Source organism: Somniosus microcephalus, chromosome 3, assembly GCF_052327205.1.
Source record: "Somniosus microcephalus isolate GS21.2 chromosome 3, FLI_Smic_1.0, whole genome shotgun sequence".
Classification (NCBI taxonomy): domain Eukaryota; kingdom Metazoa; phylum Chordata; class Chondrichthyes; order Squaliformes; family Somniosidae; genus Somniosus; species Somniosus microcephalus.
This window is the reverse complement of record NC_140989.1, coordinates 251,764,333-251,836,421: the sequence shown is the minus strand read 5'-3', so window position 1 is coordinate 251,836,421 and position 72,089 is coordinate 251,764,333. Positions and strand designations below refer to the sequence as shown.

Genomic DNA, 72,089 nt, shown 5'->3' with positions numbered 1-72,089 from the left:
TGGGGAAGTGTGAAATTATCCACTTTGGTGAATGGAAAAGTAGAATTTTTTTTAAAAGGTGAGACTCTAGTAAATGTTGGGATTCAGAGGGATTTGGGTGTCCTGGTACATGAATCACAGAAAGTTAACATGCAGGTACAGCAAGCAATTAGGAAGGCAAATGGCATGTTAGCCTTTAGTGCAAGGAGGTTGCAGTATAAAAGTAAGGAAGTCTTGCTGCAATTATATAGGGCTTTGGTGAGACCACACCAGGAGTACTTTGTACAGTTTTGGTCTCCTTACCTAAGGAAGGATATACTTGCCTTAGAGGGGGTGCAACAAAGGTTCACTAGATTGATTCCTGGGATGAGAGGGTTGTCCCATGAGAATAAATTGAGTAGAATGGACTTATATTCTCTGAGTCTAGAAGAATGAGAGGTGATCTCATTGAAACGTATAAAATTCTTAGAGGGCTTTGTTAGATCCGTGGTTCAGTGGATAAATAATTACACGGATGCTGTACATAAACAAATAACAGGTCTTTACTGGAGGAGGGTAATCTCTAGACTGGGGTACAGAGGCATGCGCACAGCTTATATACCGGTGTGGTCACTGCTGGTACTACAGTATACAGGAGCTGTAAAAAGTAGTTCTGACTTAAAGCACATACACTACAATTCCTCCCTTTTTAGATTAATAATACCCCCTTAATATTCAAATAACAATTACATTTTTACATGTACATTCAATAACAAAAGTCCATTTACAGATTCAGTCTTTGGGGCGGCTTCCTGACCCTTTCGGGATAGCGCCTTTCCGGAGGTTCTTGTTCTTGGTGCAGAGGCGATTCTGACCCCCTTTCATCGGGTAGTTCATCGGGTTCCACTGCTACTGGGTCTGAAGTAGATACTACCGGTATGTCGGGTTCATCCCCAGGTACTCGAGACATGGGGTTGACGTATTCCTGTGATGCTAAGATCTGATCGACGTGGCGTCTCACAATGTTCTTCCCGACATCCACTGTGTACATTAATGGCCCCTGCCTTGTACATATCGTTCCGGGTTGCCACTTCTCTGTTCATAAGAACATAAGAACATAAGAAATAGGAGCAGGAGTAGGCCAATCGGCCCCTCGAGCCTGCTCCGCCATTCAATAAGATCATGGCTGATCTGATCCTAACCGCCAATCTACTATCACTGAACCATCTCCTGAATCTAACAGAATTAGACACACGAAATAGGAGCAGGATCAGGCTACATGGCCCCTGGGCCCGCTCCGCTACCCACAGGGCCATGACCGAACCGAACCTAGACTCATGTCCAAATTCCTGCCCGTTCCCCATAACCCTTTATTCCCTTTTCTTCTAGGAAACTGTCTATTTCTGTTTTAAATTTATGTAATGATGTAGCTTCTACAGCTTTTTGGGGCAGCATATTCCATGGACCTACCACCCTCTGAGTGAAGTAGTTCCTCCTCATCTCAGTTTTGAAAGAGCAGCCCCTTATTCTAAGACTATGCCCCCTAGCTCTAGTTTCACCCATCATCGGGAACATCCTCCCCGCATCCACCCGATCCAACCCCTTCACAATCTTATATGTTTCAATAAGATCGCCTCTCATTCTTCTGAACTCCAATGAGTAGAGTCCCAATCTACTCAACCTCTCCTCATATGTCCATCCCCTCATCCCCGGGATTAACCGAGTGAACCTTCTTTGTACTGACTCGAGAGCAAGTATGTCTTTTCTTAAGTATGGACACCAAAACTGTATGCAGTATTCCAGGTGCGGTCTCACCAATACCTTGTACAACTGAAGCAACACCTCCCTATTTTTATATTCTATCCCCCTAGCAATGAAAGCCAACATTCCATTGGCCTTCTGAATCACTTGCTGCACCTGCATACTAACCTTTTGAGTTTCGTGCACCAGGACCCCCAGATCCCTTTGTACTTCAGTACTTTCCAGTTTCTTGCCATTAAGATAATAACTTGCTCTACGATTTTTCCTGCCAAAGTGCATAACCTCACACTTTCCAGTATTGTATTCCATCTGCCAAATTTCTGCCCACTTACTTAGCCTGTCTATGTCCCCTTGCAGTATTTTTATGTCCTCCTCACTCACTACTTTCCCTCCCATCTTAGTATCATCTGCAAACATTGATATGTTACACTCAGTCCCCTCCTCCAAATCGTTAATATAGATTGTAAAGAGTTGGGGACCCAGCACTGACCCCTGTGGAACACCACTAGTTACTGATTGCCAGTCCAAGAATGAAGCATTTATCCCAGCTCTCTGCTTTCTGTTAGATAGCCAATCCTCTATCCATGCCAGAATATTACCCCCAATCCCGTGATTTTTTATCTTAAGCAATAATCTTTGGTGTGGCACCTTGTCAAATGCCTTTTGGAAGTCTAAATACACTACGTCCACTGGTTCCCCTTTATCCACCCTATATGTTACTTCCTCAAAGAACTCCAGCAAATTTGTCAAACATGACTTCCCCTTCATAAAACCATGCTGACTTTGTCCTATTAAATTATGATTATCCAAATGTCCTGTTACTGTCTCCTTAATAATGGACTCCAATATTTTACCTACCACAGATGTTAGGCTAACCGGTCTATAGTTTCCAGCCTTCTGTCTACTGCCCTTTTTAAATAAGGGCATTACATTAGCAGTTTTCCAGTCTGGCGGGACCTTTGCTGATTCCAGGGAGTTTTGGAAAATTATTACCAATGCATCCACAATCCCTACCGCCACTTCCCTCAAGACCCTAGGATGTAAGCCATCAGGTCCAGGTGATTTATCTGCCTTGAGTCCCATTATTTTACCGAGTACCACTTCCTTAGTGATTTTGATCGTGTTTAGCTCCTCCCCCCTATAGCCCCCTGTTTGTCCAGTGTTGGGATATTCTTAGTGTCTTCTACTGTAAAGACTGATACAAAATATTCATTCAGTGTTTTTGCCATCTCCATATTTCCCACCATTAATTTCCCGGTCTCATCCTCTAAGGGACCAACATTTACTTTAGCCACCCTTTTTCTTTTTATATAACTATAAAAACTCTTACTATCTATTTTTATATTTTTTGCTAATTTACTTTCATAATCTATCTTCCCTTTCTTAATCAATCTTTTTGTTACTTTTTGCTGTCTTTTAAAGTTTTCCCAATCCTCTATCCTCCCACTAGATTTGGCTACCTTATATGCCCTTGTTTTTAGTCGAATACTATCCTTAATTTCTTTACTTAGCCACGGATGACTGTCTTTTCTTTTACACCCTTTTCTTCTCAGTGGAATATATATTTTTTGGAAGTTGTAAAATAACTCCTTAAATGTACACCACTGATCATGTATCGTCTTACCCTTTAATCTATTTTCCCAATCCACTCTACTCAATTCCGCTCTCATACCTTCATAGTCTCCTTTATTCAAGCTTAGCACGCTTGTTTGAAATCCAACCTTCTCACCCTCTAATTGAATATGGAATTCAACCATGTTATGGTCACTCATTCCAAGGGGATCCTTTACTAGGACATTTTTAATTAATCCTGTCTCGTTACACAGGACCAGATCTAAGGTTGCTTGCCCCCTGGTCGGTTCAGTTACATACTGCTCAAGAAACCCATCCCTAATACACTCAATGAACTCATCCTCAAGGCAGCCCTGCCCAATTTGATTTGTCCAATTAATATGATAGTTAAAATCCCCCATAATTATAGATGCTCCCTTATTACAAGCCTCAACTATTTCCTGATTGATACTCCGTCCAACAGAGTTGCAACTGTTCGGAGGCCTATAAACTACGCCCACTAGTGTTTTTTTCCCCTTATTATTCCTTACCTCCACCCAAACTGTTTCATTATCCTGATCTTTTGACCCAATATCATTTCTCTGTATTACAGTGATCCCTTCCTTTATTAACATAGCCACCCCACCTCCCCTTCCTTCCTGCCTGTCCTTCCTGATCATTAAATAACCTGGTATGTTTAATTCCCAGGCATTGTCACCCTGCAGCCATGTTTCTGTAATGGCCACAAGATCATACCCATATGTAGTTATTTGTGCCATTAACTCGTCTATTTTGTTACGAATGCTATGTGCATTCAGATAGAGAACTTTCAAATATGTTTTGTGACACTTAGTTCCTGCTTTTGCCCTTTTTATTACTTTACCTTTTACTCCATACCTTCTGCCCCTTCCTGACACACTCTGGTTTTTAATTTCCCCACTGCTACCTAAGTCTATGACCTTCTCTGTTGTCATTTTTATTATTTGCTCTCTAGGAAGCTCCCCCCACTAGTTAGTTTAAAGCCCTCTCTACAGCCCTAGTTATATGATCCGCCAGGACTCTAGTCCCAGCACTGGCCAAGTGAAGCCCGTCCCAACGGAACAGCTCCCTCCTGCCCCAGTACTGGTGCCAGTGTCCCAGGAAGCAAAACCCATTTCTCCCACACCAGTCTTTGAGCCACGCATTTAACTCTCTAATTTTATTTGTCCTAGCCAAATTCGCTCGTGGCTCAGGTAGAGATTATTACCCTTGAGGTTCTGTTTTTTAATTTGACCCCTAGCTGCTCATACTCCTTTAACAGAACCGGCTTCCTAGTCCTATCTACGTCGTTTGTACCAACATGGACCATGACAACTGGATCCACCCCCTCCCACTGCAAGTTTCTTTCCAGCCCAGAGGAGATGTCCTTAACCCTGGCACCGGGTAGGCAACACAGCCTTCGGGACTCTCACTCTCGGCTGCAGAGAACTCTATCTATCCCCCTAATAATACTATCCCCTACCACTACAACATTTCTATTTACTCCCCCCTCTTGAATGGCCCCCCATTCCACGGTGCTGTGGCCAGGTTGCTCATCCTCCCTGCAGTCCCTGCTCCTGTCCCCACAGGGAGTAAGAACCTCGAACCTGTTGGTCAAGAGCAAGGGCTGCGGCTCCTCCAGCTCTACCTCCTGGATCCCCGTACCTGCCTCACTCGTAGTCACACCGTCCTGTCCCTGACCATGGGCTACATCTGAATTACTTAACTTCATAGGTGTGACCACCTCCTGATACACAGAGTCCAGGTACTTCTCCCCCTCCCTGATGTGTCGCAGTGTCTGAAGCTCAGACTCCAGCTCATCAACACAGAGCTGGAGTTCCTGTAGCAGCAGACACTTGTCACAGACGTAATCACCGTGAGCCTCATTGGGGTTCACCGGCTCCCACATCTCGCAACAGTAACACATCACCTGCTCCATTCTATTTAATTAATTAAATGTTTTATTGTTAGTTATGGACACCCTCTGCCCGATTTTAGATGCTAGTATCCCCTTTAATTAATTGGATTTAAATTAAATCAATCCCTCTAGTTACACCAGTTAAATGGTTTACCAACAGTCACTCTGCACCAGAAAGGCCTTGGTACACCACAGCAACCTTAAAAACTATAAACCACAGACTTAAAGTTTTAAAACGAGAGAAATACTCCAACCAATCACCTACCTGTTTTGTGGTGACGCCACACCTTGAATACTTTTTACCTCTCTCCTTGCCTGAGATTGGAGATTGGTGAGGCCTACCTGAGCCTCTGGGGCCTCTTGTAGTCGCTCTGCCGCTCCACCTCCAGCCGCTGCCAATGCCGCACTGAGGCCTACCTGAGCCTCTGGGGCCTCTTGTAGTCGCTCTGCCGCTCCGCTCCGCCTCCAGACGCTGCCGATGCCACACTGAGGCCTACCTGAGCCTCTGGGGCCTCTTGTAGTCGCTCTGCCGCGCTGCTCTGCCTCCACCCGCTTCCGATATCCGCACTCATCGATAGTCCCGGGCCAAGACTGGTTGCCCTACATTGAAGCTCCTTGTCGGCTTCTCGTTGATGTGCTGGAATTGTTTGTCCTCAACATTTCTTCGCACATTTGGTCTGAGCAAGTCCAGACGAGATCTCAACCTTCGGTTAAAGAACATCATAGCTGGGGTCTGGTTGGTAACTGCATGTGTCGTGTTTCGGTAGCCTAATAAGAAATTGTCCATCTTATGCTGTAGTGGAATTTCCTCATCGCACATGGCCTTTATCGCCTTCTTAAAGGTTTGTACGAACCTCTCAGCCAATCCATTGGTGGCTGGATGATACGGGGCGGATGTGTAATGCCTTACCCCATTCCTTTGCATGAACTTTTGGAACTCGTCGGACACAAACTGTGGTCCATTATCAGAGCAGATCTGCTCTGGCAACCCGTTTCTGGCAAATATGGTCCGTAGGACTGCAATCGTTTTCTCTGTAGTTGCTGAAGACATCTTTATCACCTCAGGCCATTTTCAATGAGCATCCACTGCTATTAAGAACATTGAGTCCATGAATGGACCAGCGAAGTTAATGTGCACCCGTTGCCATGGAGAGGAGGGCCACTCCCATGGGTGTAGAGGGGCATGTGGTGGTGCATTTTGGACCTTCTGGCATCCGAAGCAGCTCTTAGTTAGGTCTTCGATTTGTTGATCGATTCCCGGCCACCACACATAAGCCCTAGCTAGGCTTTTCATTTTCCCTCCCTCCAGATGACCTTCATGTAGCTCATTTAGCACTCTCTCCCTTAAATTGGGTGGAATCACCACTTTGGATCCACACATCACTGTCCCCTGGCATACTGACAGCTGTTCTCTTCTGGATCAGAATGCTGACAACAGTGAGTCGCCATGTGCTGGCCATCCCCTCACCATCAATTCATATACCCGTGACAGCGTCGGTTCATTGCGGGTCTCCTTCTCTATATCCGCTTTTGTTACTGGCAATCGTTCAATTATCGATGAATAAAATATCTCGATAGGGTCCACTGCTGGTGCTTCCTCCACAGTAGGCAGTGGCCGGCGCGATAGCCCATCAGCGTTCCCATGCTGTCTTGTGCCTTTATATTCTATTTCATATTGATTCGCCCCTAGAAACAGGGACCATCTTTGTAACTGCTGTGCAGTCATTACCGGCTCGCCCTTCTTAGGATTAAAGATGGAGACAAGTGGTTGGTGGTCAGTCAGCAAGGTGAACTTCTGTCCATGCAGATAGTGGTTGAATTTTTTTACTCCCCATACTAGGCTGAGGGCCTCCCTGTCAATCTGGGCGTAGTGGCGCTTGGCTGAGGTTAGTGACCGAGACGCAAAGGCTACTGGCCTCTCCAACCCGTCTGGGAATTTGTGCGACAGCACCGCTCCAATGCCATAGAGTGAAGCATCACATGCCAAACGAATTGGTAGTGCTGGGTTGAAATGGGCCAACACCTCTTTTGATGTGATCAATTCTTTACACTTCTGGAAAGCTTGTCTACGTTCGTCATCCCACTTCCATGGTACCCCTGTTTGCAGTAGGGTGTTCAGCGGGTGTAATACCGTAGACAAATTTGGTAAGAACTTGTGGTAATAGTTTACCAGCCCGAGGAACGACCTCAGTTGTGACACATTTTCCGGTGCTGGAGCCTTGACTACTGCCTCTATCTTGTCAGGGGACTTATGTAACCCCTCTTCATCGATGACATGGCTGCAATACGAGATCTGTTTCTGGAAAAACTCGCACTTGTGGCGATTAGCTCGTAGCCCATATTACTTTAATCTGGCGAGCACCTTCTCTAGGTTAGCGAGGTGATCACCTTCATTTTCGCCCGTGACCAAGATGTCGTCCAAATAACACTGGGTCCCTGGAATCCCTTGCAGGACCTGATCCATCACCCTTTGCCAGATAGCCGGAGCCGAGGCTACTCCAAACACCAGCCGGTTGTATTGATAGAGACCTTTATGGGTGTTGATCGTAAGGTAATGTTTCGAAGCTTCTTCTACCTCCATTTGCAAGTACGCCTGGGCTAGATCAATTTTTGTGAAGCGTTTACCACCAGATAGCGAGGTGAAAATATCCTCAATTCGTGGAAGCGGATATTGCACCGTGTGAAGGACTGGGTTCACTATCACCTTAAAATCCCCACAAATGCGGACCTTCTTTGGTTCCCCAGGCGTATTACTCAACGACCTCTTCATTACAGGAACGATGGGTGTAGCCCACTCGCTCCAGTCCACTTTGGACAGTATTCCTGAACGTTCCAACCCTTCCAGCTCTGCTTCAACCGCTGGTCTGATCGCATAAGGCACTGGTCTGGCCTTCAGAAACTTTGGGCTTGCATTATCCTCTATTTTAATTGTTGCTGTTATTCCTTTTAGTGTTCCTAGTCCCTCCTGGAACACTTCTTTTGCATCAGTTAGCATTTTTGACAGTCGTCCAGGTGTGACGTCGTCACCCTTTTTGGCCTCCACCTTCAGTGCCTGTATGGAATGCCAATCTAAATGTATCTTCTGGATCCATTCATGTCCTAGCAGTGGTGGTCCTCCATTTGGCAATACATATATATCCATTTTAGGTATTTCCTGACCTTTATATGTCACTTTCACCCTTATTTTTCCTTTGGGGTAGACTTTTTGCCCCGTGTACGTCTTCAAGACAATCTCTGTAGCTTTCAAGGGTATGTGTGAAAATAGCCGCTTGTAGTCTCTTTGATTTATGACTGTTAGAGCTGACTCTGTGTCCAATTCCATTTCCACTTGGACTCCGTCTATCTTGAGTGTAACCCAGATAGTCTGGTGATCCTCCATTTCGGTTACATTATGTAGTTTCAGACAAACCAGCTCCTTGCTTCCGGAGTCTGTGTCACTTTTCTGTTCGTCTGAACCACTGTCCATCACCTGGTGTACCTTTTTGTATTTCTCCTGTGGAGATTTCTTACTGTTGGTTTTCTTCCCAGACCTGCAGACTCTTGCTATGTGTCCTGCTTTCCCACACTGTCTGCACACTTGGTCCTTGAACCAACAATCTTTCTGGTCATGTGTTGTTCTGCCGCAGCGATAGCACCTCCCTGTTCCATAGGCCATTTCGTTGGTGCCATATTCTTGCGGTCTCCATTGTATCTCTGCAGCGCCCCTTGCGGCTGCTTCGTGTGACACTGCCATACTGAAAGCTTTGTCCAGCGTAAGGTCCTTTTCTGATAGAAGCCGTTTCTGGGTTCCTTTACTTTGTAGCCCACACACAAACTTGTCCCTTAACGTGTCTGCTAGTTCCGCTCCAAACTGGCAGTATTTTGATAGCTTGCGCAGTTCCGTTAGGTACTCAGCATTGCTTTCATCTTTGTGTTGGTTCCTTTTATGGAACTTAAATCGTTCTGCTATCAGCAGCAGTGTGGGGTTTAAGTGGTCCTGTAGGATTTCTACTATGCTTTCAAAATTCTTGTTTACCAGCTTCTCTGGGGTTATTAGATTTTGCAGTAACCCATAAGTTTTTGCACCCATGGAATTTAACAGAACCAGTGCTTTATTAGCATCTGGCACTTCATTCGCCCTGCAGTACACCTCAATATGTTCCACATGTCGCCCAATCTTCGACTTCATTGTCGAACATAGAGATACCGCCACTCTTCGGCATCCTTGGTTGTGCGTTAACTATCACCACTGGCGCCTCCCGCGCTTCCCCTTCTTCTCTGCTGGCAGAAAATGGCGTCTCCCGCGCTTTCCTTCCTTCCCGCGCTCGCCCGTCTTCTCCACTGCGGCTTCGCAAAATGGCGTCTCCCGCGCTCTTCCTTCTTCTCCGTGGCTCAATGGCGCCTCCCGCGCTCCCCCTGCTTCTCCGTGGCTCAATGGCGTCTCCCGTGCTCTCCCTGCTTCTCCGTGGCTCAATGGCGTCTCCCCTTGCTTCGCCCCACGGACCCTGATCAGCCCGTGATCCCTGGCTGTGCGCTGCGCGTTCTTCTCTTGATATTTGTCGACGCCGCTCAGTCTAGAACCCGGCTGTTTCTTACCCTCTCTCTCTCCGGTTTGCAGTATTTTTCCTCGACGCCGCTCGGTGATCAACCCCCGGCTGCGCCCTGCTCTCTTCACCCTCTTTCTTACCCCATCGACGCTGCCCGGCTCTCTCTCTCTGTCGTCGGTCGGCTCCAGCCGCCGCTGCTCGGGAAGGGTCTGCTCTGGACCTGTCGTCAGTCTCTTACTGCTCGTTGTGGCTGGGGAACCAAGCCCGGCTCTCCACAGCCTCCCCAGCGAAGTTGGATCTCTGCCTGACGGCTGGGCGGTTGCTCGCGGTCGACGCCCGTGTTCTTGGACTCAACTATTTCTTTTTTTTTGATGTTGCAGGTAGATTCGCATCAACACTCGTCGCCACTGTTAGATCCGTGGTTCAGTGGATAAATAATTACACGGATGCTGTACATAAACAAATAACAGGTCTTTACTGGAGGAGGGTAATCTCTAGACTGGGATACAGAGGCATGCGCACAGCTTATATACCGGTGTGGTCACTGCCGGTACTACAGTATACAGGAGCTGTAAAAAGTAGTTCTGACTTAAAGCACATACACTACAGTTTTGACAGGGTAGATGCTGAGAGGTTGTTTCCCCTGGCTGGAGATTCTAAAACTAGGGGCTATAGTCTCAGGATAAGGGGTCGGCCATTTAAGACTGAGATGAGGAGGAATTTCTTCACTCGGAAGGTTGTGAATCTTTGGAATTCTCTACCCCAGAGGGCTATGGATGCTGAGTCATTGAGTATATTCAAGGCTGTGATCGATAGATTTTTGGACACTAAGGGAATCAAGGGATATGGGAATAAATCGGGAAAGTGGAGTTGAGGTCGAAGATCAGCCATGATCTTATTGAATGGCGGGCTCGAGGGGCTTTATGGCCGACTCCTGCTCCTATTTCTTATGTTATTATGTTCTTATGAAGGGTTTAGATAAAGTAAATAAAGAGAAGCTGTTTTCAATGGTGGTAGGGTCGATAACCAGAGGGCACAGATTTAAGGTGATTGGCAAAAGAACCAGAGGCGACACAAGGAAAACTCTTTTTACGCAACGAATGGTTAGGATTTGGAATGCACTGCCTGATAGGGGGTGGATACAGATTCAATCGCCACCTTCAAAAGGGAATTGGATAAATACTAGAAGGAGAAGAAATTGCAGGGATATGGGGAAAAAATGGGGAGTGTGGAATTGGATTGCTCTTTCAAACAGCCGGCCAGGCTCTCTTCCAGTCAACTTGACATTTTTTTAAATTCACTTATGGGCTCTGGGCGTCGCTGGCAAGGGCAGCATTTATTGCCCATCCCTAATTGCCCTTGAGAAGGTGGTGGTGAGCCGCCTTCTTGAACTGCTGCAGTCCATGTGGTGAAGGTACTCCCACAGTGCTGTTAGATAGGGAATTCCAGAATTTTGACCCAGCGACGATGAAGGAACAGCGATATACTTCTAAGTCAGGATGATGTGTGACTTGGAGGGGAACTTGGAGTTGGTGGTGTTCCCATGTGCCTGCTGCCCTTGTCCTTCTAGGTGGTTGAGGTCTGGGGTTTGGGATGTGCTGCCGAAGAAGACTTGGCGAGTTGCTGCAGTGCATCTTGTAGATGGTACACACTGCAGCCACGGTACGCCGGTGGTGGAGGGAGTGAATGTTTAAGGTGGTGGATGGGGTGCCAATCAAGCGGGCTGCTTTGTCCTGGATGGTGTCGAGTTTCTTGAGTGTTGTTGGAGCTGCACTCATCCAGGCAAGTGGAGAGTATTCCATCACACTCCTTACTTGTGCCTTGTAGATGGTGGAAAGGCTTTAATAATATTGCAAAGCCCTGGATAACTTTCATTCATGTCTCTTGCCAATCTAGGTTGGTGACATATTTTACATCGATAACCTACTATTTTGCCTAGATCAGTAATTGCTAGGGTTTTACAGTGAACGTCAAACTGCAATTAGGTATCGATAGCAAAATACTGCAGATGCTGGAAATCCAAAATAACAACAGAGGATGCTGGAAAAACTCAGCAGGTCAGGCAACATCCGTGGAGAGAAATTTGAGTTGACGTTTCGGGTTGAAACCCTTTTTCAAAACTGGAAAGAAAATAAAAAGATCGAAGGCAAAGCTGCGATCGAACAAAAGAAGAAAAGGAGACAATAAAAGGTATTAGAAGCCAGATGAGATGGTAATGGGCCCATGGAGACAAAAGGCAGCTGAGATTAGGTGTGAAGTGTACTGGCAGGATAAGGACAGCTGCCAGGTGAGAGAGAGAAACAAAAGGAAAGGAGGGGGGGGGGGGGAAAGGAGGACTCAAAACAAAGGGGTGGAAAAAATTAAAAGGAAAAAAGTAATAGAGGCCGAGGTTATGATCTGAAATGATTGAACTCGATATTGAGTCCGGAAGGCTGCAAAGTGCCTAATCGGTAGATGATTTGCTGTTCCTCGAGTTTACGTTGAGCTTCCGTGGAACAATACAAGAGGCCAAGGATGGTGAGGTCCGAGTGGGAATGGAGCGGTGAATTAAAATGACAGGTGACCGGAAGCTCAGGAGATGTAACACCTGCCCCTATACCTCCCCCCTTCCCACTGTCCAGGGCCCCAAACACCCCTTCCAGGTGTAACAGCGATTTACTTGTACTTCTTGCAATCTAGTATACTGTATTCGCTGCTCACGATGCAGTCTCCTCTACATTGGGGAGACTAAACGCAGATTGGGTGACCGCTTTGCGGAACATCTCCGTTCAGTCCGTAAGGGTGACCCCGAGCTTCCGGTCACCTGTCATTTTAATTCACCGCTCCATTCCCACTCGGACCTCACCATCCTTGGCCTCTTGTATTGTTCCACGGAAGCTCAACGTAAACTCGAGGAAGAGCAAATCATCTTCCGATTAGGCACTTTGCAGCCTTCCGGACTCAATGTCGAGTTCAATAATTTCAGGTCATAACCTCGGCCTCTTACTTTTTTTGCTTTTAATTTTTTCCACCCCTTTGTTTTGGGTCCTTCTTTCCCCACCCCCCCCCTCCTTTCCTTTTGTTTCTCTCTCTCACCTGGCAGCTGTCCTTATCCTGCCAGTACACTTCACACCTAATCTCAGCTGCCTTTTGTCTCCATGGGCCCATTACCATCTCATCTGGCTTCTAATACCTTTTATTGTCTCCTTTTCTTCTTTTGTTCGATCGCAGCTTTGCCTTCGATCTTTTTATTTTCTTTCCCGTTTTGAAGAAGGGTTTCAACCCGAAACGTCAACTCAAATTTCTCTCCACGGATGTTGCCTGACCTGCTGAGTTTTTCCAGCATTCTCTGTTGTTATTTTGCGATTAGGTATCCTCGCGTGTTCTCACTTGGCCTATTGGTGCGCACTTCCTCATTCTCCGCCCCCCTTTTACGTGCAGTTTCTCTCTGTCCATTGCTGGTACTGATTTTTACTCTGTTAAAAATAATCAAATAAACAGCAATGGGAATCAATCTCGGCGACACGTTCCCAAATTTTGAAGCTGACACAACTGAGGGAAAGATAAAATTCCACGATTGGCTGGGAGACTCGTAAGTTACAAAATTGAATACTTCCAACAGCTTGTAAGTTTCAGGCGTGTAGAACGCGGCGACATACTACGCCTGCGCAGAACCCGCAGTGTTGCAACGTGCATGATTTTATATATATATTGTATTGTATGTATGTATCAAACTCGCGTGGGCAAAATCCTTTCTGTTTTAAACTGCATTTTTTTAAAGAGTGCAAGAGCAGCTGTCTAATCTCCTTTCATGACGCTTAGAAATATTGCTAGCACGGTCCTGGATATTAATAAACAAACTCAAAAAGACAAACCATGCTAGTGTGTGTGTGTGTGTGTGAGTATGTGGCATTACTCAGTGACCAACGTAAATGTAATTTTTTTAAAAATGCAGTGTCATCCTATTGGAACGGAAGCTCGGTGCGCTGTGCAGGGAAAGTTGGTGAAGCGTCCGTGCAGTGCGCGGTTGCAATGACCTTGTTGTAATGTGTGGTTATGGAGGAATAAAGCTTTCGAAATGTGGACTGAAAAAGAAAACGACAGAATTGGAGCTGGGAACCTGTTTCTGAATACATACAAGTAACCCAGTACTCCCCAGAGATCTTTTCAGCACTGCCAAAATGAGATAGTGGTGTGCGTCATCACTCCGCTCCCTCAGGGAACAAAGGTCAAGATGACTATCGGCCCTTTGCCTTCAAACGTCTGTACCCTGATTATAAATGCAAGTCTTTTTCCTACTTTATAGTGCCTTTCACGACCTCCAGATGTCCCAAAGTGCATTATAGTCAATTAAATACTTTTGGAGTGTAGTCACAGTTGTAGGAAACGCAGCAGCCAATTTGCGCACAGCAAGCTCCCACAAACAGCAATGTGATAATGACCAGATAATCTGTTACTTGTTACTAAAAACGAGAGCACCAGCCAGGTTGGCTGCAGTACCTAAGTTTTCATGAACAACCTTAACAACTTCTTGAAGCTGCTTAACAATTCTTTAAAAGCAAAAGTTCCTCCTTTTCCTCCACCCCTCCTGAAAACATTGGATTGCTGGGGTAACATTACCACCTGAAAATGCATGATGTGATGAGTTAAGACATCACAGTATCTTGCTTCTATATTTGCCTTATTTTAATTGACATTTCTGGAAGATACCAGCTCCCAGCGATTACACTACCAAATCCAGCTCTCATGTCCTGGTGGAAGGGTAGATCCCTGAACAATTCGGCCTATGCGTTGGCTGCTGTGGAAGCTATATTTAGCAGTGTAAATAGGGAGAGTTGGCTCACGGATGCCAGTCTCCCAAAATCTAAATTGAAAACAAGGCCAATATAAAAGCAGCTTCAATGATTAAAATGATGCACCTTGCTCTTCCTGCTACCACCAGAAGGTGTTTTTCACCATCCAGTCCGACCATGGTATTTGGTCTCCAAATATTATGTTGGGGTACTTGAGATCTTTGTAGATGTCACTGCTTTTAGGTTTATCTTTCGAGCTAGCTATGCACATAATGAATTCTTGCATTAATGGTTGAAAAATTTGTTGCATATCACATGACTAGATAATATAAACCATGACAAGCTGTTTCAGCATGTCCAAAACAGTAGAAGCAGAGGACACAGCCTGCACTTGAAGGAAAGTAAATTTAAAACTAATCTGCGGAAACGTTATCTCAATGATGTGCGGGTTAGGTTGATTGGCTATGATAAATTGACCCTTAGTGTTCCTCTTTTGGTAAAACCATAAATTTAGACAGATAAAAACTGTAAATAAACCATTAAAACTGTAAATAAACCAATAAAACTGTAATAAACCAATAAAACTTCAAATAAACCTTAATAATCAAATTAAAATTTGGTTCTCCAGCCCAATCATGCACTCCAGTCCCCGCGGCGCCCACCGGTCACGAAAGTGATCTAGCGCGCCGGCGGACACCGCGTGCTCCAGCTCTAGGGCCACCCGGGCGCGAACATGGCCACGGAAGAGAGGGAGGCAATCCGGCCGGACGACCCCCTCGACCGCCCGCTGCCTGGACCAATTAATGGCCTTCTTCTGACCCTTAGTGTTAGGGGGATTAAATACGTGGGGTTATGGGGATAGGGTGGGATATGTGTTGGTGTAGGGGTTATGGGGATCGGGTGGGATATGTGTCGGTGCAGGCTCGATGGGCCGAAATGGCCTCTATCTGCACTGTGTGGTTTCTGTGATTTCTGTGAGTGAGTGGTCAATCTATGGAACAGGCTCCCTGGGGAGATGGTGGAAGCAGTTAGTATTGATTCATTCAAATGCAAATTAGATAGATTTATTTCAGAAAATAACATTTTGGGATACAGTATATGAGTAATTTGAAATATGACATGGTAAGTGTAGCATGCTTGGGAGAAACAGGTGACTTTGAACCTATGGTTTACAAAGCTCTCCACCTCTGGGGTTTTCCTCATTTATGTCTGGGTCTGTTGTAGACTAATGGATAGAGATTGATTGCTATGATTAGTCAACAACTCCATTATCATTGTGTCATGTGACTACCGGGATGGATCTTGGGTCTTTTTTGTCTAGCAATTCCTATGTTCCACCGGTAGTCAGGTTAAATAATGGTAGTGAGGGAACAATAGCATAGTGGAAATGTTACTGCTAGGCCATTTCAGAGCACAGTTAAGAGTCAACGACATTATCATAGAGTCATAGAGTTATACAGCACAGAAAGAGGCCCTTCGGCCCATCGTGTCTGCACCGTCCATCAAGCCCTGTCCAATCTAATCCCATTTTCCAGCATTTGGTCCATAGCCTTGTATGCAATGGCATTTCAAGTGCTCATCCAAATGCTTCTTGAATGCTGTGAGGGTTCCTGCCTCTACCACCCTTTCAGGCAGTGAGTTCCAGACTCCAACCACCCTCTGGGTGAAAAAGTTCCTCCTCAAATCCCCTCTAAACCTCTTGCCCCTTACCTTGAATCTATGCCCCCTTGTTATTGACCCCCTGACTAAGGGGAAAAGTTACTCTTTATCTACCCTATCTATGCCCCTCATCATTTTGTACACCTCAATCAGGTCCCCCCTCAGCCGTCTTTGCTCCAAGGAAAACAACCCCAGCCTGTTTAGTCTTTCTTCATAGCTGAGGCGCTCCATCCCAGGTAACATCCTGGTGAATCTTCTCTGCACCCTCTCCAAAGCAATCACATCCTTCCTATAGTGAGGCGACCAGAACTGCACACAGTACTCCAGCTGTGGCCTTACCAGCGTTTTGTACAGCTCCATCATAACCTCCCTGCTCTTATATTCTATGCCTCAGCTAATGAAGGCAAGTATCCCATATGCCTTTTTAACCACCTTATCTACCTGTTCCGCTGCCTTCAGGGATCTATGTACATGTACACCAAGGTCCCTCTGACCCTCTGTACTTCCTAGGGTCCTACCACTCATTGTGTATTCCCTTGCCTTATTTGTCCGTCCAAAATGCATCACCTCGCACTTTTCAGGGTTAAATTCCATTTGCCACTTTTCCGCCCATCTGACCAACCCGTTTATATCGTCCTGTAGCCTGAGACTTTCCTCCTCGCAATTTACCACCCCACCAATTTTCGTGTCATCTGCGAACTTACTGATCATACCTTTTACATTCTCATCAAATCATTTATGTAGATCACAAACAGCAAGGGACCCAGCACCGATCCCTGAGGTACCCCACTGGACACAGGCTTCCAGTCACAAAAGCAACCTTCAACCATCACCCTCTGCCTCCTGCCACTCAGCCAGTTTAGGATCCAACGTGCCAAGGCACCCTGGATCCCATGGGCTCTTACCTTCTTGACCAGTCTCCTATGCGGGACTTTGTCAAAAGCCTTACTGAACTCCATGTATACCACATCCACAGCATTTCCCTCATCCACACACCTGGTCACCCCCTCGAAAAATTCAATCAGATTGGTCAGACATGATTTACCCTTGACAAAGCCATGCTGACTATCCCCGATTAATCCTTGCCTCTCCAAGTGGAGACTAATTTTGTCCCTCAGAATTTTTTCCAATAATTTCCCTACCACAGATGTTAGGCTCACTGGCCTGTAATTCCCTGGTTTATCCCTGCTACCCTTCTTGAATAATGGTACTACGTTAGCTGTTCTCCAGTCCTCTGGTACATCCCCTGTGGCCAGAGAGGTTCTGAAAATTTGTGTCAGAGCCCCTGCAATCTCCTCCTTTGCCTCACACAGCAGCCTGGGATACATCTCGTCCGGGTCTGGGGATTTATCCACTTTTTGGCCTGCTAAAACCGCTAGTACCTCCTCCCTCTCGATGCTAATATGTTCAAGTATATCACAGTCCCCTTGCCCGATTTCTATGTCTACATCGTCTTTCTCCATAGTGAACACAGATGCAAAAAATTCATTTAAAACCCCGCCTACATCATCTGGCTCTACACACAGATTGCCACTTTGGTCCCTAATGGGCCCTACCCTTTCCCTGGTTATCCTCTTGCCCTTAATATACTTATAAAACATCTTAGGATTTTCCTTTATTTTGCTTGCCAGTGTTATTTCATGGCCCCTCCTCGCTCTCCTAATTTCTTTTTTAAGTATGCCCCTGCACTTTTTATACTCTAGGGCTTCCTCCATCTTTAGTCTTTTGTAACTGCCAAAAGCCCCCCTTTTTTTCCTAATGCATTTTTGTATATCCCTTGTCATCCAAGGTTCCCTTTGCTTGTTGGTCCCACCCTTGACCTTTACGGGAACATGTTGGCGTTGTACTCTCTCTATTTCCCTTCTGAAAGTCTCCCACTGCTTTGATGTGGATTTTCTGATAAGTAGCTGCTCCCAGTCCACTTTGGCCAGATCCTGCCTTATCATATTAAAATCGGCCTTCCCCCAATTTAGAACCCTTATTTCCGGGCCGTCTTTGTCTTTTTCCATGACCACCTTAAATCTCACCGAATTATGGTCACTGTCGCCAAAATGCTCTCCTACTGACACTTCCACCACTTGCCCGGCTACATTCCCTAGAATTAGGTCCAGTACCGCCCCCTCTCTTGTAGGACTTTCTACATGTTGGCTGAAAAAGCTCTCCTGGATGCACTTTAAGAATTCTGCACCCTCTAAGCCTTTCACACTCTGACTATCCCAATTACTATTGGGGAAGTTGAAATCCCCCACTATTATTACCCTATTATTTTTGCACTTTTCTGAGATTTGCCTACATATCTGTTCCTCTATCTCCCCCTGACTGTTTGGGGGCCTATAGTACACTCCCAGCAAAGTGCTTGCCCCCTTTTTGTTTTTAAGTTCTACCCATATGGCCTCATTAGAGGAACCCGCTAATATATCATCCCTCCTTACAGCAGTAATTGACTCCTTAATTAATATTGCAACACCCCCTCCCCTTTTACACCCCCCTCTGTCTCGCCTGAAGATTCTATACCCCGGAATATTTAGCTGCCAGTCCTGACCCTCCCTCAACCATGTCTCCGTGATAGCAACAATATCGTACTCCCATGTGTTCAACAACAACTTCAGTTCATCCACCTTATTTGCAAGACTCCTTGCATTAAAATAAATGCCTTCCAGCCTTGCCATATTCCCTTTTGCCTTCACATATTTGCTCTGCCTTCCCAGCTGACTTGTTTTTTCCTCCGTATTTGGCTGTAAATCACCCCCTACTATAGCTCCACCCTGTATCCCATCCCCCTGCCAAGTTAGTTTAAACCCCCCCCCCCCCCAACGGTGCTAGCAAACCTCCCCGCAAGGATATTGGTCCCCCTCTGGTTCAGGTGTAAACCATCCGACTTGTACAAGTCCCACCTTTCCCAGAAGCAGACCCAGTGATCCAGGAAACTAAAGCCCTCCCTCCTGCACCATCCCTTTAGCCACGCATTCATCTGTTCTATCTTCCTATTCCTATACTCACTAGCACGTGGCATCGGGAGTAATCCAGAGATTACAACCTTTGAGGTCCTGCTCTTTAATCTTCTACCTAGCTCCCTAAATTCTTGCTGTAGGACCTCATTCCTCTTTTTACCTATGCCGTTGGCACCAATGTGGACCACGACCTCTGGCTGTTCGCCCTCCCCCTCCAGAATGCCCTGCAGCCGCTCAGTGACATCCTTGACCCTGGCACCAGGGAGGCAACAAACCATCCTGGATTCACGTCTACGGCCACAGAAACGCCTATCTGTTCCCCTTACTATAGGATCCCCTTACTATAGAATCCCCTACCACTATTGCTCTCCCACTCTTTTTCCTCCCTTCCTGGGCAGCAGGAGCACCCCCAGTGCCAGGAAGTTGGCTGCTGCTGCCTTCCCCTGGTAAGTCATCCCCCCCAACAGTATCCAAAGCGGTATACCTGGTTGAAAGGGGGATGGCCACAGGGGTCCCCTGCACTACCTGCCTGCTTCTATTGTTCCGCCTGGTGGTCACCCATTTCCCTTCTGCCTGTGCAGCCCTACCCTGTGGTGTGACCAACTCACTGTACGAGTAATTCGCGACCCTCTCAGCATCGTGAATGCTCCACAACCCATCCACCTGCAGCTCCAGCGCCCCAAGACGGCCCGTTAGTAGCTGCAGCTGGATGCATTTCTGGCACACGTGTTGGTCAGGGACACTGGCAGCGTCCCTGAATTCCCACATAGAGCAAGAGGAGCATATCACGGGGCTGGGCTCTCCTGGCATGACCTACCCCTTTAATCAAGTTAAATTTAATTAATTCAATACCACCAGTAAAGTAAGCCTTACCTGGTCTCTGGAGCCCTTTGTAGGCCCACTCTACCGCTGAAGCACCCGCCGAAGCTCTGAGGCCTTGCCTCACAAGACTCCCTGACTCACCCAACTCTCAGCACTCTGTTGAAAACCGCACTCAGTGCAAAATCGCACTTCAAAGCCTGTTTTATAGGCCCTGAAACAAAGACTTGCTGAGCCCAGCTACAGGAGAACCAGGTTAACCAGATTACTCCAGTTTCCCTTGTTAACTGCCTTCAGCTGCTCTGAGTTGTAGGACTTGTTTATCCCTTTTTAACCCTGCTTAAAGCTGGGAAATTTAGATTTTAAACAGTAAACAGTACACAGTAAATGTGAAACAAACAAAAGTTTGATTTCAGCAACCAGTTAAGACTCCCTGACTCACCTAACTCTCAGCACTCTGTTGAAAACCGCACATTGCCATGGGTCTGGAGTCACATATTGCTGGCACAGAATAGTTGGTCCGAATGGCCTGTTTCTGTGCTGTAAATTCTATGCAAGCTCTAAAAGGGAAAGTTGTGTACTTTTGGACAGGTGACAAACAGGTGGATTGCTTACGCAGTAACTATTGGCAGTTTTATTGTGGGTTAAAGCGAGTTACAAACTAGTTTTTTTCCCCCCTCTCCCTCTACTTTATCACCTGTGACTGAGCTGTCAGTTTTCACAAACCGTAAACCCATTTTGTCGTGATACTCTTCCTCACCATCTTCAAATGCCCCCTTAAAACCTCACCATCTTCAAATGCCCCCTTAAAACCTCACCATCTTCAAATGCCTCCTTAAAACCGCACCATCTTCAAATGCCCCCTTAAAACCTCACCAACTTCAAATGCCCCCTTAAAACCTCACCATCTTCAAATGCCCCCTTAAAACCTCACCATCTTCAAATGCCCCCTTAAAATCTCACCATCTTCAAATGCCCCCTTAAAACCTCACCATCTTCAAATGCCCCCTTAAAACCTCACCATAAGAACATAAGAACATAAGAAATAGGAGCAGGAGTAGGCCAATCGGCCCCTCGAGCCTGCTCCACCATTCAATAAGATCATGGCTGATCCGATCCTAACCTCAAATCTTCTATCACTCTGCATCCACCCGAACCCATGTGATCTCCCGGGAGAGGCGAAAAACCAGATAAAGACCCAATGGCCAATTTGGGAGAAAAAAATCTGGGAAATTCCTCTCCGACCCATCTAGGCGATCGAAATTCTTCCAGGAGATCACTCTGTCCCTATATTTTCTACAGTACTTACCTTCTGTAAAGGCGATCTCCACCCCAGCCAGGAACAGGAATAAAACCATCTCCTGAAATCTAACACAGAATTAGAACACAGTAGGAGCAGAACAAGGCTACACGGCCCCTGGGCCCACTCCACTACCCACAGGGCCATGACCATTCCGAACCTAGACTCATGTCCAATTTCCTGCCCACTCCCCGTAACCCTTAATTCCCTTTACTTCTAGGAAACTATCTATTTCTGTTTTAAATTTATTTAATGATGTAGCTTCCACAGCTTTCTGGGGCAGCAAATTCCACAAACCTACCACCCTCTGAGTGAAGAAGTTTCTCCTCATCTCAGTTTTGAATGAGCAGCCCCTTATTTTAAGATTATGCCCCCTAGTTCTAGTTTCACCCATCATTGGGAACATCCTCACCGCATCCACCCGATCAAGCCCCTTCACAATCTTATATGTTTCAATAAGATCGCCTCTCATTCTTCTGAACTCCAATGAGTAGAGTCCCAATCTACTCAACCTCTCCTCATATGACCACCCCCTCATCCCCGGGATTAACCGAGTGAACCTTCTTTGTACTGACTCGAGAGCAAGTATGTCTTTTCTTAAGTATGGACACCAAAACTGTATGCAGTATTCCAGGTGCGGTCTCACCAATACCTTGCACAACTGCAGCAATACCTCCCTGTTTTTATATTCCATCCCCCTAGCAATAAAAGCCAACATTCCATTGGCCTTCTTAATCACTTGCTGCACCTGCATACTAACTTTTTGAGCTTCGTGCACCAGGACCCCCAGATCCCTTTGTACTACAGTACTTTCCAGTTTCTTGCCATTAAGATAATAACTTGCTCTATGATTTTTCCTGCCAAAGTGCATAACCTCACACTTTCCAGTATTGTATTCTATCTGCCAAATCTCTGCCCACTTACTTAGCCTGTCTATGTCCCTTTGCAGGTTTTTTATGTCCTCCTCACTCACTACTTTCCGTCCCATCTTTGTATCATCTGCAAACTTTGATATGTTACACTCGGTCCCCTCCTCCAAATCGTTAATATAGATTGTAAAGAGTTGGGGACCCAGCACTGACCCCTGCGGAACACCACTAGTTACTGGTTGCCAATCTGAGAACGAACCATTTATCCCAACTCGCTGCTTTCTGTTAGAGAGCCAATCCTCCACCCACGCCAGAATATTACCCCCAATCCCGTGATTTTTTATCTTGAGCAATAATCTTTTGTGTGGCACCTTGTCAAATGCCTTTTGGAAGTCCAAATACACTACGTCCACTGGTTCCCCTTTATCCACCCTGTATGTTACTTCCTCAAAAAACTCAAGCAAATTTGTCAAACATGACTTCCCCTTCATGAAACCATGCTGAGTTTGTCCTATTAAATTATGTTTATCCAAATGTCCCGTTACTGTCTCCTTAATAATGGACTCTAACATTTTACCAACCACAGATGTTAGGCTAACAGGTCTATAGTTTCCAGCCTTCTGCCTACTACCCTTTTTAAATAAGGGTGTTACATTAGCAGTTTTCCAATCTGCCGGGACCTTTGCTGAGTCCAGTGAGTTTTGGAAAATTATTACCAATGCATCCACAATCCCTACCGCTACTTCCCTCAAGACCCTAGGATGCAAGCCATCAGGTCCAGGGGATTTATCCGCCTTGAGTCCCATTATTTTACCAAGTACCACTTCCTTAGTGATTTTAATCGTATTTAGTTCCTCCCCCCCTAGAGCCCCCTGTTTGTCCAGTGTTGGGATATTCTTAGTGTCCTCTACTGTAAAGACTGATACAAAATTAGTGTTCAGTGTTTTTGCCATCTCCATGTTTCCCACCATTAATTTCCCGGTCTCATCCTCTAAGGGACCAACATTTACTTTAGCCACCCTTTTTCTTTTTATATAACTATAGAAACTTTTACTGTCTGTTTTTATATTTTTTGCTAATTTACTTTCATAATCTATCTTCCCTTTCTTAATCAATCTTTTAGTTATTTTTTGCTGTCTTTTAAAGACTTCCCAATCTTCCATCCTCCCACTAGATTTGGCTACCTTATATGCCCTTGTTTTTAGTCGGATACTATCCTTAATTACTTTACTTAGCCACGGATGGCTATCTTTTCTTTTACACCCTTTTTTCCTCAGTGGAATATATATTTTTTGGAAGTTGTAAAATAACTCCTTAAATGTACACCACTGGTCATGTACCGTCTTACCCTTTAATCTATTTTCCCAGTCCACTTTAATTAATTCCGCTCTCATACCTTCATAGTCTCCTTTATTCAAGCTCAGCACGCTTGTTTGAGATCCAACCTTCTCACCCTCTAATTGAATATGGATCTCAACCATGTTATGGTCACTCATTCCAAGGGGATCATTTACTAGGACATTTTTAATTAATCCTGTCTCATTACACAGGACCAAATCTAAGGTTGCTTGCCCCCTGGTCGGTTCAGTTACATACTGCTCAAGAAACCCATCCCTAATACACTCAATGAACTCATCCTCAAGGCTGCTCTGCCCAATTTGATTTGTCCAGTTAATATGATAATTAAAATCTTCAAATGCCCCCTGAAAACCTCACCATCTTCAAATGCCCCCTTAAAACCTCACCATCTTCAAATGCCCCCTTAAAACCTCACCATCTTCAAATGCCCCCTTAAAACCTCACCATCTTCAAATGCCCCCTTAAAACCTCACCATCTTCAAATGCCCCCTTAAAACCTCACCATCTACAAATGCCCCCTTAAAACCTCACCATCTTCAAATGCCCCCTTAAAACCTCACCGTCTACAAATGCCCCCTGAAAACCTCACCGTCTACACATGCCCCCTGAAAACCTCACCGTCTTCACATGCCCCCTGAAAACCTCACCGTCTTCACATGCCCCCTTAAAACCTCACCGTCTTCACATGCCCCCTTAAAACCTCACCGTCTTCACATGCCCCCTTAAAACCTCTCACCTCACCAGCACCTTTGGCCAACTTTCCTAAACACACCCCTCCCCCACTTCACTTCCCCCCCCCCCCCCCCAACCCCCCCCGCCTCCTTTGCTCAGGCCTCACCTTGGGAGATGCCTCAAGACATCGTATTGTGTTAAAGGTTCTATATTTGTTGTTGCCATCATTACCACACTAGGAATACCTTTTTGTTTGGATTGTTCTAGACGATTATCTTGGGCTGAACGATGGTGTCCACCATATATCTGAAACATGTGATATTGCATGGCCGTGCACCACTAGAGATACAATGGATGCCATTGGATTTAGTGAGCATAATCTATGCAAAGCCTGCACTTTCAATGGGAACTTTTAGACATATCCTAAACAATCAACATAAATTGAACTTGGGAACATAGGAGTGGGCCATTCAGCCCCTTGAGCCTGTTCTGCTATTCAATTAGATCATGGCTGATTTGCACCTCAACTCTATTTACCCGCCATAATTCCATATCCCTTGATACCCTTACCTAACAAAAATACATCAATCCCAGTCTTGTAAGTTCCAATTGTCCCAGCATCCACAGCTTTTTCAGGGTGAGAATTCCAGATTTCTGCTACCTTTTGTGTGAAAATGTGCTTCCTGAATGGCCTGGCTCTAATGTTAAGATTATGTCCCCTCGTTCTGGATTTCATCATCAAAGGAAATAGTTTCTCTGTATCTATCCTATCGAATCCATTTCATATTTTAAACACCTCGATTAGATCACCCCTCTCTCTTCCATACTCAAGGGATTCCAAGCCAAGTTTATGCAAACTGTCCTCATAATTTAACCCTCTAAGCCTCTGTATCATTCTGGTGAATCTGCGCGACACATTCTCCAAGGCCAATATATGCTTCCTGTGGTGCGGTGCCCAAAACTGAACACAATACTCCAGATGGGGTCTGACCAAGGCTCTATACAACAATGCTGACTTGGACCTCCGTTACAGATCACAAATCCCTACTATAAAAGTCACTAGAATAAAACACTGAATATTCAGTGAGTAATTAGCTGATTTGTTTATAAATATTCTCTACATTATAATCTAGGCTGACATGCCAGTGCAGTACTGAGAAGATGCTGCCCTGTCAGAGGAGCCGTCTTTCGGATGAGACGTTAAAACCGAGGCCCAGTCTGCCCTCTCAGGTGGACGTAAAAGATCTCGTGGCACTATTTCAAAGAAGAGCAAGGGTGTTCTCCCCCGTGTCCTGGCCAATATTTATCCATGAACTAACATCACTAAAACATTATCTGGTCATTATCACATTGCAGTTTGTGGGAGCTTGTTGTGCACAAAGTGGCGTTTCCTACATTACAACGGTGACTACTCTTCAAAAGCACTTCATTGACTGTAAAGCGCTTTGGGACATCCTGAGGTCGTGAAAAGCACTGTAGAAATGCAAGTTTGTAGTTTCTTTCAATGGGGTAGTTGGACATATGTTTGTCTCTACACCTAGTATTTTGTAATGTTTCATGCTTTGTCAAAATATGATGGCTCGTTTGTTCGACAGATGGGGCCTCTTGTGCTCCCACCCAGCAGACTACACCCCTGTCTGCACCACAGAGCTGGGCTGCATGGCAAAGCTGGTTCCGGAATTTCAAAAACGCAAAGTGAAAATGATTGCTCTGTCTGTTGACAGTGTTAAGGATCACCATGGATGGAGCCAGGTACAGTCCACTGTATTGAACAGAAATTGCTGGCCACTTACTTGCATTGAAATGAATATTAATTTCATTGGAATCAGTTCAACTTTCTAAACAACAAAGCAAACTAGAGGAGCATCTGTGAAGTAGAAGATTCTTAGTTAGTGCCAAGTGTCCTGAGCTTAGAAGTGCAAAGTTGTGAAAATAAGTTTATAAGGAAGTCACATATGAGAAATAATTTTGCTATATTAAAGAAATACTTTTGGTGATATGCATATTCTATATTTAATATGGGGCATTCTGGAATGCTGTAGATTAGCTTCTTACACTGGGTTAGTTATGTATGCTGTAGATTATTTATGGGAGGTAAACTTAGCCTCCAAAATTAGAGTGTGTGTATATATAATATATATATATTATATATATAAAAGTTAGCCCTTCAACTGTTACGCAGTTGCCAAAGAACAAGCTATGTAGAGGATGATTTCTTTCCAAAATTTATGAAAGGCAATAAGCTTACTGGTCACAAATTGCATTGTAAACAGTAAGTCCACTGTGTGGCGACACGCCACCACTGGACATAATCCGCTCACGGCGGCACGGACATTTTAAGCACTCGCCCCCAGCCGGGGGTCCTTTCCTCCAGCAACTTGTTTCCCGCAGGGACAGGCTGCTGGGAGCACTTCCTGTCTGGGAAGTATTTAAGTGGATGCGCGGGCTTTTCCAGTTCCTCTTTGTCATGAGGTAGAATAAAAGCAGTTGTGTTTTACTAGCTCTGGTCTCGACTCCCACGTTTGCCGCAGTATCTCAACACTGGTGACCCCGACGCTCAGGACGAATCCTAAGCTAGCATGGCGGATACAAACGCAGTCACGGTTAAATTACCGGACTTTTGGGAGAACCTCGCCGAAGCCTGGTTTGTTCAAACTGAGTCCAGATTCCGGCTGAAACACATTACAGTCGACGCCACAAAGTACGACTACCTCGTCTCCGCTCTCACCTACGCCACAGTCCCCAAGGTTTGGGCAGCGCTGCAGAATCCACCACCGGACGGCAAGTACGAACATCTGAAGGCTGCGCTCCTTAAAAAATTTCAAACGTCCTCTTACCAGCGCCACTGCCAACTCCTTGACCTCCCCGGCCTTGGTGATGCTTCACCATCAGACCTGCTTTCCCACATGCTGTCCCTCTCGGACGACAAAAACCCCGGCGCCCTCTTTTGCACGCTTTTCATTCGGCAGCTCCCCGCCAGCATCCGCCCGCTCATTGTGGAGTCTGGCTCCTCGGACCTGAATGACATAGCCGAAAAGGCCGACCGGCTGCTCTCTGCACAGTCCGCTCGCGACATCGCGCCCGACCTCACGGCAACGACCACGCGGTCTACCCGGCCCACTAGGCCCGACCGCCCTACCACTCCGGGTCACTGCTACTACCACACCCGTTTTGGCGCTAGGGCCCAACGCTGCATGCCACCGTGTACCTTCAAACCCCCCCCGCACCGGCCCCCGCGATGGCCACGGGGCAAAAGGGGCCTCTACTGTACGTCACCGACGATTTCTGTGCGACACGGGCCCAGCACAGCATCACCCCCGCCTCCGCCCTCGAAATCCAACGCGGCACATGGGGTATCACGCTGGCCGCAGCCAATGTCTCTGACATCCGCACATATGGCACCCGCATGGTCACGCTCGACCTCGCGGGCCGCCGCTACCGCTGGGAGTTCCTCACAGCCAAGGTCCTCTGCCCACTCCTCGGCGCAGACTTCCTACGCGCCCACGGCCTCCTTGTCGACATTCCGAGGCACCGCCTCGTCGACATCAACACTATGGCCCCCATCCCCGGCGCATTTACCCCGGCCCGTTCGGCCGGCCTGACGACCTACTGCCTCGCCAGAGCCACGGACGACTACTCGGCACTCCTAGCCAAGTTTCCCGCCCTCACTAACCCGACCTTTTCGGCAAAAGCCGGCAAACACGGTGTGGAGCACTATATTCCCACCACCGGCCCCCCAGTTTCTGCCCACGCCCGCAGACTCAACCCGGCCAAGCTGGAAATCGCGCGGGCCGAGTTCACCACCATGGAACAACTCGGCATCATCCGCCGCTCCAGCAGCCCTTGGGCCTCGCCCCTCCACATTGCCCCCAAGCCCGGCGGAGGCTGACGCCCTTGCGGGGACTACCGCCGCCTTAACGACGCTACCACCCCCGACCGATACCCGGTGCCACACATCCAGGACTCCTCGGCCCGACTGGCCGGACGAACCGTCTTTTCCAAAGTCGACCTGGTGCGCGGTTACCACCAAGTCCCCGTACACCCCGCGGACATCCCCAAAACGGCCGTCATCACCCCATTCGGCCTGTTCGAGTTCCTGAGGATGCCCTTCGGCCTCAAGAATGCAGCCCAGGCTTTCCAGCGCCTGATGGACTCAGTCCTCCGGGACCTAAACTTCCTATTCGTCTATCTAGACGACATTCTCGTGGCCAGCTCCTCCAAACAGGAACACCTCGAACACCTTCGCATCTTGTTCGGGTGCCTAGCCCAACACGGGCTCATCCTCAGCCCGGCGAAGTGCCAATTCGGCCTAACCGAGATCGATTTTCTCGGTCACCACATCACCCCTGCTGGGGCCGTCCCCCTGCCCAACAAGGTGCAGGCCGTCCAGCAATTCCCCCGCCCCACAACCATCAAGGGCCTCCAGGAGTTCCTCGGGATGGTGAACTTCTACAACAGGTTCATCCCCAGAGCGGCAGCCCTCATGAAGCGCCTATACGACTCCCTCCGAGGTAAATCCGGCAAGATGGACGTAGCCTGGACCACTGACACGTCAGCCGCCTTCGACGCCACCAAAAACGTGCTCGCCGACGCCACCCTGCTCGCGCACCCGAGGGCCGATGCCCGGGTCGCGCTCACCACCAACGCCTCCGACCACGTGGTCGGCGCCGTGTTCGAGCAGTGGGTCAATGGCGCGTGGCAGCCACTTGCCTTCTACAGCCGCCAACTGCGCCCCCCCGGAGGTCAAATACTCCACTTTCGACCGCGAGCTTCTCGCGCTCCACCTGTCGGTCCGCCATTTCAGGTTCCTCCTGGAAGGCCGCCCCTTCACCGCGTACGTGGACCACAAGCCGCTCACATACGCGATGGCCAAGCACACCGAACCCTGGTCCGCTAGGCAGCAACGCCAGCTTGCGGCCGTGTCCGAGTTTACTACGGACATCCAGCACGTCTCCGGTAGAGACAACGTTGTCGCCGACTGCCTTTCCCGTCCCGCCATCTGCGCGAATCACCTCGCGGTCGACTACGCGCAACTAGCAGCGGCCCAGCTCACGGACCCAGACCTCCTCTCGGTGGCTACCAGCCTGCCAGGGCTACGCCTAGTCAAGGTCGCGCACGGGCCCGAAGCCACGGCAGTCACTTGCGACGTCTCACTCGGCCAACCCAGGCCGGTCGTTCCTGCAACCTGGCGCCGCCGCATCTTCGACGCACTCCACGGGCTCTCCCACCCGGGTTCCCGCGCATCCGTCAAACTCCTCTCCCAGCGTTTCGTCTGGTGCGGCCTCAGCAGAGATGTTCGGACTTGGGCCATCTCCTGCCTCGCCTGCCAACGGGCTAAGGTACAGCTGCACACAAAAGCACCCCTGGGAGACTTCGAGGTACCCAGCCGCCGCTTCGACCACGTACACGTCGACATCGTCGGTCCCCTGCCGCCATCGCAAGGCCAAACTTATCTCCTCACGATGGTCGACCGCTACACACGCTGGCCTGAGGCAGTGCCGCTGACCTCCACCACCACAGCCGACATCGCCAGGGTGTTCGTTAACACCTGGGTTGCGAGGTTCGGCGTACCGGCCGACATAACCTCCGACAGAGGCGCCCAGTTCACCTCCGAACTCTGGACGGCCACAGCACGCAACCTCGGGGTGATGCTCCACCGAACCACGGCGTACCACCCGCAGGCCAACGGGCTTTGTGAACGCTTCCACAGGTCACTCAAGGCCTCACTCCGCGCCGGCCTGCAGGACAGTACCTGGACTGACCGCCTACCGTGGGTGCTACTAGGCCTACGCACTGCGGTCAAGGAAGACCTCCAGTCCTCGGCAGCGGAGTTAGTCTACGGACAACCGCTGCGCGTCCCAGGCGAATTCCTTCCGGAGGCTACCACGCCTTGGTCGGCCGAACAGCAGCGGCTCAACTCTTTCTCTTCCGCTCAGCAGTTCGCCCCACTTCCGGTCAACTGACACGGCGAACTCGCACCTCACGTCCCGCCAAATTTACAGCAGGCGCGCTTCGTCTTCGTGCGACACGATGCGCACCGCGGGCCCCTGCGACCCCCGTACGACGGACCGTACAAGGTGCTACAAACCGGGGACAAGGTCTTCAAGCTGCGACTCGGCGACAGGGTCGACACAGTCTCCATCGACCGGCTCAAACCAGCACACACAGAACCAGAGGAACAGGTCCCCGTGGCACGGCCTCCAACTAGAGGCCGTCCCGCCAGCAAGCCAGCACAGCCGGCGGCGAACCGCCCGGCCCCACCAACTAGACCGGCAACCACTCAGAGCCGCTGCGGCAGAACCATCAGACCACCGTCACGACTCGTCCACTCCTCCTAAGCGGATTCTGGGGGGAGCTCTGTGGCGACACACCACCACTGGACATAATCCGCTCACGGCAGCACGGACAGTTTAAGCAGACGCCCCCAGCCGGGGGCCCTTTCCTCCAGCAACTTGTTTCCCACAGGGACAGGCTGCCGGGAGCACTTCCTGTCTGGGAAGTATTTAAGTGGATGCGCGGGCTTTTCCAGTTCCTCTTTGTCATGAGGTAGAATAAAAGCAGTTGTGTTTTACTAGCTCTGGTCTCGACTCCCATGTTTGCCGCGGTATCTCAACAACTGCAATTTATGTAAAAGTGTAAAGTGATGCCAACTTATCTAAAAGTGTAAAGTGATGAAGAAGGGTTTCGACCCGAAACGACAACTCAAATTTCTCTCCACGGATGTTGCCTGACCTGCTGAGTTTTTCCAGCATTTTCTGTTGTAAATTCAAATACCAATCCAGTTGCACAATCCACTGCTGGCAGCCATTTTTTTCGACCATGTTTCTTTTCTATTGCTCACCTATATGGATCTTCACTGACATCAAGGATGGTCATAAGGAAAAACCAAAAGTCAGAAGTGTGGCTTTTGAGCAATGGCCGATGCGGAGTTCCTATATGATGCAGCGCTTGGAATCTACTCACATATAAATGAAGGGGTGGGGGAGGGCGGAAGGAATCTGAGCACCAACCGCTTGGACGCATTGTGGAACCACTTCTATAATAAAAATATGCCAATATGCAGCCCTTGAGGCAACAAGCCCTGTGAAATCAGATTTGTGTTTCTTTTTCTCCATTATTTTTCGATGATATATGTCTTTACCCCCTTTTGCAATGACATGCAGCATAGACTGTCCATAGATTGTTGTTGAAGCTGCTGAGCCTGTTTTCTGTATAATGATGAATTTGACTGACATGCTTGGGTGAAAGGTTCTCATTTTGACTTGCCGATGGCAGAAATGGAATGTAGGCGGCTTCGTATTTGAAGATGAAGATCAGTTAGCTTTTAAAGCAACAATTCGTCAACTTGCGAAACTGAAACAACGTGATGTGATAATAGTTGAGATGTAGAAAGGTTTGAATTTTAGATTCCCAGAATGACCAAATCTCTGCTGCCCATATCCGATCTTGCACCAATTCCTGTTCACCCATCACCGCTGTGCTTGCTGACCTACATTGGCTCCCGGTCTGGCAACACCTCAATTTTAAAATTCTCATCCTTGTTTACAAATCCCTCCATAGCCTCGCCCCTCCCAATCTCTGTAACCTCCTCTAGCTCTACAACCCTCTGAGAACTCTGCGTTCTCCAATTCTGGCCTATTGTGCATCCCCGATTTCCTTCACCCCCTCCGTTGTTGGCTGTGCCTTCAGCTGTCTAGGCTCTCTATCTCTCTGTCCTCCTTAAAACCTACCTCTTCGATCATGTTTTTGGTCATCTGTCCTAGTCTCCTAATGTGGCTCGCTGTCAAATTTAGTCTGATAACACTCCTGTAAAGCACCTTGGAACGTTTTACTACATTTAAAGGTGCTATATAAATTGTTGCTGCCCAACTCCATTATCTTTCCAAAATTTGTACTGATATACACAGAATGGATTCAATGGCATGAGAACTGGACAGAGTGAGAAAGAGTCCAAAACAATAGCAACTCTTATTTTAATTGGCTTACTGCCTTAAAACATTAGTATACTAACTTTAACTTGATTTTGTTTTAACACTTGTCAACATTTGAGCAAATATGGATTTGTGGTTTTCATGGCAAGGGATGTCCAGGAGTTTGTTTTTAAGCATAAAGGACATCTCCAGCCGTCTTGCATGCCAGTTTTAAAATATGGATGCTACAGTGGCTGTTGTTTAAATTAACAATGGATTATTGTAGTTCATATATGAACCTGTTGGGCTCTGCTAGTATAATCCACACCCTTCTGTTTATAGTCTAAAATATCCAACATGGATAAAACTTCCTAAATTATTAAATGAACAAAAATTGTAAAGGGCTTTCAGCGACATAGCAACTTAAACCTTTTAATTCTGCTGCTGACATAACTAGCCATTATACCCATTATTATTTCACTTACAATGTGGCATTCTTTAAAGCTGCCTGCTCAATAAATGCTTTTGTTCGCTTTTTCTAAAAAAAAAGCCTTTCAGCAGCATTTCCACTCTGACCCAACTAGGACGATCAGTAAAATCGTCAAAAAGTTGCTTGCAGTGTAACTGAGCTGATCTGAAGTGACTTTTTTTTAATATATAGAAAAACAGCCACTGAATAGTTCCTCTGTATTTCTGTACTCCTGAAAAGTGCTGGTGTCCAGCCAACTTGCCAGGAATCGCAGAATGTTTGTACTTAATGCTGGGTTCACATAATTTAACTATCAAATTTCCAGGTACAGTTGTCTGGCAGTGGCTTTGTAGAACTCCCAGTACTTTACCTAGTTGCAACTGTCCATGCAGCAATAATAAATTAATAGAACCATAGAAATGACAGCACAAAAGGCACCCAGTTGTGCCATTGTTCCTGTGCTATTGCTCTCCAACTGGAGCTGTCTAATCTAAACCCATTTCACTCCTAACTTCCTGTATTATTTTTCAAGTACTTATCCAATTCAATCTTTTATGTTACAGTACCTGCCACGATTGCCGTTTACAGTAAAACGTTCCTGTAGCACTAGTGCAAAATAGTAAACAAAAGATTTTTTCCTCTCTTGTCCCTTCCCTGGCCTCCAGAATATATATGAATGACTTACCACTATTGAAGTTTTTATGCAAAGCTGAACCTGTTTTTTTAAATAACCATTCCTTATCATCACAGTAACACTTTTTTTTAAAGTCACACATTTCTATATCTACACTTTATTGCTATAAAATTATTCTCTGGAATAGTTCCCATGGATTGGAGGGTAGCTAATGTAACCCCACTATTTAAAAAAGGTGGTAGAGAGAAAACGGGGAATTATAGACCGGTAAGCCTGACATTGGTAGTGGGGAAAATGCTAGAGTCCATTATAAAAGATGTAATAGCAGTGCACTTGGAAAACAGTGACAGGATCGGACAAAGTCAACATGGATTTACAAAAGGTAAATCATGCTTGACTAATCTACTGGAATTTTTTGAGGATGTAACTGGTAGAATAGATAAGGGAGAACCAGTGGATGTGGTGTATTTGAACTTTCGGAAGGCTTTCGATAAGGTCCCGCATAAGAGATTGGCGTGCAAAGTTAAAGCACATGGGATTGGGGGTAAGGTACTGACTTGGATAGAGAACTGGTTGGCAGACAGGAAGCAAAGAGTTGGAATAAACGGGTCTTTTTCCGAGTGGCAGGCAGTGACTAGTGGGGTACCGCAGGGATCGGTGCTAGAACCCCAGCTATTCACAATATATGTAAATGATCTAGACGAGGGAACTAGATGTAATATCTCCAAATTTGCAGACGACACAAAACTGGGTGGGCGTGTGTGCTGTGAGGAGGATGCCGAGAAACTCCAGTATGATTTGGACAGGTTGGGTGATTGGGCAGATGCAGTATAATGTGGATAAATGCAAGGTTATCCACTTTGGTGTCAAAAACAGGAAGACAGATTATTATCTGAATGGCAATAGATTGGGAAAAGGGGAAGTGCAACGAGACCTGGGTGTCCTTGTGCACCAGTCGCTGAAGGTAAGCATGCAGGTGCAGCAGGCGGTTAAGAAGGCAAATGGTATGTTGGCCTTCATAGCGCGAGGATTCAAGTACAGGAGCAAGGATGTCTTGCTGCAGTTGTACAGGGTCTTGGTGAGACCGCACCTTGAGTATTGTGTGCAGTTTTGGTCGCCTTATCTGAGGAAGGTTGTTCTTGCCATGGAGGGCGTGCAGCGAAGATTCACCAGACTGATACCTGGGATGGCAGGAATGATGTATGAAGAGAGATTGAGTCGATTAGGCTTATATTCGCTAGAGTTCAGAAGAATGAGAGGGGATCTCATTGAAATTTATAAAATTCTAACAGGACTAGACAGACTAGATGCAGGAAGGATGTTCCTGATGGCGGGGGAGTCCAGAACCAGGGGTCACAGTCTAAGGATAAGGGGTAAGCCATTTAGGTCAGAAATGAGGAGGAATTTCTTCACCCAGAGAGTGGTGAACCTGTGGAATTCTCTACCACAGAAGGCAGTTGAGGCCAACTTATTAAATATATTCAAGAAGGAGTTAGATATATTTCTTAAGGCTAAAGGGATCAAGGGATATGGGGAGAAAGCAGGGACAGGCTACTGAATTTGGATGATCAGCCATGATCTCATTAAATGGCAGAACATGCTCGAGGGGCCGAATGGCCTACTCCTGCTCCTATCTTCTAAAAGCAAAATACTGCGGATGCTGGAGATCTGAAAGAACAGAAAATGCTGGAAATACTCAGCAGGTCAGGCAGCATCTGCAGAGAGAGAATCAGAGTTAATGGGGTAGATTTTCCTCGAGCCGTCGGGCGGGGTTTCAGGCGTGTGTAGGGGGGGGGGAAATCCCGAAATCGGGGGTTCCGACACCATCCCGCCCAAAACCAGCCTCCACGTAAGTTTCACAGGAGGCGGGTACCCGCCCCGCAGTGGGACCCGCCGACCCGAGGCGGGAAGGGATTAGTGCCAATTAACTGCCTGTTAACAGGTAGTTAACAGTTTTTAGCCTAATCCCTATTTTGAGGGGTGTCGTGTGGGATTCCCGACCGCTCCAAACCACGCCAGGTTAGAGCCATCGGGTTGAAGGAAGTGGAGGGGCCGCGATGTCGGTGTTCAGGTGAGTGATGGGTGCATAAGTGCAAAGGTAAGTGTGTTTGGTGTGTCTAAAGTGATTAAAGAACTTTAAATTACCTGTACTTACCTTTACAGCCTTTCTTCCTCTCGGTTTCGGGAGTTCGCCACTCAGCCGGCACTGAAAGCAAAATGGCTGCGATCTGTCAAAAGTGACAGCCTTCAGCTTTCATTGCCGGTGAGACTTCTAACCGAGCCTGTGTAGAAGGACTCAGGTTAGAAGTCAGACTGTCAGTGTTTGACAGCTTCAAACAGCTGTGAAACACTGATATTTCATCTGTCAAGAACTCTTGACAGATGAAATTTCAGTCTGTGACGTCACCTGTTGCCGGGTGGCCTTTAATTGGCCTGCTGAGCCCGCTGGGCGGGCTCAACAAGGTCAATCAAGGGAAAATCGCGCGGATTGGCCGGACGTCGATGTAGGCGGGACTAAAACCCGAAAGTTGAAGTCCCGCCTCCTTCCCGACAGCTTAAGGAAAATCTACCCCAATGTTTCAGGTCAATGACCTTTCGTCAGAACTGGAATAAGATAGAGATATAGAAGGTTTTAAGCAAGTACAGAGGCAGGGAAAGAAGGGAGGGAGGAAAGAACAAAAGGGAAGGTCTGTGATAGGGTGGAGGGCAGGAGAGATTCAATGACAAAAGGTATGATTGTACAAGGCAAAAGGAGATGGTAATGGGACAAGTTAAGAAACAGAAGATGAGTCTAGAAGAGGTGTAAATGGGAATGGCAGAATCATCAACAGCTGCCATGTGAAAAAATAGGGGCAGAGGCTATGGTCTAAAATTGTTGAACTGTATGTTGAGTTCAGAAGGCTGTAAAGTCCCTAATCAAAAGTTGAGGTGCTGTTCCTCGAGCTTGAGTTGAGCTTTGTTTGAACAGTGTAGGAGGCCGAGGACGGAGAGGTCAGAGTGGGAGTGGAGCGGAGAATTAAAGTGACAGGCGACCAGAATCTCAGGGTCACGGAGGTGTTCCGCAAAGCAGTCACCCAATCTGCTAACTTTATTAGTATCCCTGTTTTGGACATGTTCTGCTGGATCTTTGTGTCTATTACAGTATCTCTCTCGCTCTTGCTCTCTGCCTCCCATATTATCTCTTTTTTTTGGAACTAGACATTGCAGCCCTTCCTAGAAGCCATGGGGTTTAATTTCTGTGGGGGTTGTTGTAAGAACACTGGGATTAATGTGTGTTGTGTCGGTACCTTTCTACCTAGACAGAATTTAGGACTCAGAACTCAGAGATTCAAACATGAAGTGCTTTATTGGAAGGAAAGGAAGTTCTGGAAAGTTCCGAACAAAGAGAGCTAAACTTAACCGAGAACACCCAACCATTTACCTCCTGTGACAGCGCCACCACAGGTGGGAGGAGAACACACAATACATAACATTTCCTCCCCTCTTAAATGGAAGGTCCACATTATTCCTCAACAGGTAAGTTACTTTCAATGCACTCAACGAACCTAGGGTAGAGGTAGACTGCCTCAAACCCTGACTTTACCCTGGGGTTTATTCTGCACCAGTCTTGTGGGTAAGTCGCTAATCCTACAGATCCAAGCGTCTTGGAGGCCGCCGCTCCCTGACAGGATACCGGCGGTCATCGCTGGCTTCCACAGCAGTAGGCATTGACACAGGCCTGGATGGAGAAGGTGCCTGTGTCAGTTGAAAGTCAGGAGTTTGCACAGGTGGAACAGTCTCTTTGACTTCCTGTGTTGGAGAAGAGCACTGTGGCAAGGGATGCTGGTTTGCGGTATCATCCGGAAACAGTTCAGGCCAACCAGCCGTTGGAGCCTCTGTGGCTGTCTCTGCTCCTAGCAACAGTTGATCTGTGTGTCTTCTCCAGACGACGTCCTCAGCAGTCTCAACCGTGTAAGACACAGGGCCCGTCTGCGCGATCACCGTAGCAGGAACCCATTTCGGTCCAGTGTTGTAGTTTCGAGCTAGGACGTGCTCTCCCGGATGAAACCGTCTCTCCTTGGCTCTTTTCTCTCTCTTTTCAACTTGAGCTTGTTGTTGACGATGGACAACCTGCTGTGCCCTTGGAGGTTTGAGTAAGTCAAAACTTGTCCGCAACTGCCTCTTCATCATGAGCGAAGCAGGGGAAGCTTTGGTTGTGGCATGCAGCTCGTTCCTGTAGGACAACAGGAAGCTGTTCAGACGTTGGTGGATTGAGCCCTGACCTTGCGATGCCTTCAAGGCATGCTTCAAAGTTTGCACGAACCTTTCTGCCTGGCCATTAGTAGAGCGATGATAGGGCGCAGACCTGATGTGTTGGACACCATTCACATGCAGGAAGGTTGCCAACTCCTGTGATACAAATTGTGGACCGTTGTCACTTACGAGTTGTTCCGGTGAGTCATAACGGCTGAACATCTCACCAAGTTTCTCAATTGTTTTCTCTGCCGTGGTAGACCTCATCACAGTGACTGCCGGCCACTTGCTACGAGCATCTAAAACCACCATAAACATCTTCTCTTCGAAAGGACCGGCGAAGTCCACATGTACTCGCTGCCACACTTCTGCAGGCCAATCCCAAGGGTGTAGGGTTGCCAGCTGTGGAACATTCCGGACCCTTTGACATGGGGAACATGTTTTGGCTTTCTCCTCAATATTCCAATCGAGACCTGGCCACCAGAAGTAGCTTCTTGCCATTTCCTTCATCCGAACCATCCCACTGTGGCCTGTATGAAGTTGTTGCAGTATAGGTTCCCTCAGAGGTGGCGGAATGATGACCCGGCGTCCCCAAAGAAGACAACCTGCCTGGACGGAGTGCTCATTTCTTTTTGAAACGTAAGGTTTCAAACTAGGAGAATCTCCTATAGCTCTCCCTCGAATGACATCGTCCATTACCTCAGACAGGACTGGATCGTTGCGGGTGTACCTTCGCACCTGAACTGCAGTGACAGGTGCTCCCTCCACTTGTCTAAAGTAGAAGATGTCTATCTGACGAGGCTCTGGAGGAGTAACAGGCAAGGGTAGCCTCGAGAGACCGTCTGCGTTGCCGTGCAAGTCTGATTTGCGATATTTGATGTCATATGTGTGTCCTGACAACAGTAAAGCCCACCTTTGCATCCTGCTTGCAGCGAGAGACGGAATTCCGGTGTGGGGCCCGAAGATTGAAGTCAATGGACGGTGGTCCGTCAGGAGTGTGAACCTTCTCCCAAACAGGTACTGATGAAATTTTCGAATTCCAAAAACGATTCCCAAGGCCTCGCGCTCGATCTGCGCATAGTTACTCTCGGCCTTGTTCAAGGTGCGTGATGCGAAGGCGATAGGTTTCTCTTCACCCGAAGGCATGATGTGGGATATGACTGCTCCCACACCATATGGTGATGCATCACATGCTAGCTGCATGGGTAGCTTTGGGTCGAAGTGTGTCAGGACCTCCGATTTCAGCAATGCATTCCTTGCTTGGGCGAAAGCTTCGTTGCACAGTTCAGTCCATTTCCATGTTTTGCCTTGACATAGCAACTGATGTAACGGCTTCAGCAATGTTGCTAAGTCTGGAATAAACTTCCCATAGTAGTTAAGTAGCCCCAGAAATGAACGTAACTGGCTCATATTCTGGGGTGCTGGGGCCTCCACGATCGCCTTGACCTTTGACGGCGCCTTATGCAGGCCAGTAGCGTCAATCACATGCCCCAGGTACTCAACTGAAGACTGAAAGAATTCACATTTGTCTTTACGAACTCTGAGTCCGTACTCTTTCAGTCGTTGTAGTGTCGCATCCAAGTTCAGAAGATGATCCTCTTCATTTGTCCCAGTGACAAGGATGTCATCCAGGTAGCACTGGACTCCTGGCAGTCCACTCAAAATCTGATCCATTGCCCTTTGGGGGCAGGGGCCGACGTAATTCCAAACGGAAGGCGGCAGTACCTGTATAGCCCCTTGTGTGTCACAATTGTCAGCAACTCCTTTGATTTGTCATCGACATGCATTTGTAGATAAGCCTGGCATAAGTCTATTTTGCTGAACTTTTGCCCTCCGGCCAGGCCCGTAAAAAGATCCTCAATGAGGGGAAGAGGGTACTGTTCCGCAGACAGCACGGGTTAATAGTCACTTTAAAATCCCCGCAGATTCGAACAGATCCATCCTTTTTCAGGACAGGAACAATGGGTGTGGCCCATTTGCTCACGCTCACAGGCTCCAGGACTCCATTCTCGACTAAGGCCTCCAAGTTAGCCTCAACTTTTGGCCTAATTGCATAGGGTACAGGTTGGGCTTTGTGAAACTTCGGCTTGCTGTCAGGTTTAATGTCCAGTCTCACGCTGATCTTTTTCATGCTCCCAAGTTCCCCATTGAAGAGTTCTGCATGTTTGTTTAACACTGCAGTCAGACCTGACTCCCCTTTTGACATCATGCGGACTGCAGGCCAGTCCAGCGTGATTTTCTCTAGCCACGCACGTCCCAGTAGCAATGGGTAATTTCCCTTTACCACATATAGTGGCAGTTTTGCAGTCTGTCCGTTCAATTTAACTGTCACCTCAATGACGCCTCTCATGGCCACAGGTTCACCGATATACGTCTTTAGCACCATGTTTGTTGGCTGAAGGGTAAGATGCTTTAGCATTTTGTTGTAGACAGTGTCTGAAACTAGGGACACAGCCGCGCCTGTGTCCACCTCCATCCACACTGATTGTCCCTCCACCAGTGGTGACACCCAGTAGCCATTTGAATCACCTGCAACCGTCAGTATGTGCACCTCTTCCTCCTCAGAGGTGTCGCTTGTTTTGCTTGTTCCATCATACTGCACTGAATGAACACTCTTTTTCCTCTCTTGTCCAAATACAGACATTTTGCTTTCATGCTTCCCAGCTCTGTCTGTTCTTTTTTTACCTCTACAGGCGCGTTCAATGTGACCCTTTTTGCCACAATTTCGGCATTCCAGCTCCGTACACCAGCAGTCATTAGCGTGATGGCCCGTTTTCCCACAACGGTAACGTGCCGTTCCGCACACCTTTAGGCTCAGACGACACCTTGTGAACTCTCCCTGTTGAACTCAACTGGTGAGCCTCCTTTTCCGCCATCTCCATGGAGACATTAACTTCAATGGCCTTTTCAAGAGTAAGGTTGTCCTCAGTAAGAAGGCGCTTCTGTGTGGCTGGATTTTGCAGACCACACACGAGTCTGTCTCTAATGGTGTCCTTCAGCACCTCCTTGAACTCGCAGTGTTCTGATAGCCTTTTTAAAGCAGCAATAAACATCGTCACTGATTCCTCCTCCTCTTGATTCCGTTTGTGAAATCGAAATCTCTCCGCAATAACCAGAGGTTTTGGTGAAAAATGTGCTCCAAGAATTTCCACTAGTTGCTTATATGTTTTAGTTCCTGGCTTATCTGGCTGCACGAGGCTGCGAAGTAAATTGAATGTCTTCAGCCCGATTACACTCAAAAAGGTAGGCACGACCTTTTCATTTGCCACCGCATTCGCCAATACAAAATAGTCAAAACGTTCCGTATAAGCGCTCCATTGCTCCACATTTTCATCAAAATCACCGATGTTTCCTAATATAGTAGCCATCTCACGTTTCAAATTTAAATTTCTGTTTACTCACTGCACCCGTAACGTACACAGATTCATCCACTCCTCGTTGCCACTTTTTGTGTCGGTACCTTTCTACCTAGACAGAATTTAGGACTCAGAACTCAGAGATTCAAACATGAAGTGCTTTATTGGAAGGAAAGGAAGTTCTGGAAAGTTCCGAACAAAGAGAGCTAAACTTAACCGAGAACACCCAACCATTTACCTCCTGTGACAGCGCCACCACAGGTGGGAGGAGAACACACAATACATAACAATGTGCCGACAAGAATATTTATCAAGGGCAGCAGGCAAATCCTTAAGCCCTTCATCTTAAGTTCTCATCAGGGATCCACTACCCAGTTTATGCCTAGAAGGAAATGCTGCCTAAATTTGGCTCACTGAACTGTCTTGCATCAATAATTTCGGATTATATTAGCAATTACACTACCAACCTCCCATCAGAATCTGCACAAGCTACCGAGTGAATGAATTAACCCTTTCTTACCAAAGAAATCAGACAACCTAAAGTTACATAACAATTATTTATTAATCTTAGAAACATAGTTAGCAGCACTTAAACACTGAGTATGCAAATAATTAGTAGATGGGGTTAATTGCCGGAATGAAAAAACGAGGTTACAAAGGCAGTTCAGTTGTTTCATAGTAATTTGGCATTAACTGCTTGCTGATTATAAATTTACTGTTGCGATCAGTATCCAAGGTTGGGTTCCTTAGATAGCTGACAAGCTAACAGCAAAATGCTCAAACCTTAGCTCATGGGAGCAACTGAGGCCAGTAAACCAGGGAAGTTGTGTACGACAGATCCAGATTGGTAACAGTGGCCAGAATTTTCCAGGGGATCGGTGGCGGGTCGAGTGGGAAATTTGATTTTTTTGACAGCGGGTCGGGAAACAGTTTCTCTCTATCTATTCTATCAAAATCCCTCTTAATTTTGAACACCTCTATTAAATCTCCCTTAATCTTCTCTGCTCTAAAGAGATCAATCCCAGCTTCTCCACTGCCTCCACATAACTGAAGTCCCTCATCCCTGATATCATTCTGGTAAATCTCCTCTCTACCCTCCCCAAGGCCTTGACATCTTTTCTAAAGCATGGTCACAGAATTGGACACAATACTCTAGCTAAGGCCTAGCCAGTGATTTACAAAGGTTTAGCATAACTTCCTTGCTTTTGTACCCTATGCCTCTATTAATAAAGCCAAGGATGTGTTTTTTTAACAGCCTTCTCGACTTGTCCTGCTACCTTCAAAGATTTGTGTATGTGGACCCAGGTATCTCTGTCCTTGCACCCCCTTTAAAATTGTACAATTTTATTTACATTGCTTCTCCTCATTCTTCCTTCCAATATGCATCATTTCACACTTGTCACCATAAGACCTCATATACGCCATTCTCCTCTAGGCTCTAATTAAAAATTGTGCATGCAGAACAAAATACAGAATGTTAATGATAAGAGACCCCCTAAAGCAAAATGCAGAATACAAATCATGTTCTGACATACCTTGCGTTAAAGAACAGTGTTCAGCATCTGAACATTGCGCCCCGCTTTTTTTTTTATTTGTTCGTGGAATGTGGGCATCGCTGGCATTTATTGCCCATCCCTAGTTGCCCTTGAGAAGGTGGTAGTGAGCCACCTTCTTGAACCACTGCAGTCCGTGTGGTGAAGGTACTCCCACAGTGCTGTTAGGGAGGGAGTTCCAGGATTTTGACCCAGCAACGATGAAGGAATGACGGTATATTTCCAAGTCAGGATGGCGTGTGACTTGGAGGGGGAAATTGGAGGTGGTGGTGTTCCCATGCGCCTGCTGTCCTTGTCCTTCTAGGTGGTAGAGGTCGCAGGTTTGGGAGGTGCTGCTGAAGAAGCCTTGGTGAGTTGCTGCAGTGCATCTTGTAGATGGTGCACACTGCAGCCATGGTACGCTGGTGGTGGAGGGAGTGAATGTTTAAGGTGGTGGATGGGGTGCCAATCAAGCGGGCTGCTTTGTCTTGGATGGTGTTGAGCTTCTTGAGAGTTGTTGGAGCTGCACTCATCCATGCTATGTCTCATAAAGACAGTCTTGTGCCTTTTTTTTCTCTTCTCTGATTTGTTTTTGGTGGAAGATACAATCCGATGTTTAGTCATATTTGCATTTCACCAGTCTATTTCATGTATTACCGTTGTTCTAAGGAGATGTGGCATGAAAAGTGAACATCTGGCTATTCAAAGTTCTAGAAAGTAATTCTTGCTGCATTCCTGCTTAATTGACCAGAGTTTGCATTAAATGACGAGTTATGCTTGTTGCGGGAGTAGTCCGTTATTAAAACAAGAACAGGAAAAATATTGTTTCTTTTCAGAACGTAGGAGTGTGTGTGTAAAGATCTGAGGTTCTTAAATCCACTCCAAGATCCCTGTACCTAACCTAGCCTGACACACCAAGTGGAATATTGAAGCAGGACTGCACAGTTGGATCTATTCTTTGAATGAAATATTACAATTGAGGCCTGTACACCTTAAAGATCCCATGACAGGATTTCAAAAGAGTAGGGAGTTCTACTGGCCAACATTCCTCCCTCTACCAAAAAATACCCAGATTAACAGCTCACCCTTTTTTGTAGGTGTTTGTGGAATGCTGCTGTGTGCCAAATGGCTGCTGCATATACCCACATAAGCCATTGTATTTCAAAGAAATTGATGTAAAAGGTTCTCATTCTCACTAAAGGTAGGTTCTGAGAATGAGGGATGGAATTAAATTGTTGGCAACTATCTTGTTGGAGTAAAAATGAGATTTGTAAGTGAGTGTGTAACATGAAGTCTTCAGCTGAGTTGGTGCATTATGTAGGCCAGGTATGGATTGGTCGCCAACCCTTTGTCATTTTGTCAGGGGCAGTGCTCAGCTTAGCAGGAGACCTGGAATCCAGCTAGGAGCAATTGGTATCGTGTGTGATAAAGTATCTGTAGATGCGCGTGTTGACTTCTGTTTGTCATGTGCAGGATATCAATGCATACATTGAAGAACCACCTGTTCAGAAGCTGCCATTCCCCATCATTGCTGATGAGAAGAGAGAGCTGGCCGTGCAACTGGGAATGATCGATCCTGTGGAAAGGAACAAGGAGGGCCTACCACTGACTGCTCGTGCTGTAAGTTCTACTGTGCAAAGGCTAACGCAATGTTGCTCAACCTGTTACTTTTGTGGCAAACGCCCTTTAAGGGTTGCAGTACTTTGCTGAAGAAGACAGTCGCATCGTGACCTATATTTTTTTTTGAATCGGCAACTTACTTGGGGACTCTCGTAATTCTACTTGGGGTCTGGGAAAACAGCACCAAAGCAGACACACCCAACTTTCGAACACCCTTTTTTACCTGCTTCGGGAAGGGATTGAGAGCTATGCCGGGAGGCCGGGAGATTTGTTTACTTGTCCTCCACTTTCGGGACCTGAAAGAAGTTAGGTCCAGGTTTCTGTCGGAGGTGCCGAGTCTACCTCCTTCATATTCTAGTGCTGTCAGTGATGAGAGTACAATGCTCCTTGATGTTCTAGTGCAGGCTGGTGCTGTTGGTAGCCTAGCAAGTACTAGAAGTTGGCTCTTCCGTTGGCGAACTTAAATTGTCTCCTGCCCCTGTTGTAATCACCCATCAAGCTTGAGGGAATAGCTGGTCTCTTTTTAAAGTTACTTTATCGAGTTCTTCTATAACTACTTGCTTATATTTCATCTTTCTTTGGTGAACTACAGATTGCATTAGCTTCTCTCCAATTACTCAGTATGCCTCTGTGGATGGATTTGAAGTGCTGGGACCAGCTCACTGACTAAACCAATGTTTTAAAAAAAACTTTTTCAAGGAAAGGTTGCTGAGCTAACTGCCCTCATTTTAGCTACGAGGAAAGATTGGATAGGCTGGGGTTGTTTTCTTTGGAACAGAGGAGGTTGAGAGGAGACTCGATTGAGGTGTATAAAATTATAAGGGGCCTAGATAAGAGTGCATGGGAAGGGCCTATTTCCCCTAGCAGAGAGGTCAATAACCAGGGGGCATAGATTTAAAGCAATTGGTAGAAGGATTTGAGGGGAGTTGAGAACTTTTTTCATCCAGAGGGTGGTGGGGGTCTGGAAATCACTGCCTGAAAGGATGGTAGAGGCAGAGACCCTCCTTGCTTTTTAAAAAGTACTCAGATATGCACTTGAAGTGCTGTAACCTACAAGGCTACGGATCAAGAGCTGGAAAGTGAGATTAGGCTGGATAGCTCTTTATCGGTCAGCACAGACACGATGGGCTGAATGGCTTCTGTGCTGTAAATTTCTATGATTCTACATCATTCCCCATCTTTTAAATGTTTATATCTTTTTTTTGCTTCAGGTGTTTGTAATTGGCCCTGACAAGAAACTGAAGCTGTCCATCCTGTACCCAGCCACCACTGGGAGGAACTTTAATGAAATCCTCAGAGCTATTGATTCCCTGCAGCTGACTGCTTTCAAGAAGGTGGCCACACCTGTGAACTGGAAGGTGAGGATAAATTACCTGCAGCTATATCTGTACTCTATCTTTCCCTCAGTTATCTGGACTGTACATATCTTTCCAGTTAGCCAACAGCTAGTAAGAGCACAAATTAAAATAAAAGGAGCACGAGACTTAGCGAGGAGGGGTGCAGTTTAACGTTTATCACCGGGCAGAAAAACAAGTGAAAGCGAATCAGTGCCTCATTTTACACCTTCCACCGAAGTCAGTCAATGGAAAAGAAAAATCGGGGAAGAGAAAATGGGAAGAGGTGTGAAAAGGGCTGCCGATTCACTATCGGCTCCAGTCTAGATCCAAGGTTGTCCCTTCCTTTGTCGTTGAATTACAGTATGCAGACGACGCTTGCATCTGCGCTCACTCGGAGGTCGAACTCCAAACCATCGTCAACACCTTCAACGAAGCGTGCGAGAGCATGGGCCTTACACTAAACATCCGTAAGACAAAGGTCCTCTACCAACCTGCCCCCGCCACACAGTACTGCCCCCCCGATTATCAAAATCCATGACAAGACCACTTTCCATACCTTGGGAGCCCACTGTCAACAAGGGCAGACGTCTGACGAATTCCAACACCGCCTTCAGTGTGCCAGTGCAGCCTTCGGTCGCCTGAGGAAGAGAGTGTTTGAAGACTAGGACCTCAAACCCGGCACCAAGCTCATGGTCTACAGAGCAGCAGTGATACCCGCCCTCCTGTATGCCTCAGTCATGGACCATAAGAAATAGAAGCAGGAGTAGGCCAATCGGCCCCTCGAGCCTGCTCCACCATTCAATAAGATCATGGCTGATCTGATCCTAACCTCAAATCTTCTTTCACTCTGCATCCACCCAAATCCATGTGATCTCCCGGGAGAGGCGAAAAACCAGATAAAGACCCAATGGCCAATTTGGGAGAAAAAAATCTGGGAAATTCCTCTCCGACCCATCTAGGCGATCGAAATTCTTCCAGGAGATCACTCTGTCCCTATATTTTCTACAGTACTTACCTTCTGTAAAGGCGATCTCCACCCCAGCCAGGAACAGGAATAAAACCATCTCCTGAAATCTAACACAGAATTAGAACACAGTAGGAGCAGAACCAGGCTACACGGCCCCTGGGCCCACTCCACTACCCACAGAGCCATGACCATTCTGAACCTAGAGACTCATGTCCAATTTCCTGCCCGCTCCCCGTAACCCTTAATTCCCTTTACTTCTAGGAAATTATCTATTTCTGTTTTAAATTTATTTAATGATGTAGCTTCCACAGCTTTCTGGGGCAGCAAATTCCACAAACCTACCACCCTCTGAGTGAAGAAGTTTCTCCTCATCTCAGTTTTGAAAGAGCAGCCCCTTATTTTAAGATTATGCCCCCTAGTTCTAGTTTCACCCATCATTGGGAACATCCTCACCGCATCCACCCGATCAAGCCCCTTCACAATCTTATATGTTTCAATAAGATCGCCTCTCATTCTTCTGAACTCCAATGAGTAGAGTCCCAATCTACTCAACCTCTCCTCATATGACCACCCCCTCATCCCCGGGATTAACCGAGTGAACCTTCTTTGTACTGACTCGAGAGCAAGTATGTCTTTTCTTAAGTATGGACACCAAAACTGTATGCAGTATTCCAGGTGCGGTCACACGAATTCCTTGTACAACTGCAGCAATACCTCCCTGTTTTTATATTCCATCCCCCTAGCAATAAAAGCCAACATTCCATTGGCCTTCTTGATCACTTGCTGCACCTGCATACTAACTTCTTGAGTTTTGTGCACCAGGACTCCCAGATCCCTTTGTACTATAGTACTTTCTTGCCATTAAGATAATAACTTGCTCTATGATTTTTCCTGCCAAAGTGCATAACCTCACACTTTCCAGCATTGTATTCCATCTGCCAAATCTCTGCCCACTTACTTAGCATGTCTATGTCCCTTTGCAGGTTTTTTATGTCCTCCTCACTCACTACTTTCCGTCCCATCTTTGTATCATCTGCAAACTTTGATATGTTACACTCGGTCCCCTCCTCCAAATCGTTAATATAGATTGTAAAGAGTTGGGGACCCAGCACTGACCCCTGCGGAACACCACTAGTTACTGGTTGCCAATCTGAGAACGAACCATTTATCCCAACTCTCTGCTTTCTGTTAGAGAGCCAATCCTCCACCCACGCCAGAATATTACCCCCAATCCCGTGATTTTTTATCTTGAGCAATAATCTTTTGTGTGGCACCTTGTCAAATGCCTTTTGGAAGTCTAAATACACTATGTCCACTGGTTCCCCTTTATCCACCCTGTATGTTACTTCCTCAAAAAACTCAAGCAAATTTGTCAAACATGACTTCCCCTTCATGAAACCATGCTGAGTTTGTCCTATTAAATTATGTTTATCCAAATGTCCCGTTACTGTCTCCTTAATAATGGACTCTAACATTTTACCAACCACAGATGTTAGGCTAACAGGTCTATAGTTTCCAGCCTTCTGCCTACTACCCTTTTTAAATAAGGGTGTTACATTAGCAGTTTTCCAATCTGCCGGGACCTTTGCCGAGTCCAGTGAGTTTTGGAAAATTATTACCAATGCATCCACAATCCTTACCGCTACTTCCCTCAAGACCCTAGGATGCAAGCCATCAGGTCCAGGGGATTTATCCGCCTTGAGTCCCATTATTTTACCAAGTACCACTTCCTTAGTGATTTTAATCGTATTTAGTTCCTCCCCCCCCAAGAGCCCCCTGTTTGTCCAGTGTTGGGATATTCTTAGTGTCCTCTACTGTAAAGACTGATACAAAATAATTGTTCAGTGTTTTTGCCATCTCCATGTTTTCCACCATTAATTTCCCAGTCTCATCCTCTAAGGGACCAACATTTACTTTAGCCACCCTTTTTCTTTTTATATAACGATAGAAACTTTTACTGTCTGTTTTTATATTTTTTGCTAATTTACTTTCATAATCTATCTTCCCTTTCTTAATCAATCTTTTAGTTATTTTTTGCTGTCTTTTAAAGACTTCCCAATCTTCCATCCTCCCACTAGATTTGGCTACCTTATATGCCCTTGTTTTTAGTCGGATACTATCCTTAATTACTTTACTTAGCCACGGATGGCTATCTTTTCTTTTACACCCTTTTTTCCTCAGTGGAATATATATTTTTTGGAAGTTGTAAAATAACTCCTTAAATGTACACCACTGATCATGTACCGTCTTACCCTTTAATCTATTTTCCCAATCCACTCTAATTAATTCTGCTCTCATACCTTCATAGTCTCCTTTATTCAAGCTCAGCACGCTTGTTTGAGATCCAACCTTCTCACCCTCTAATTGAATATAGAACTCAACCATGTTATGGTCACTCATTCCAAGGGGATCCTTTACTAGGACATTTTTAATTAATCCTGTCTCATTACACAGGACCAAATCTAAGGTTGCTTGCACAACAGGCACCTCAAAGCACTGGAGAGGTACCACCAACGCTGCCTCTGCAAGATCCTGCAAATCCATTGGCAGGATAGGCTCACCAACGTCGGTGTTCTCGCTCAGGCCAACATCCCCAGCATCGAAGCTTTGACCACGCTTGATCAGCTCTGATGGACGGGTCACATCGTCCGCATGACCGATATGAGACTCCCAAAACAAGCGCTCTATTCGGAGCTCCGACACGGCAAGAGAGCCCCAGGTGGGCAGAGGAAATGCTTCAAGTACACCCTCAAAGCCTCCTTGAAATAGTGCAACATCCCCACCGACACCTAGGAATCCCTGGCCCAAGACCGTACAAAGTGGAGGAGAAGCATCCGGGAAGGCGCCGAATACCTCGAGTCTCTTCGCCGGAAGCCAAGCACAAACAGCGGAAGGAGCGCACGTCAACCCAAGCACCCCACCCACCCGATGACAGGTCCCGCATTGGATTCATCAGTCACCTGAGAACTCATTTTTAATGTGGAAGCAAGTCATCTTTGGTTCCGAGGGACTGCCTAAGAAGAAGATTGCATGTTTTCTTTGTCCAATGATAAAGTTTCAATTACAGTAATTTTTTCCCCTCTTGGATAGGCGGAAGAGAACAAACTTTAGGCACCCATTCAATGCCATTCACCGAAATGGGTAGGCCTTGGTGTAATATTAGCAGAGGTTGTTGCGAAGTATTTTTTCAAAACTGTATTGATGGCAAGTTTTATTTATTTTTAACAACACTTCTTTTCTCCACAGGCTGGTGAGGAGTGCATGGTTCTTCCCAACATCCCTGCAGAGGAGGCAGCCAAGCTCTTCCCAAAGGGAATTCGCACTGAAAAGCTCCCGTCTTCCAAGAGCTACCTGCGCTTCACACCCCAACCCTGAGATGCAGCAGCAGACTGTTCACGTCTACACAAATCACCACCTCTGTGCCTGACCTAAAATTCAAAGGTTATTGAACATGGACAAACGGGAATCATATTCTAAAGACAATTGCCCTTCTTTATAATGACATTCGTTAACGTAACCTGTCTGTAATAAAAATAGTCTAATTTACTGGAATGTGGCGTTTCTGAAGTGTATTTAGGCAGAGGTTGTAGTGAACATGATTGCATTGTAAACCGCCTATAAGAATACAGGAAACTTTCTTTTTACTGGCACCTAAATAACCGAAATCTCGGTTAACCGGCAAAATTCAGGAGTAGGTTCAGGTAAGTTTTACTTCATATTGTACTTGCCTTCCTCGATCTGTTGCTGTGCAAGGGTGTGGCTGCAGCTGTTGCTAAGCTACAGAGACGCTTGGAACTTGTGGCCATTGTTCTGAACCTGTTGCTAAGCAACAGGGTTTGTTGCTTTATACGGAGCTCTCATCTCTCCGTATCTTTTACTATAGCTTTCGGTTATCCGGAATTTTTGACGAACCGGCACCACGTCGGTCCCGTATAATAAAAAAAAAGTTTCCTGTACAGTATAAACCTGATCAGACTGTTGAGCAGCCCCGAGCATTGTGATTCGGCAGGTAGGTCTTCACCTACAGCAGTCACTGCGCATTTCAAAACATAAATATGGGGAGCGCTTTGAGACATTTTGTTAAATGTGATCAGATAAAAAAGACCTGCAATTTCACCACACCTTTTACGCATCTCAGAAATTTTGGTAATTTTAACCCCCAAAAACAGGTGGGTTGGGGTTGGATAAGATGTTAAAATTTTTTAAATCTCCAAACCCGACCCCAAACCGCCCACTTTCGGGTTTACCGGAGGCAGGACAGGTAGATAAGGTGGTTAAGAAGGCATACGGAATGCTTGCCTTTATTAGCCGTGGCATAGAATACAAGAGCAGGGGGGTTATGCTTCAACTATATAAAACACTAGTTAGGCCTCAGCTAGAGTACTGCATGCAGTTCTGGTCACCACATTACAGGAAAGATGTGATTGCACTAGAGAGGGTACAGAGGAGATTTACAAGGATGTTGCCGGAAGTAGAGAATCTTGGCTATGAGGAAATACTGGATAGGCTGGGTTTGTTTTCCTTGGAACAGAGGAGGCTGAGGGAAGACCTTATTGAGGTATAAAATTATGAGGGGACTAGATAAAGTGGATAGAAAGGACCTATTTCCCTTAGCAGAGGGGTCAAAAACCAGGGGGCACAGATTTAAAGTAATTGGTGGAAGGTTTAGAGGGGATTTGAGGGAAAAATTTCTTCATCCAGAGGGTTGTGGAGGTCTGGAACTCACTGCCTGAAAGGGTGGTAGAGACAGGAACCCTAACCACATTTAAAAAGTACTTGGATGTGCACTTGGGATGCTCTAACCTGCAGGGCTACGGACCAAAAGCTGGGAAGTGGGATTAGGCTGGATAGCTCTTTGTTGGCTGGCGCAGACACGATGGGCCAAAATGGCCTCCTTCTGTGCCGTAACTTTCTATAATTCTATGACCCCGCTCCCAGGAGGCGGGTTGGCCATTTAACTATTATGATGAGGCTGGGAGCCTCACGTTTAACCTGCTTTACATGTTTAACCCTGGCAAGCTGGGTTTCCCAGGCTTCTGGAAACCCGGCAGCTCAAGGGAGGCGAGGACAGCTTCATCCATCCCTCTCATGGAACATCGAACAGGAGTAGGCCATTCAGCCCTCTGATCCTGCTCCGCCATTCGATGAGATCATGGCTGATCTGCGACCTAACTCCATATACCTGCCTTTGGCTCATATCCCTTAATACCTTTGGCTAACAGAAAGCTATCAATCTCCGATTTAAAGTTAGCAATTGATCTAGCATCAATTGCCATTTGCGGAAGAGAGTTCCAAACTTCTACCACCCTTTGGCTGCGAATTTGCTTGTTAACTGCCTTGCCAATCTTATTTTAACTGCCTGTTGCGATTTTGCAGCTTTTTCTGCATGTTGCCCATCATCAGACAAACACGCCAGCTGCATTGAGCCGGGTTGAGCGAGGACCTGAATCGTTGGCAGCTGCTTGAGCAGCTTAAAAGTGGTCCTGCAACATTGCTAAGTTTCAGATGCCACAACTTAGTGCTTTGAGGTTTTGTCAAGCATTTTTCAGCTCTACTGATCTTGAGTGTTCAAATTGAAATCCATCTGCAGTGTGACCTCCTTGGAAAACCCTCTGGCCACTTTGTCTGAGCGCAAACAACCTCCATTCCTCGATTGAGATATATACCAGCAGTATGGGAACCATTTATAGCCTCTCATCCTGGTCGTCAGATTTGGAGGAAGAGCAGCCGCAGCAGCAGCAGCATAACCAGGCACAGCAGCAGCACCAACAACAGGATAGCCAACCTTCTCCTCAGCCACCTGATGCTGCACAGGGCAGAGGGTGTCAGTGCAGGGCTGCACCTCGCCGCAGGAGATACCCCCAACACAAGGTTTACAGGCAGAGGATGAGCTTCCTCAACATGAGTGAGCAGCAGTGCCAAAGGAAGCTGAGACTTTCGCGAGAGGTAGTCGCTGATGTGGTGTATGTAATCTGTTCCACCTTAAGAGAACTTAAGCCTGTTCCACCTTAAGAGATGTACTACTTTCTCTGGCTGCTGTATACGTAATACCGGTGGTGACCACCGGTATATAAGTACTGTGTAGTGATATTGCTGTTAGTATAGCCCTAACCTCCAACTAGTAAAGACCTGTTGAAACGTTATTCTTGTAGTCCGTGTCAGTAATTAATCTTAAATACAACTAGAACACACAGACTTAACAGTGGCGATGAGTCCGATTCTTACCCTGCGGCAATTTATATCCACGGCGGCTTCGTCCACAGAACGGGCGTCGAAGAGAGGCATCCACCCTCATCACCCTGCTGGAAGACACGTCGCGCGGCAGGCATCGAGAACCCGGAGTGCAGAAGATATCCTGAACTCGAAGCCTCCATCAGCGGCAGTCAGCTATCTTCCTTCTACCTCGGTGGTGGGTAAGCCGGTCAGCGATGCGAGCAGAAAGTCAGCCGCGTTGGCTGTACAGACGGGGAGGGAAGGTGGAGGAATAAGGGCGGTGAGATCGATTGCGACCGGAGATAAGGGCCGGGCCGCATTCGGGCCGAAAGGCGCAACGCGGGGACATTGATCGCGGCTGGTGATAAGGGCCGGGCCGCATTCGGGCCAAAAAGGCGCAGCGTCTGGGGCGACTGAAGGCGCAAGAGCCACGGTGAAGGCGAACGCAGCCGGTGCTAATAACCGGGCTGCAAGAAGGGCTGCGAGGCACGACCAGGGAAGCGCGAATGCCCGAGGGAGCTGCGGTGAAGCGGAGACAGCGTCGGGGGAGTTACTAACTGCTGGGAAAGGGGAGCAGCAGCGGCACGCCAAACGCCATTGCAGCCAGCGGGTGAAGAAGGCGAGCGTGGGAAAGACCGCCAAGCGCGGGAAACCGCCATTTTGTAGGCGGAGGACGAAGACAAGAGCGGGAAGCTGCCATCTTGGAAAAAGGGAAATCACTAAAAAAAAAATTGCAACGATGCCTAAACATGGGAACATTAATACCTTTGATAGCGACATCGAAGATTGGGCCACGTATGTAGAACGCATACAAAATTATTGTAAAGCAAATAAAATCCCAGATGATGAGAAAGCACTAACTTTATTAAATTTAATGGGTGCGAAGACATACGGGCAATTGAAACACCTTTTATCACCAGATGAACCGGCGGAGAAGACGTTCAAGGAGATTGTTACTGTCCTGAGAAATCATCTAAACCCCACACCGCTGATGCTAGCAGAACAATTTAAATTTTACAGCAGAAAGCAGCTGAAAGATGAAAGCAATGCTGAATATTTAATGGAATTGCGTAAGCTAGCAAAGTACTGTCAGTTTGGAACGGTACTAACAGATGCGCTAAGAGATAAATTTGTGTGTGGATTATTAAAAGAAGATACACAAAAGCGACTGCTCGAGGAGAATGAGCTGACGCTTGAGAAAGCGGTCACTATGGCAGCAGCACACGAAGCCGCAGCGAGAGGCACGGCAGTAATGCAGCTACGGTCACCGGAAATCAGTACAAATCAATTGGTTTTGAGTACTGTAAAATGTTATCGTTGTGGAAAGACAACGCACGATCAGAACCAGTGTTGGTTTAAAAACCAAGAATGCAGAACGTGTGGCAGGCTTGGCCACATAGCTAAAGTATGCCGGTCAGGAAAGAAGACCAGCAACAAAAAGTCACCGCAAGGAAAATACATAAAGGTACACAAGGTGACAAAGAACAGTTCGAATGAACAGAAGTCAGATTCAGACGCCAGCAGTAATGAACTGGGTAGCTTAAGAGTACACAACGTTGGTAAGGATGCAGATCTCCAGACAATTTGGGTCACTCTTCAGATAGCAGGAGTCCAAGTAAAGATGGAATTGGACACTGGATCGGCATTGACGGTCATGAATAAGAAAGATTACAAAAGGTTATTCCATCATATTCCCCTACGGGATACGGAGATTATATTGAAAACATACACGGGGCAAAGAGTGTACCCCATCGGAAAGATAGAGGTAAAAGTGGTCCACAAGGGCAAAGAAAGCCAAGTAATGGACTTATATGTGCTACCTGAAGGAGGTCCACCACTACTGGGACGGGAGTGGATTAGGAAAATGAATATGGACTGGCACTCCTTAAAGGCACTAACGGTAGATTCCGGGGAAACAGATGTCAAACCTAAACGATTGTCCAGAATATTGGATGATGCTAAAGAGGTGTTCCAGCAGGGACTGGGAACACTGAGAGGAATTACGGCAAACATCAAGATTGATGAACATGCACACCCAAAATTTTTCAAAGCCAGACCGGTACCCTATGCAATACGACCTGCTGTAGAAGCGGAAATGGAAGCGCTAGAACGTTCAGGTGTACTGTCTAAGGTAGATTGGAGTGAGTGGGCTACGCCCATTGTTCCCGTTATGAAACGTCCTTCGAGCAACAAGCCAGGAGAACCAGGGAAGGTTCGCATCTGTGGAGATTTCAAGATCACCGTTAATCCGGTGCTTCACACGGTGCAGTATCCGCTTCTGCGGATTGAGGATATTTTTGCTTCGTTGTCTGGCGGGAAACACTTCACCAAGATAGACCTGGCGCAGGCGTACTTGCAGATGGAGGTTGAAGAAGAGTCACGCCAGTACCTCACGATCAACACGCATAGAGGTTTGTACCGGTATAATAGGCTGGTTTTTGGAGTGGCATCGGCTCCAGCAATTTGGCAGAGGGCCATGGAGCAGGTATTACAGGGAATTCCAGGCACACAATGTTACCTGGACGATATTCTGATTACAGGAGATGGTGATGAAGAACACCTCGCAAACTTGGAACTGGTGCTCAACAGACTGAAAGAGTATGGACTTCGAGTTAATCGGCAGAAATGTGAGTTCTTTCAGAAGCGGATCTTGTACTGTGGTCATGTCATTGACCGGGAGGGGCTTCATAAGTCTCCTGACAAGATAGAGGCAGTTGTAAAGGCTCCCGCTACGGATAATGTCTCTCAGTTGAGGTCGTTTCTAGGATTGATTAACTATTACCATAAGTTTCTACCGAATCTATCCATGGTACTGCACCCGCTGAACGCTCTTTTACAGAAGGGGGTACCATGGGAATGGAGCGAAAACTGTAAGAAGGCATTTCGCAAAAGCAAAGAATTGATCACCTCAGAGGAAGTGTTGGCTCACTTCAACCCGACACTGCCTATTCGGTTGGCTTGTGATGCTTCTCCATATGGTATTGGGGCAGTACTCTCACACAAGTTGCCAAATGGCATGGAAAGGCCAGTCGCGTTTGCATCCAGACCATTGACCTCCGCTGAGCACAACTATGCGCAGATCGATAGGGAGGCTCTCAGCCTTGTATGGGGAGTGAAGAAGTTTAATCATTACCTGCAGGGCCAAAAATTCACACTTCTGACAGACCATCAGCCGTTGGTATCCATTTTTAACCCTAAGAAGGGTGTTTCGGTGATGACAGCACAGAGACTCCAGAGATGGTCCCTTTTCCTAGGGGCACATCAATATCAAATAGAATTCAAAGGTACACAGCAGCATGGCAATGCTGATGGGCTGTCGCGCCTGCCACTACCTGAAGAAGAGACGGCAAAAGTTGACCCTGTTGAGTTATTTCATTCGACCATCATCGAGTGTTTACCAGTCACCAATGCAAGTATTGAAAGAGAAACCAGGAACGACCCGACACTGTCCCGAGTCTACGAGGTGACAGTGAAGGGATGGCCAAAACATGGTGATCCTCTGTTACCGGCATTCTCGGCAAGGCGAGACCAGCTGTCCGTCTGCCATGGTACTTTGATGTACGGGACAAGAGTGATTATTCCTCCCAAGTTAAGGGAAAGAGTTCTAAAGGAACTGCATGAAGGTCATCTGGGGGGAGTTAAGATGAAAAGTCTTGCTAGGGCTTATGTATGGTGGCCGGGTATTGACCAACAGATAGAGGAGTTGACGAAAAGCTGCGCTGGGTGCCAAAAAGTGCAAAATGCACCTCCGATCGCACCGCTACACCCATGGGAATGGCCTTCAGCCCCATGGCAACGTGTACATATTGACTTTGCTGGTCCATTCATGGACTCCATGTTCCTAATTGCGGTGGACGCACATTCCAAATGGCCAGAAGTGATCAAGATGAATACCACTACTTCAGAAAAGACAATTGCGGTGTTAAGAACAATATTCGCAAGGAACGGATTGCCAGAACAGATATGTTCGGACAACGGACCACAGTTCGTGTCGGAAGAATTCCAAAAATTCTTAAAGAAGAATGGGGTGAAACATTATACCTCTGCCCCATATCATCCGGCGACAAACGGGTTGGCCGAGAGATTTGTCCAAACATTCAAAAAGGCAATAAAGGCCATGAACGATGATCAGATTCCGTTACAACACAAGGTGGACAATTTCCTAATGGCATATCAAAACGCCGCTCATGCAGTAACTAACCAAAGTCCTGCCATGATGTTTTATAACAGGAGGTTGCGGTCCAGGTTGGACTTGTTAAAACCAAATGTGCGGAGGGAAGTGGAAAACAAACAGTTCCGGCATATTAATAACAAGACCACTCGAAGTTTCGACGTAGGACGACTAGTGTTGGCAAGGGACTATGGAAACGAAAAATGGCAGTCCGGAACAATTCGGGCCAGACAAGGACCTCTGATGTACACAGTAGATATTGGTAACAATGTGATAAGGCGTCATGCGGATCAACTGGTAGAATCGAGAGCAAGGGTCGAACCCATGGTTGCGACAGAGACAACTGTGGAAGACGTTAATGAACCTGAAGCATCTACCTCGGCAGGGAATGTACCTGATGATGACGTCCAATACATAGGAAACCAACTAGAGGAGTCACCTCAGCAACAAGAATCAGAGACCACTGAAAGGCGTTATCCAACCCGAATCAGAAGGCCTCCTGAGAGACTGAACCTTTGAACTGTTTATACCTGAAGTTATATATGTATATATGTTATTATGTTATGTTAAATGGGGATATGACTGTTACGCTAAAAAGGGAGGATTGTGGTGTATGTAACCTGTTCCACCTTAAGAGAACTTAAGCCTGTTCCACCTTAAGAGATGTACTACTTTCTCTGGCTGCTGTATACGTAATACCGGTGATGACCGGTATATAAGTACTGTGTAGTGATATTGCTGTTAGTATAGCCCTGACCTCCAACTAGTAAAGACCTGTTGAAACGTTATTCTTGTAGTCTGTGTCAGTAATTAATCTTAAATACAACTAGAACACACAGACTTAACAGCTGACATCTCTGAAATGCTACACCAACAGCTGGAGCCCAGAGGAGCGTGTGGACACTCCTTACCAGTGGCTGTCAAAGTCACCACCGCACTCAACTTCTTTGCTCTGGGCTCCTTCCAGGGATCAGCTGCAGACATCAGCGGCATCCCCCAGGTGGCCGCACACGCCTGCATCAAGCAGGCTACCGATGCCCTCTTTGCAAAGTCGCACAATTACATCCATTCTCCACGGATGAAGCAAGTGTGACCGCGCTTGCAGTTGGCTTTGTAAATATGGCAGGCTTCCCAAGGGTGCAGGGGGTTGTAGACTGCATTAGGGCACCCCATCACAACCCAGCTGTATTTGTCAACCACAAGGGATTCCACTCCCTGAATGGCCAGCTTGTGTGTAACCACAGGAAGATCATTGTGCATGTTTGTGCAAAGTATCCTGGCATTTGCCATGACTCCTTCATCCTGCGGCAGTCTACTGTGCCTCAGCTCTTCAATCCACCAACCCAACTTTCCAGATGGCTATTGGCGACAAGGGCTATCCCCTGAAAAAGTGTCTCATCACACCGAAGATGAGGCCATCAAATGAGGCTGAGGAGCAGTACAATGTGAGCCACATTTCCACCAGAAGCATCATAGAGCAAACCATCGGCTTGCTAAAAATGCGATTCCGATGCCTTGACAGATCTGGTGGAGCCCTGCAGTATGCACCAGCCAGCTTGTCCAGAATCATCGTGGTCTGCTTTGTCCTGCACAACATAGCACAGCAGCGTGGCTTAGCGCTGCCTGAGGAACAAGAGGCTCAGCGCAGAGACTCCTCAGAAGAAGAGGAGGAGGAGGAGGCATGTCTTGCAGGGCCGGATGTGGCCAATTCAGCAGCAGGTGACCACATTGCTGGCCGTCAGGCAAGGGATGCAATCATCCATGCCAGATTGACAGTTCCGACGGGCCACAGCGAAAAATCGCATAGACCTCCTCAGAAGACAAACACGGGACACAACCAACAGAGTACCCTTCGTCGTCCAGTAATTCCCCAGAGCGGAGAAACTACGCCATGTTCTTCGCAGCCTTCAACATGTCATCGATGATGACGAACACCTCACTAAGGCCATCCCCACGCCTCCACTACTCACTTTCAAACAGCCGCCTAACCTCAAACAGACCATCGTTCGCAGTAAATTACCCAGCTTTCAGGAGAACAGCAACCACGACACCACACAGCCCTGCCACAGCAACCTCTGCAAGACATGCCAGATCATCAACACAGATACCATCATCACACGTGAGGACACCACCCACCAGGTACATGGTACATACTCATGTGACTCGGCCAATGTTGTCAACCTCATACGTTGCAGGAAAGGATGCCCCGGAGCATGGTACATCAGCGAGACCATGCAGACACTGCGACAACGGATGAACGGACACCACACAACAATCACCAGGCAGGAGTGTTCCCTCCCAGTCGGGGAACACTTCAGCAGTCAAGGACATTCAGCCTCCGATCTTCGGGTAAGCATTCTCCAAGGCGGCCTTCGAGACACACGACAACGCAAAATCGTCGAGCAGAAACTGATAGCCAAGTTCCGCACCCATGAGGACGGCCTCAACCGAGATCTTGGGTTCATGTCACGCTACATGTAACCCCACCTGATGCAGGGTCATCCAGACTCGAGTCGACATTGGCTTGTTCTCTCTACACAGATGCGGCCGGACCGGCTGTGATTTCCAGCAAAAAAAATGTTTTTTGTCTTTTTTTGTTTTTCATACAGACCCCAGCACCTGCAATATTTGACCCCACCTCATTGTTCTTTGATGTAATGTTTCCCTGACTGACCTGTTTGGACACCATTCACACCTTTGATTGCTGTGATTATCTCTCTGCCGAGGTGTGATAAATGGCAGTTGGAAAGATTACCTGTAAACATCTGACATTATTCTCTGACTATATAAGCTGTATCTTTATGCATTTCTCCACTTCACCTGATGAAGGAGCAGTGCTCCGAAAGCTTGTGATTTCAAATAAAGCTGTTGGACTATAACCTGGTGTTGTGTGACTTCTTAGATTCGAGTAAGCTTATGCTTCAACCACAGGTGGCTGGCAGATGGAGATGAATGTCAGGACGAGCTTCTTAACACGCCATTCATCATCTGTCCAATAAATGGTGCTTTCCTATCACTCTCACCATCATCATTACAAATGCAAGTAGCCCTGAGCCCTCACTGTGCAACTTCCATTTCTCAGCACACATAGGCCAAATCTTCAAATCTTTGCCATCATTTTTGTTCAATGCAATCACATTAAAGCGATACTTTTTCACAAAATAAAACACCCAAGTGACTACCCTTGTGACTATTTGTGTGTTAACTTCCTCTTACATGTGCTTCTACGTGGTGTTTCCCTTGTGGCTTTAGCAGATGTAGAGGCACCTTGCTCACTTTGATGCTGCGCCTGCTTAGACGCCTTTGGCGGGCGTCCTCCCGAGTTTGGGAGCCTGGGAGGGCTCCTCCACAATCCACTCTTCCTGCGGCTGTGCAGGGGCTGAGATGGCCATCTCAGTTGGGTGAGGAGTCGTGGGCTCTGACCGAGGGCTCTGCAGTGGCATGGTCATGTGAACGCTTGGAGAGGAGTCCACACTTCCTTGTTGTCGGCCACCAACATCCCTCTCGGGTCACCTGCACGTCAGTGCTAGCAAGTGGCTGGAGAGCACCTTGTTGCACATCAGTGGGGCCATGAGGACCCGTCTCTGTACTGACTGTTAAGTCTGTGTGTTATAGTGAGAATTACTACACAGACCACAAGAGTAAATTCAACAGGTCTGTACTGGTTGGAGGTCGGACTATACTGAATACAATATTATTACACTGTGCTTATATACCGGTGTGGTCACCACCGGTATTACGGATACAGCAGCCAAAGAAAGTAGTACCTTTCTTAAGGTGGACCAGGCTTAAGTTCTCTTAAGGTGGAACAGGTTACATACACCACAATCCTCCCTTTTTAGCTTAACAGTCATATCCCCAAATAAACATAACATATATACATATATAACTTCAGGTATAACAGTTCAAAGGTTCAGTCTCTCAGGAGGCTTTCTGATTCGGCTTGGATAACGCCTTTCAGTGGTCTCTGATTCTTGTTGTTGAAGTGCCTCCTCTAGTTGGTTGCCAATGTATTGGGTGTCATCATCATCAAATACATTCTCGGCCGAGGTAGATGCTTCAGGTTCATGAACGTCTTCCACAGCTGTCTCTGTCACAACCATGGGTTCGACCCTTGCTCTCGACTCTACCAGTTGATCCGCATGATGCCTTATCACATTATGACCAATATCTACGGTGTACATCAGAGGTCCTTGTCTGGCCCGGATTGTTCCGGACTGCCATTTGTCGTTTCCATAGCCCCTTGCCATCACTGGTTGTCCTACGTCGAAAGTTCGAGTGGTCTTGCTGTTAATATGCCGCAACTGTTTGTTTTCCACTTCCCTCCGCACATTTGGTTTTAACAAGTCCAACTTGGACCGCAACCTCCTGTTATAAAACATCATAGCAGGACTTTGGTTAGTCACGGCATGATCGGCGTTTCTATATGACATCAGGAACTTATCGACCTTGTGTTGCAGCGGAATCTGATCATCATTCATGGCCTTAATAGCCTTTTTGAATGTCTGGACAAATCTTTCAGCCAACCCGTTTGTCGCCGGATGATATGGGGCAGAGGTATAATGTTTAACTCCATTCTTCTTTAAGAATTGTTGGAATTCTTCCGAGACAAACTGTGGTCCGTTGTCCGAACAGATCTGTTCTGGCAATCCGTTCCTTGCGAATATTGTTCTTAACACCGCAATTGTCTTTTCTGAAGTAATGGTATTCATCTTGATGACTTCTGGCCATTTGGAATGTGCGTCCACCGCGATTAGGAACATGGAGTCCATGAATGGACCAGCAAAGTCAATGTGTACGCGTTGCCATGGGGCTGAAGGCCATTCCCATGGGTGTAGCGGTGCTATCGGAGGTGCATTTTGCACTTTTTGACACCCAGCGCAGCTTTTCGTTAACTCCTCTATCTGTTGGTCAATACCCGGCCACCAAACGTAAGCCCTAGCAAGACTTTTCATTTTAACTCCCCCCAGATGACCTTCATGTAGTTCTTTTAAAACTCTTTCCCTTAACTTGGGAGGAATAATCACTCTTGTCCCGTACATCAAAGTACCATGGCAGACGGACAGCTGGTCTCGCCTTGCCGAGAATGCCGGTAACAGAGGATCACCCCGTGTTGGCCACCCTTTCACTGTCACCTCGTAGACTCTGGACAGTGTCGGGTCGTTCCTGGTTTCCCTTTCAATACTTGCGTTGGTGACAGGTAAACACTCGATAATGGTCGAATGAAATAACTCAACAGGGTCAACTTCCATCATGTCTTCATCTTCAGGTAGTGGCAGGCGCGACAGGCCATCAGCATTGCCATGCTGTTTCGTACCTTTGAATTCTATCTGATATTGATGTGCCCCTAAGAAAAGAGACCATCTCTGGAGACACTGTGCTGTCATCACCGAAACACCCATCTTAGGGTTAAAAATGGACACCAATGGTTGATGGTCCGTCAGAAGTGTGAATTTTTGGCCCTGCAGGTAATGATTAAACTTCTTCACTCCCCATACAAGGCTAAGGGCCTCCCTATCAATCTGCGCATAGTTGCACTCAGCGGAGGTCAATGATCTGGATGCAAACGCGACTGGCCTTTCCGTGCCATTTGGCAATTTATGTGAGAGTACTGCCCCAATACCATATGGAGAAGCATCACAAGCCAACCGAATAGGCAGTGTCGGGTTGAAGTGAGCCAACACTTCCTCTGAGGTGATCAATTCTTTGCTTTTGCGAAATGCCTTCTTACAGTTTTCGCCCCAGTCCCATGGTACCCCTTTCTGTAAAAGAGCGTTCAACGGATGCAGCACCGTGGATAGATTTGGCAGAAATTTATGGTAGTAGTTAATTAATCCTAGAAACGACCTCAACTGAGAGACATTCTCCGGAGTGGGAGCCTTTACAACTGCCGCTATCTTGTCAGGAGACTTATGAAGCCCCTCCCGGTCAATGACATGACCACAGTACGAGATCCGCTTCTGGAAGAACTCACATTTCTGTCGATTTACCCTAAGTCCATACTCTTTCAGTCTGTTGAGCACCAGTTCCAAGTTAGCGAGATGCTGTTCATCACCATCACCTGTGATCAGGATGTCGTCCAGGTAACATTGTGTGCCTGGAATTCCCTGTAATACCTGCTCCATGGCCCTCTGCCAAATTGCTGGAGCTGATGCCACACCAAAAACCAGCCTATTGTACCGGTACAACCCTCGATGCGTGTTGATCGTGAGGTATTGGCGTGACTCTTCTTCAACCTCCATCTGCAAGTACGCCTGCGCCAGGTCTATCTTGGTGAAGTGTTTCCCGCCAGACAGTGAAGCGAAAATATCCTCAATCCGTGGAAGCGGATACTGCACCGTGTGAAGCACCGGATTAACGGTGATCTTGAAATCTCCACAGATGCGAACCTTCCCTGGATCTCCTGGCTTATTGTTCGCAGGACGTTTCATAACGGGAACAATGGGCGTAGCCCACTCACTCCAATCTACTTTAGACAGTACACCTGAACGTTCTAGTGCTTCCAGCTCCGCTTCAACCGCAGGTCGTATTGCATAGGGTACCGGTCTGGCTTTAAAAAATTTTGGTTGTGCATGTTCATCAATCTTGATGTTTGCCGTAATTCCTCTCAGTGTTCCCAGTCCTGGCTGGAACACCTCTTTAGCCTCATCCAATATTCGGGACAATCGTTTAGGTTTGACAGCTGTTTCCCCGGAATCTACCGTTAGTGCTTTCAAGGAGTGCCAGTCCATATTCATTTTCCTAATCCACTCCCGTCCTAGTAGTGGTGGACCTCCTTCAGGTAGCACATATAAGTCCATTACTTGGCTTCCTTCGCCCTTGTGGACCACTTCTACCTCTATTTTTCCGATGGGGTACACTCTTTGCCCCGTGTACGTTTTCAATATAATCTCCGTATCCTGTAAGGGAATATGTTGGAATAACCTTCTGTAATCTTTCTTATTCATGACCGTCAATGCCGATCCAGTGTCCAATTCCATTTTTACTTGGACTCCTGCTATCTTAAGAGTGACCCAAATTGTCTGGAGGTCTGTATCCTTACCAACGTTGTGTATTCTTAAGCTATCCAGTTCATTACTGCTAGCGTCTGAATCTGACTTCTGTTCAGTCAAACTGTTCTTTGTCACCTTGTGTACCTTTGCATATTTTCCTTGCGGTGACTTTTTATTGCTGGTCTTCTTTCCTGACCGGCATACTTTAGCTATGTGGCCAAACCTGCCACACGTTCTGCATTCTTGGTTTTTAAACCAACACTGGTTCTGATCGTGCGTTGTCTTTCCACAACGATAACATTCGACAGAACTCAAACCCAATTTGTTTGTACCGAGTTCCGGTGGCCGTAGCTGCATTACTGCCGTGCCTCTCGCTGCGGCCTCGTGTGCTGCTGCCATAGTGACCGCCTTCTTGAGAGACAGCTCATTCTCCTCGAGCAGTCGCCTTTGTGTATCCTGTTTAAATAAACCACACACAAATCTATCTCGAAGTGCCTCTGTCAGTCCCGTTCCAAACTGACAATATTTTGCTAGCTTACGTAATTCCATCAAATATTCAGCATTGCTTTCATTTTGCCGCTGTCTTCTATCGTAAAATTTAAATCGTTCCGCTAGCATCAGCGGCGTGGGGCTAAGATGATTTTTTAGGACAGTAACAATCTGTTCGAACGTCTTATCCGCCGGTTCATCTGGTGATAACAGGTGTTTCAATTGCCCGTATGTCTTCGCACCCATTAAGTTTAGTAATGTTAGTGCTTTATCTGTCTCAGGAATTTTATTTGCCTTACAATAGTTTTGTATGCGTTCTACATACATAGCCCAGTCTTCTATATCACTGTCGAAGGCATTAATGTTCCCATGTTTAGGCATCGTAGCAATTTATCGTATTTTTAATGTTATCTAAGATGGCGGCTTCCTGCTCTTGCCGTCGTCGTCCGCCCACAAAATGGCGGTTTTCCCGTGCTTGGCGGTCTTCACCCATCCCCCGACGCTGTCTCCGCTTCACCGCGGCTCTCGCGCCTTCAGTTTCCCCAGACGCTGCGCCTTTAGCCCGAATGCGGCTCTTATCTCCGGTCGTGATCGATGTCCCGCGCTGCGCCTCTCGCTCGAAAGCGGCCCGGCCCTTATCTCTGGTCGCGATCGACCTCACCGCCCTTATTCCTCCATCTTCCCAGCCCCGTCTGTACAGCCAACGCGGTTGACTTTCTGTCGCGTCGCTGCCCGGCTTACCCACCACGAGGTAGTAGAAGAAGCTGACAGTCGCTGATGGAGGCTTCGAGGTCAGGATGTCTTCTGCACTCCGGTTGCTCGATGCCTGCCGCTCGACGTGTCTTCCCGTAGGTGATGAGGGTGGAAACCTCTCTTCGACGTCCTGTCTGTGGACGAAGTCGCCGTGGAAATTACTGCAGCAGGGTAAGAATCGGACTCGTCGCCACTGTTAAGTCTGTGTGTTATAGTGAGAATTACTACACAGACCACAAGAGTAAATTCAACAGGTCTGTACTGGTTGGAGGTCGGACTATACTGAATACAATATTATTACACTGTGCTTATATACCAGTGTGGTCACCACCGGTATTACGTATACAGCAGCCAAAGAAAGTAGTACCTTTCTTAAGGTGGACCAGGCTTAAGTTCTCTTAAGGTGGAACAGGTTACATACACCACACTGACAGTCCTCACAACAAGGACGTCCATGAACCTCTGGTGTCTCTCCTCAATAGATGCCCATCTATCCTCCATAGCAGACCATCTATTTAGAAGAGTCACCTTGCTCTGTTGAGTCTGGCGAGTTATGTCCTCCAAGGAGGTTGCCACCCTCTCCATGGCGGCATGTTCATGCGCCATTGCCTCCACCAAGGCAATGCTCATGTTTGAGATGGACTCCTCCATTCTCTGCACACTTGCAGTTACTGTGGATGCAAAACCTGTCAGAGACTCCTGCACTTGTTGCTGAAGTTCCAGCACCGCTCTCTTTCCGGATGGCCCCAGAGGCACAGCATCTACATGCAGCGGAGCAGAGCTAGGAGCATCCTGCGACCTCCGATGAGGACTCTCCACTACTGTGGCTGTCTCCACCATCTGCTGATGCTCACTTGTGAGCTGTGATACACCAGGTGACAACATTACTCTATGTGGCGATGGACCCACCGAGGTGTGCGTATCTGCGCTGGTGCTGTGTGTGCCGAGTCCTGGTGACGCTGCTCTCTCAGAGGCTGCAGGCTCCTCTGTGGAGTCATCTTCCTCTTCCTCCTGGACAGTGGGGAGGGGGGCTCTCGATGGTCCTGTGGGAGAGTAAAGGCATGAGTTAGACATCTGATATTTAGGTAGTGGACACATCCTATTGTGCAGATGATTAAAAGTCAATCTCTATGAACATCATTTGCCATTTCAGTCAATCATGAAATCTAAATGAGAGAGTTTAAAATCTATTCTGTCACCAGCTTCGTCTAATGCGCCGGTCTCTCCGTCCCCCACTTCCAGCTCCTTGCCACCTCCCATGATCTCCTGTAAATGGTTTTCTCGGGCGCACCGAAAACACACCTCTTACTACAAGTTCTGGATGATCGGCATTAGATGGACAGATCAGACTTGGATACCCGTTTGAGCTCAACCATATTGTGTTTAATAGGATTAACAATAACACTCGTAACAGTAGAAAACAATACAACCCTGGCTTGTCCAATAAGCCATACCATGCTAAATTACCACGGTCTAATAAAAGAACCCTCCCGTGAAATAAACTAACACAGGACCCCAGCACTAAACCCCTCTAAGGTTTGGTTGGGACTTACAATCACCCCCTCACACAGCTAAGTGGTCTTGTGGATGTGCAGGCGCAGGCAATAAGCTCACCCCAATTGCCAGTTGTCTTGCTTGCAGCTTCTTCCTGTACGTCTCGCTACTGGTTCCGTACTGCCGACACCGTATCCAAGTTCCAGTTTGAGTCGAGGTCCATTGATGAGGGATGAAGAGCAGTGCTCAGCTTCTGGCGGTGTTCCGTCGAGCCGAGCCCCACTCGGGAGACTCGCTGTAGATTGATGCCAAGGAGAAGAGGGAGCGAGAGCAGCCCCCGAACAGCTCCTGATATACCCAAAACCCATCGCCTTTTTCTCCCGCCAATACTGATCGATGTATTGACTCAGGTGATCTGTCTGGACCCCCCTGTGGCCTGGGGTGACTCATGACCTTTGAAATCTTTGTGAAAAATGATATTCCATTTCCCCGCTCCCAGGCCTGGCACCTGGCGAGACAATGAGTGCTGATTACTGCATGTCTGTCATTTCCTGAGTTGATGGCCCCCATTAGTAGGTAATGGGTTTCAATCTCAAACCGAACTTGCTTAACTGGCTTATCTCCTGGAAGACAATGGCCTGGCCATCTCCTGTCTTCCACCAGTTTCGGTTGGGACTGTGCTTTGTTGATGTGAGGGCATAGTGTCTCTTAGTTACCTCTCGGGGTATTGTTCCCAGTAATCATGTTAGATGGTGATGACGTCAATGTGAGATGGCTGTTTGCATATGAATGCACCTTAGTCAGGTTGGCCTGGCTTGCAATCCGATACCCTAAGCCACTCCCACAAGCTTGCCCAACAGTACAGTTCTTTTCTTGGGGTTTTGGATATGAAATATGATTCATAAAAATGACCTGAAAGCTGGTGCTACACTCCTGAGCAGCCTCCTCAGAGCTAGTCAACGTCTCAAGGGAGGTGGCCCCCCTCCTGTCTTCGCTCTCTCCCTCTTATTGTGGGTATTTTTTCCTGCAAGGAGGAACACAAGTTGAGTTTCATCGAGATTGATGGAGTGAGTGTGAAGAGTCCATAACATAGAAGCTGAGAGGGAGGCCAAGATGGAGTGAGGTGGCAAGAGGGAGGAGCCTCCCTGTGAGTTGTTAGTTGTTGTCATTGCATAACAGTGAGAGCAAGTGTGAGGGGTGCATAGTAGGATGGTGAAGTGATTCTGTACATCGAGAGAGATGGATAGGTAAGGGTGCAAGGGAAGGTAAGGTGGGATGTGGAGGAGCAGGCTGACAATGCAGAGCGCTGGTGATGAGAAGAGAAGGGAAGCAGATTGAAGTAAAGTGTGATGTGATACTCACTTTTGATGAGCGCAGAAGATCATTGAAGTGCTTTCGGCACTGGACCCATGTGCGTGAGTAAAACTGACCTAGCGCTGACCTCCTCAGCAATTCGCAGCCAGGCTGCCTTTGTTTGCTGAGGAGCCATCCTCCGGCCATCGCGAGGGAACAGGATGTCCCTGTGCCCTCTTACTCTCTCCACAAGAGCTTGGAGGGAGTTTTCAGCAAACCATGGAGAAGCCTTTGCCCTTGCAGCAGTCATAAAGAACTGGATGATTCCCAGAGCAGCAGAAAGGAAATGAGAAGCTAAGGCTACATGGAGCTCTTTAAAAACAACTGAATGAGTGACGTCAGCAGAGGCGATCAGCAAACCCACTCCCACTCATACCTGTTCATGACATTTTAATGATCTATGAACCTGGACCCCCCCAAGTCTCTTTGGATCTCCACTGTTTTTAGCTTTTCACCATTTAGAAAGTACCCTGTTCTATCCTTTTTAGGTCTGTTGAGTCTGAGTGTCCCAGATATGCTTATTCTAAATCACTGGACACAGACAACAAGAATAACTTAAACAGGTCTTTACTAATCGAAGGTCAGGGCTGAACTGCTTAGCAAATTACTACACAGAGTTTATATACCGGTGTGGTCACCACCGGTACCACAATATACAGTAGCCAAGAGAAAGTAGTCCATCTCTTAAGGTAGTCTCTTAAGGTGGTACAGGTTACATACACCACAATTCCTCCCTTTTTAGCTTAACAGTGTACATCCCAATTTAAACATAACATGGATAACATATATACAACTTCATGCAAAACTGTTCAAAGATTCAGTCTCTGAGGAGGCCTCCTGATCCGAGTTGGATAACGCCTTTCAGGGGTCTCTGATTCTCGTTGCTGGGGTGACTCATCTAGTTGATCTCTTATGGATTGGACATCATCAGATACATTGGCGTCTGAGGTAGATGCTTCAGGTTCACTAACTTCTTCCACTGGTGTCTCTGTCGTAGTCATGGGTTCGACCCTTGTTCTCGATTCTACAAGTTGGTCAGCATGACGTCGTATTACATTTTCACCAATATCTACTGTGTACATCAGGGGTCCTTGTCTGGCACGAATTGTTCCAGATTGCCATTTCTCATTCTTATAGTCCCGGGCTAACACTGGTTGTCCTATTTCGAAACTCCGAGTGGTCTTGTTATTTATATGTTGGAACTGTTTGTTTTCGACTTCCCTCCGCACATTTGGCTTTAACAAGTCCAACCTGGACCGCAACCTCCTGTTATAGAACATCATGGCAGGGCTTTGATTTGTCACTGCATGAGTGGCGTTTCGATATGCCATTAGGAAATTGTCCACCTTGTGTTGTAGTGGAATCTGGTCTTCGCTCATGGCCTTTATCGCCTTTTTGAACGTTTGTACAAATCTCTCGGCCAACCCATTTGTAGCCGGATGATATGGGGCAGAGGTATAATGTTTCACCCCATTCTTCTTCATGAATTTCTGGAATTCTTCTGACACGAACTGCGGTCCGTTGTCTGAACATATTTGTTCTGGCAATCCATTTCTTGTGAATATCGTTCTTAGAACTGCGATCGTCTTTTCCGAGGTAGTGGTCGCCATCTTAATCACTTCTGGCCATTTAGAATGTGCGTCTACCGCAATTAAAAACATGGAGTCCATGAATGGACCTGCGAAGTCAATATGTACACGTTGCCATGGGGTTGAAGGCCATTCCCATGGATGCAGCGGTGCAATTGGAGGTGCATTTTGAACTTTTTGGCACCCTGAGCAGCTTTTAGTCAGATCCTCTATTTGTTGGTCGATACCTGGCCACCACACATAAGCCCTAGCAAGGCTTTTCATCTTGACTCCCCCCAGATGACCTTCATGCAGTTCCTTTAGAACTCTCTCCCTTAATTTAGGAGGAATAATCACCCTTGTTCCATACATCAATGTTCCTTGACAGACGGACAGCTGTTCTCGTCTGGCTGAGAATGCCGGTAACAGTGGCTCACCATGAGCTGGCCATCCCTTCACTGTCAATTCGTAGACCCGAGACAGTGTCGGGTCGTTCCTGGTTTCTCTCTCAATACTTGCATTGGTGACTGGTAAACATTCGATGATGGTCGAGTGAAATAACTCAACAGGGTCAACCGTCGGTGCCTCTTCCGCTGTAGGTAGTGGCAGGCGCGACAGCCCATCAGCATTACCATGTTGCTTTGTACCTTTGAATTCGATCTGATATTGATGTGCCCCTAGGAAAAGGGACCGTCTCTGGAGCCTCTGCGCTGTCATCACCGAAACACCCTTCTTAGGGTTAAAAATGGAAACCAACGGCTGGTGGTCTGTCAGCAGCGTAAACTTTTGCCCTTGCAGGTAATGATTAAATTTTTTTTACTCCCCACGCAAGGCTGAGAGCCTCCCTATCTATCTGAGCATAGTTGTGCTCAGTGGAGGTCAATGATCTGGATGCGAATGCGACTGGTCTTTCCAAGCCATTTGGCAACTTATGTGAGAGCACTGCCCCAATACCATATGGAGAAGCATCACAAGCTAAACGAATAGGCAGCGTTGGGTTAAAGTGAGCCAACACTTCCTTAGAGGTGATCAATGCCTTGCTTTTGTGAAAGGCCCGCTTACAGTCCTCGCTCCACTTCCATGGCACTCCCTTCTGCAAAAGAGCGTTCAGCGGGTGTAGCACCGTGGATAAATTTGGCAGAAACTTATGGTAATAGTTAATCAACCCTAGGAACGACCTCAACTGGGATACATTTTCCGGAGCGGGAGCCTTCACAACAGCTTCGATCTTGTCAGGTGACTTGTGAAGCCCCTCCTGGTCAATGACGTGACCACAGTACGAGATTTGCTTCTGAAAGAACTCACATTTCTGGCGATTAACTCGAAGTCCATATTCTTTCAATCTGGTGAGCACCTGTTCCAAATTTGAAAGGTGTTCCTCATCATCATCTCCTGTAATCAGAATGTCGTCCAGGTAGCATTGTGTGCCTGGAATTCCCTGTAATACCTGCTCCATGGCCCTTTGCCAAATCGCTGGAGCCGATGCCACTCCAAAAACCAGTCTATTATACCGATATAAGCCCTTATGCGTGTTGATCGTGAGATACTGGCGTGACGCTTCATCAACTTCCATCTGTAAGTACGCCTGCACCAGGTCTATCTTGGTGAAGTGTTTCCCGCCAGACAACGAAGCGAAGATATCCTCAATCCGTGGAAGCGGATATTGCACCGTGTGAAGCACCGGATTAACAGTGATCTTGAAATCGCCACAGATGCGAACCTTACCCGGTTCCCCCGGCTTGTTACTCGATGAACGCTTCATGATGGGAACAATGGGCGTGGCCCATTCACTCCAGTCCACCTTTGACAGTACTCCAGAACGTTCTAGTCCTTCCAGCTCAGCTTCCACAGCAGGTCGTATCGCATAAGGTACCGGTCTAGCTTTGAAAAATTTCGGGTTTGCATGTTCTTCAACCTTGATGTTTGCCGTAATTCCTTTCAGTGTTCCCAGTCCCTGCTGGAACACCTCTTTAGCATCGTCCAATATTCTGGACAGTCGTTTAGGTTTGACATCGTCCTTTTTACCGGAATCTACAGTTAGTGCTTTTAAGGAATGCCAGTCCATATTTATTCTCCTGATCCATTCCCATCCCAGTAGTGGTGGACCTCCCTCAGGTAACACATATAAGTCCATTCCTCGGCTTTCTTTACCCTTGTGGACCACCTCTACCTTTATCTTTCCAATGGGGTATACTCTTTGCCCCGTGTATGTTTTCAATACAATCTCCGTATCCCTTAGGGGAATGTGTGGAAATAACCTTTTGTAATCTTGCTTATTCATGACCGTCAATGCCGATCCAGTGTCCAATTCCATCTTCACTTGGACTCTTGCTATCTGAAGTGTGACCCAGATAGTTTGGTGGTCTGCTGTGTTACCCACATTATGTATTCTTAGACAACCCAGTTCCTTACTGCTGGAGTCTGAATCCGTCTTCTGTTCATCCGAACTGTTCTCTGTCACCTTGTGTACCTTTTTGCACTTTTCCTGCGGTGACTATTTGTTGCTGGTCTTCTTTCCTGACCGGCATACTTTAGCTATGTGACCGAGCTTGCCACATTTTCTGCATTCCTGATTTTTGAACCAGCACTGGTTCTGATCGTGCGTTGTCCTTCCGCAACGATAACACTTTACTGCACCCAATGCCATTTGATTGGTGCTGAGTTCCGATGACCTTAGCTGCATTTCCGCGGTGCCTCTTGCTGCGGCCTCGTGCGATGCTGCAATGGTGACAGCTTTATCAAGCGTAAGGTCCTTTTCCTCTAGCAGTCGCTTTTGTGTTCCTTCTTTTAATAATCCACACACAAATTTATCTCTCAGAGCATCTGCTAGTCCTGTACCAAACTGACAGTACTTTGATAGCTTGC

At 47.0% G+C, this 72,089-nt stretch overlaps 1 protein-coding gene across 1 annotated transcript; it reads left to right on the top strand.

Annotated features, from left to right (window-relative positions):
* Window positions 1-13,123: 13,123 nt before the first annotated feature.
* prdx6 (peroxiredoxin 6) lies at window positions 13,124-49,743 on the top strand. Its single transcript, XM_085982343.1, has 5 exons — window positions 13,124-13,303; window positions 25,729-25,885; window positions 43,741-43,887; window positions 45,099-45,245; window positions 49,438-49,743. The coding sequence occupies exons 1-5, from the start codon at window positions 13,215-13,217 to the stop codon at window positions 49,564-49,566; spliced, it is 669 nt and encodes a 222-aa protein (XP_085838469.1). The 5' UTR covers window positions 13,124-13,214; the 3' UTR covers window positions 49,567-49,743.
* The last annotated feature ends 22,346 nt before the right edge of the window (window positions 49,744-72,089 follow it).

What these genes read in the sequence shown, in the direction of transcription:
- prdx6 (XM_085982343.1), top strand. Translation starts at nt 13,215, where the DNA reads ATGGGAATCAATCTCGGCGACACGTTCCCAAATTTTGAAGCTGACACA. An exon ending in CACGATTGGCTGGGAGACTC is followed by an intron (nt 13,304 to 25,728) that starts GTAAGTTACAAA and finishes TTTGTTCGACAG; the next exon opens with ATGGGGCCTCTTGTGCTCCC. An exon ending in CCACACCTGTGAACTGGAAG is followed by an intron (nt 45,246 to 49,437) that starts GTGAGGATAAAT and finishes TTTTCTCCACAG; the next exon opens with GCTGGTGAGGAGTGCATGGT.